Source organism: Lissotriton vulgaris, chromosome 2_1 (genome assembly GCF_964263255.1).
Source record: "Lissotriton vulgaris chromosome 2_1, aLisVul1.2, whole genome shotgun sequence".
Classification (NCBI taxonomy): Eukaryota; Metazoa; Chordata; class Amphibia; order Caudata; family Salamandridae; genus Lissotriton; species Lissotriton vulgaris.
The window spans coordinates 2,010,124,138-2,010,196,226 of NC_141687.1; positions in this window are offsets into that span (position 1 = coordinate 2,010,124,138).

Here is a 72,089-nt window from a genome sequence, read left to right on the forward strand (position 1 = left end):
TCTTTTTTTCTTAGTACACCATGTGATAATAAACAGTGAGGACAAACTACAAATGAATGGTAGCCTAGTCTGTCTTCCAAATTGCATGGAAAAAAAATTATAACAGTTTTGAATGTTACATTTACAGGTTAAAATCCAAATATTCCATTGACACAGATAAAACCCATGATATAAAAGTTAAAAAAGTTGAGATAAACTTTTTTTCTCTATACCAGGCATAAAATGCAGATGCTGAACAATTGTATATAGCCCACAGTAAATATATACATTCGCCTTCCCAATCAATAATATTGATAGTAAAAAATAGCTTGTTAAAGTGCATGGTGCATATTAAAAAGGTTAAGTTTTTTATCATAACAGATGCGATTAAAAACCAGTATTAATAATATTGGTAATGTGCAAAATATGCTAAAATGTAAACCATATTTTGTTACATCTGTAACTATCAATGTGCAAACCAGCAAGATATGTAAACATATGACCGTAGCAGCAAAGTGGTAGGGCATGGGCTACAAAGGCATTTAATCACGGGAATATCATGGTCAAAAAAAAGGGGAACTGTTATAGAAACATGTATTTACACGGAATACAGAACAAACTAATAATGTCTATGTCCTCAGTAAAGTGTGCCAAAAGAAATAAATATAAACACCTAAATGATAAATCACCATAAAGTAATATAAAAATGATACGTGCAACAACCCAACAAGGAGACAAAAATTATGAAACATGTGGAAAAGGGGGCGGGGGCATGAACCGACTAAAACCCACCACCCAAGGTAATGTACAGAATAGTGGACAGAAACAGGGCCTGAATTACAAAAACACATGTAGGTCTTCCGTGTTATTGAGACCATTAGGGGATCTACTGTCTAGCTCAAGAATGAAATGAGATTCCATTCTTCTCAGCATCTTTAACCTATCCCCGCCTCTCCTAGGTTTATCAATTGCGGAGATGACAAAATAGGACAGGCACTCCAGTTTGTTGTTGTGCATTGCCTTGAAGTGCCTGGCTACAGGGTAAGTTGGGTCGTTATTAACAATTGCACGTAGATGCTGGAGGATCCTGACGTGTACAGGTTGTCGAGTGCTGCCGACATACCTGAGTCCACATGTGCAGGTTAAGACATATATGGCAAATTCAGTCTTGCAATTATATTGGCCCCTGATTTGTATTGGGTCTGGACTGAATGGCGTATTGTATTGCCGGGTACTTTTGCCAAATTTACAAGCCCTGCAGGAGGTGCAGCGTAAAAAGCCAGATCTAGTTTTCAACCATTCCTGTTTTTTTCTTAATTCAGGAAAATCATGGCAGACATGGGATCTGAGAGAGGGACCCTTCCTGAAGGTGACAGTGGGAATATCTGCTAGTTGAGGTTTAAGTACAGGATCAGTGGCAAGCACTGGCCATCTTTTAGAGAGAATAGCTTTTATTTGTCTAGCCTGTCTGCTATATGGCGTGAGGAACCTCGGATTAGTATTGTCCTCATCAGAGGTGCTGGATGTATTAGCACTGTTGTTCGTTTCAAGTAAGGAGGCACGGGATCTCGTTTTAGCCTTGGCCAAAGCCATTGTAAGGACAGATTCACGATACCCCCTAGCACGAAACCTAGCCAAAGCTTCATTGGTGCAAAATACCAAATCAGATTCTGTACTGCATATTCGCTTAATTCTCAATAGTTCACCTAGGGGAATGTTGTCAACCACATGGCGGGGATGTGCACTGCTGGCGTGCAAGATACTATTGCCAGCAGTACTTTTACGATGTAATTTAGTAGTCATCTGGCCATTGTGGATCTGTATTTTGACATCCAGGAATTCAGCCTCACATTCACTAATAGAACTAGTGAATTTCAGATTCTCATTGTTCATATTGATAGAATCAATGAACAATTGTGCACTCTGTTTGTCACCCTGCCATAACAAAAAAACGTCATCTATATAGCGGATCCAAAGTAAAACATGTTCCGAATATATTTGGGCGTGTTGCCGCCTGAGGACATGTTCCTCCCACCAGCCCACGTGCAAGCACGCGTAGCTGGGAGAGAAACATGCCCCCATAGCAACTCCACGCTTCTGCAGATAAAGGTCACTCCCAAAGAGAAAGAAATTATTGTGGAGACACCAGGATATCAATTCGATCAAAACTTTGTTATGTTGGTAACAGTTGATAGGTCTATTACCAAGAAAAAATTCTAGAGCCTTAATACCACATGCATGTTCTATACTGGTATAGAGCGACTCTATGTCCAAAGTGATCAGGAGCATTTGTTCATTCCACTGGATGTGTTGAATTTTAGCCAGGAAATCGCCAGTGTCTCTGACATATGTGGGTAAATCACGCACCAGGCTCTGTAAAAAATAATCAATATATTCAGTGATGTGTTCAGCCACTCCTGCAATGGCTGAAATGATGGGCCGGCCTGGCACTGGTCTTGTCAGTTTATGTATCTTGGGGAGTAGATAAAGTTTTGGCAATACAGGGAACTCGACATGGAGGAATTCGAACTCTTGCGAGGAAATCATACCATCCCTTTTGTATTTGAATAGTAGTTTTTTGAGTGATTCCCTCGAGGCTTCAAAGTGTTTCATACTGGAGATGGAATAACAAGTATCGTCACCCAGCTGTCTCTTAGCCTCCTTAATATATTCCTCTTGGGGCCAGATCACCACATTGCCCCCCTTATCAGCCATGGTCACTATAATATTGTGGTCATTACTTAGTTTCTTAACCAAAGTATAGTAGTCAGTTTCCTGTTTGCTTCTATATCTTTTTTTGTGCTTTATCTGGTGATGTAGTCGCTTTAGATCCTCTACAACCACGTCCTGAAACACATCTATAGAGTCTCTGGGCATGGTCGGATTAAATTTAGACGTAGGTTTGAAGGGACTGGTATTGGCTCCAATTTGGGGAATGTCAGCTGCCCTCAATTCATCTTGTGTGGATGCAAGTTCTTCCGTGAGAGCATCATTGCCCAAAAGATTAAGCACAGTAAGTGCTGTTCGAGTGTCACTAGCTGGAAGCATAGGCAAATTAGGAAGGACATTAATAGCCGTCCCACTTCCTTGTGTTGTATTATTATTTAGACCCTCCTTAATTTCGAAGAATTTTTTAAACTTCCATTTTCTAATGTACATGTACACATCTATGCGGGTCTTGGCATAGTTAAAATCAGTAGTCGGGCAGTATGAAAGACCAAGGCTTAAGAGTTGTTGCTCAGCCTTGGAAAGGTCAATGGAGGAAAGGTTTATCACAGTATTGTCACTCACTTGTTTTTGCGCCAATATTGCCGCTTTGGTTTTTTGGGCACTTTTGTGTTTTTTCCGGCGCTGGCCCCGTCGTCTGTTGTTCCTGGCACGCTTTGCTGCTGCTGCTGCCCCTTTATCTGCTGTTTGTTCCGGGGTCTTAGTGACTGAAGTCTCTCGTTGGATAAAAAATCCACTTCCTCCCCTAAATTGAGAATGACTGAACTTGCTTCCCAACTGCTACCGGCATCGTCATCTGAAGTGGGGGCACTCGTCAATGACTCATTATCACTGTGTACTTGGCTTGTTCCAGGTAGTGCAGTGCCCTGTGCTTGAACCGTGGTAGATGTCATCCCATCCGGTTTGTTTTGTTTGGCCTATATATATATATATATATCAAGCTGTCTACCTGGAAAACCAAATAAAGCAGATAACTGAAAAAAAGAAGGGCAGAGCGGCTTCTAGATGGACCTTTCCCATTGACACATTCTTTAAAATCTTACATATTGATTGTTTCCACATCCTTAGCACACTACCATCATCAACTTGCAAAGATCTTGATCCTGTTAATTCGAATTAAGTCAAATGTACGAGCACAAATGTCCTTCTTAGAGCACTAAAATAGCACATTGGTGTGGAAAATAGTTCGTGAATAAGGCAAAGCGCTTATCAGTATTGCAACCTATTTTAGAAAAGACACCATTCATGTTTACCCTTATCTAGACAGATGGAGGAGGATTCTGGAAACAAATGTCATTCAGATGTTACAGGGACAGTTTTGAATTACATTGCTTGACATTAACGTGAAGTATGAAGAGATCATGCTTAATGCACACTAAAAAGAGCAAAGTTCTGAGATCAGTAACGCATACTCAATGCATCACTTTTACTACACAGCAGTGAATCATGCTAAGAATGGAGATTTCCCATCAACACCCTTCAGCTGTAACATTATTACCATGACTGCTGCTTCTCATGCCTGTAATCCCAAGTACAATATTTAAAATTAGCTCCACAACCCCAAAAACTAAATTTCTTCATCGATTGGTGTCCAGCAATCCCCACAGGGTTTTGCGAAGAGATCACTTGATCAAGCCTTTGGATATTAATTGCTGAGGAGCTCAAACATTCCTGAATAACCACTGTAACTGCCTCGTCTCAGTCCTGCCACACAAATCTTTTGAAAGATAAAGCATGGTATTTATAATTGGCCTCCACAATTTAGGCAGCACAAATGCACATTTCCTGTGTGTGTGTAATCCTCAATATATTGTGTTGATTTTGCATTGTCACATTCTTTGTATGGTGCGTTCTTTACTGATTGTAAATGTCCAACCTTAGCAGGTAACTCTCTCTGGCTTTGGCTTTTTTGTGAGGATGGTTTCTCTGTACCCCAGCACGCATGTTCTTCATCCACCCTTCCCAACCCAAACTGCATGGAGCCCCTTATCCCTTGTAGTCTGGCACTGTTTGTATTTTGCCCATCCATCTGATGACCAGGCATTCCGAAAACGGAACTGTAGGTTGTAAAGCCAGAGCATCTAGGTGAAGGTCAAAGAGGTTGATTGTGTCTTCCCTATTAGACTTGGAAAAACCTCTGTCAAGAATTCTTTATGCAGCCTTACTCGGCAAATACATCTCCAGTCATTACCCCATTACCACTTCTAAATTGCTAAGCAGGTAACCTAGATTCTACTTTATTGGGCTCACTGGTTACCAAAGGAAATCTGTGCCACCCTGGGGGCTGCACCCACATTGTTTCTGAGTGACTACCTAGACTCTTAAAATCCCTTTTTTTCTGGGACACTTCCTTTCAACTGGCTGTAAAGTGCCATGCTATTCCTGCTCAATGTCTCTTGTCATGCAACTTCTGTGTGTCTCATCTCAGTGCTCTAGTGTCCTGAACACTTCCATGATAATGTTCTTCCTTCTTCCATTGGCCTGATCAAATTACCATTAACTTTGCATCTCTCATGTTCCTACTTCTGTCCCCTCTGCCCCAGTGTAATTTTGTATCCAGTCACATTAACATAGGCCTGTGTAATCTTTTACTTGTGGGTTTTTTGTCAATTCTAGGTTGGATAGGAATTTTCTCAGGCCAGAGGAAATTAACTGATTTCTGGGGCTAATAATATAATAGATATGTTGTTGCACACATTCATCTGTTGTAAACACATTTTTCTATGCCTATTATTTCTGTTTGAAAAGTGTCTTATTTCATGTGTCAGTTTTTGTGGCTAATATGAATGAAGTGAAGCCTTCTTTATAGGTGATTATTAAACCTCCTGACTCTTAGTAACTTGCTAGGTCATAGATGTGGTTCTAACTTTATCAAAAAGGGGTGACCCGGTGTCCCTCAGAACCTGGGTATGTAGCAGTTCAACAAGAATTGGTTGTGTAAATCAAGTTATTCGAACAATGCTCATGGATGCAAGTAAAAGCACATCAGCTTTCTGATACAGGGAATAGTGTTTAGTGAGAAAACAATTGCTCAAAACACAGAAGAATGAGGTTATATATTCAAAAGTATTGTATTGTACATATTAATTCAAGTTTGATTTTTTACAAAACTGAATTACTTCATTCGTAAATTGATTCATACATACATAGCACGACCGTGATAAACAATTTTGTGACTTTTTGTGAATAGGTGCTCAGTGAACAGGATAATATATACAGTGCGGGAACTAAATCTATACAAATGTATATACAGGTATAATCAGGGTTTGGTCAGATGATGGTTTGGTCTCAACAGAGGATTCCTTTGGTTATTGTGGGAATCCTGGTGATTCTGAACCTATGGATTCGTCGACGTTTCGGGGTAAAGCTCGCTGACTGATTGCAGAAATCGCGGTTTCTGCAATCAGTGAGCGAGCTTTACCCCTGAGACCCGAGTCACACAGAATAGATGCGAGAGGCCATTGAGCCACACCAGATCAACCCAAGGCACCCCGGCATTGATCTTTAAACCGTCCCCCCTTTCCTTCAGTCTTGAGAAAGACCCGCCGTGACCACCTACAGGGGCACACCAGGGTCGAAACGTCGACGAACCCATGTGGGAAACCACACATTGCACTAAAATTGATCGTGAAAATACATAAATCAAATGCTTATCCCTTTTTGAAGTAAAAAGCTGTATATGTGTGTATATATATATATATATATATATATATGTATATATATATATATATATATATATATATATATATATATGTGTGTGTGTGTAACACATGCAAAAATTGACTAACCTACTTACATCTTCTCTAAATGTGTGAAATATAATTTCTGCCGATTAGTGAAACTTTTCTAAATCAGGAGAAAAGATAGAAAGTTGCACATATAACATAGGCTTTCATCTTTTCTTGGGGCAGACATCAATGCCATTGCTATAAGAAAAGCTTCTTTTTGCCATAATCACTCCCATTTATTTGGACTGATGCTGCTTTTTATTTGACTCTGTGAACTCACTCTGCTCAACAGACCCCAGTGTTTGTATCATGACCTCTAAAGCATGATGAATTTGGCTATATTGCTGATTGGCACATTTATCATACCTGGAAGTCCCTGGTATAGGGTACTCTGGGTACCTAGGCCTGTATGTTAAATGTCACTATTGGACTGAAGCATATGTTGTGCAACCACAAAAGTGGCAATGCAAAACATGTCTGCAGGCCTGCCATCCGGTCTAATATTCAAATTCAGACTGTCAAAATAACCCATTTTGCAGGCCTAAACCCTACTTTTATTAATGAGACAACCCTAAGTAGACTTTAAATGGCCATACTACAGGGTACATGGTATTTAAAAGTAGGACATGTCAAAGTTTGTAAAACATCCTTGCAGAGGAAAGGCCTGAAGCTATTTTCACTGTATAAGGTTAGATGTTTCTTGGGAAAGTATTCGGATACTTTATTAAAGTTAAGTTATCCCAGCAGGGAACCAGATAAAATGTTAATTCTTGGACTTTTTGAAATGTTTACTACAAATTTAATTTGTTGACAAAGTCAGGTTTGTAATAAATATTATAGTATAGGTACTTTTAAAAAGTTACATTTATCCTTCCTAAAGCCTGTAGAAGCCAATTTGCCTGAGTTTCCAACTCTTAACCAGGGGCTGACTAACTCCTTGTTTAGGTGTGAATTGGCTCCCAGAGTTGAGACAAAGGGATTTGGTGTGGGTAGCTGTCCTGTTCCGCTGACTGTAAGATCATCTGGGCCATGCCCAGGAACGCAATTATCTTCAAAAGGGGTCTGCCCTGCAAAAACCAGGTGTAGCTCACACTTGAGACTGCTCCTCCATGTTCCTGCTTGCCAGCCAGGCACCAATCTCAGTGGGAGAGGAGCTACCCCAGTACTGGTTTTGAGAGATCACAAGGGAAGGCTTGCTCATTTCCCTGGCCATACCTGTAGGCTGGGATCAGGAGCTCGGAACAAAGGTAGGAATGGATCAGCCAGGTTGGATTTAGGTAAAGAGTGGCACTGTGGGATTGATGCAGTAGGGCACTGCACAACATTGGGCTTCTGGTTGCCTGGGTTGTGAGCCCTGGTCAAGCAACAACCACAATCCTTTTCAGGGTGAGGCACAAGCTAACCTTAAGTTAACCGGTGCTCAACTCACTGGTAGCTTGGCACAGAGAAGTCAGGCTTAAATTAGAAGCAATGTGTAAAGTATTTGTGCAACAGTTCAGAGATTAAGAAAGTGAAAAACACCACACAAAAAAGATCCCACACCAGGATAGACAAATAAAACTCTGTTTAATAAATGTAATAGGATCAGAACGACAAACATCCAATCTGTAGAACCAGAGATATGCAATTTTAAAGATTTTAGTGAAAATTGTGCTAAATAACACAACACACCAAATCTGGAAATCTGGTCACGCCGGACTGGGACATGGTCACAAGTTCAGGCTGACCATGATGGAATGCAGGACGGGTACAGGAAACGAGCAAGACCTGCTGCACAAAGTAACTTAAATCCAGGTTTGCGGAGGGTTGTGAGGATCCACGTTGAATATGCATCGTACAGCTGAAGCAATGCATCGGTTACGAGATGCAATGAGGCTGCTCGGTCCTGCATCCTTGTTGAGAATCCCATCGACAAGGGCTTGCTATGCAAAGTCCGGTGTTGAGGATGCGTCACGCACTTGAGGTGATGCACCAGTTACGAGGAGCTGTGATACGGAGTCTGACGTAGTTTCTTAAGGCTGCTGTCTGGAGCCATGGTCCTGAGGCGAGGATGCGATGCACAACAGCGGTTCCGCTAGGCGGTGATGCAGGTCTGTGTGACCGATCTAATCCACACAGCAGTAGCGATGTGTCGGTGCTGCTCAGGTTTGGGCCATGCAGCAGAGGAGGTGTTTGTTCCACTTGACCACAGAAGCTGGCAGGGAACCTTATACCCCCTTACAAGTGTCCCTTGTTAGAGTAGGCAGATGGCAGAGTCCAGGTCCAAGGTTGTTGGAAGCCAGTTGTGTCCCTGAGGCTTCAGAGCAGGAGGTCAGCCAACTAGACTTTGGAGCCACTCAGGGGCACCGGGTTCAAGGGATGCATACCAGTTCTTTTCACTAGGCAAGAGGGCAGCAGGTCAGGATAGCAGGGGAGCAGGCCTTCAGAGAAGCAGTCCAGCAGAGCGGTTTCCCTTTCAGCAGCACAGCAGTCCTTCTTCCTGGTAGAGTATCCAAAGGCCTAGAAGTGTACTCAAGAGTTGTGCTCTAAGGTCCAATATGTATAACCAGTGGCTACTTTGATGAAGCTTCCCTGAGGTACCAGGCATCCCCTTCCTCCCTGTCCTGGCAATCTTTATGGGAGTGCTTATGCAGAGCCTTTGTGATGTGTAAGTATGGTAGGTGACAGCCCTTCCCCTTCGTTAACTCAGAGTGGCCCATCTTGCCAACACCTATCGTCAATTTGTCTCACTGTCTTGGAGAAATAGGCAAACGCCAACTGCTAGCTACACCTAGTCATTTGACCCACGATCAGGCTGCAGGCACCAAATGGTTCGGACAGGTAAATGACAACTTTCTAAATGTAAACAATCTAAGCCCAGATCAGTATCTAGGAACTCAGAGTGCACCACTAATGTGTCACTTCATCCTAACTCCCAGCTCCTGTAGACAAAGCCAAAAACTTGGGTGTGATCGTGGATCACAAACTCGATTTTGGGGACCAGGTCAGCGGAGTGGTATCTACCTGTTTCTACCTCCTTAGGATTTTGAGAAAAATCTAATTTCTCCTTCCAGCAGATGGTTTCAGGACAATGGTCTCAGCCCTCATCTTGTCCCGCCTCAATCACTGCAATAGTCTGTACCTTAACTTGAAAAAAAAACATGGGCAGACTACAGACAGTACAAAACGCAGCGGCACGACTGCTAATTGGGATAACTAGGTTTGCATCTGCCCGAGATGGTCTCCGGCAACTGCATTGGCTACCGGTTATAAAACTAGCACAATTCAAGGCACTGTGCACGGTTTTTAAGGCACTGAATGGCACTGGCCCGGAGTTCCTGACTAAGTGCTTTGAATGGCATGTTCCGGGCAGAGAGCTGCGGTCCACCGGTGGAGGGCTGGTCGCCTTGCCCCAAATAAAGAAGGCCAGTTGGGGAGGCAAGAGTTTCTCCTATGGTGTGGCGAAGTCCTGGAACAGGCTGCCTGTACATCTGAGGAAGGCCACCGAACTCCTTTCCTTTAGAAAGGGGCTGAAGACTTGGTTATTCACGATTTAGACACTATGCTTACAGTGAGTCAGTGTGTAGCACCAGGAGACCCATGGGTAGAAGTGCGCTTTATAAGCTTCGCTAACCTAACATAACAAGTGTGCATTAGATGTAGACAGCTAGTTCACTAAGTAGTGATGCAGATTTACAAACAAGTAATCAATGAAAACAGAGATTGCTCCAAATGGTCTCTCAAATGTGTTCAAGAATAACAAAAGGAAAAGTCAAAAATCAGAAACTGCTCTTTAATCAATCCATAGCAGAATCTCTTAAACAGAAGCAAAGTTAAGCTTGACTCAGCAACACCACACGGATAACAATAAAATATCACTTTCCCAATGCATTTTGGGTGGAAAACTGCCCTTCATCAGGGGCATCTAGAACACCAATAATGACCATAAGTATTGTGAAAATCAATTGTAATCCACATTGATATATTTAACATGCTACATATTAACAGTGCTCATACATAAAAGCAAATGAGTCCAAAATCATAATAAAGGGAAAATAGAATAAAATGCTGCGCCCTTGGTTTCTGCCTGCCTGTCTGCACTGGGGATCCTGACAAGGACTCGAAGGTCCAGAGAGCTGCGGGGGCCGTGAGGAGACCGCCCGCCTCTTCTCCACACCGGGCAGCATTTAAAAACACCTTGCGCCTCCCGCTTGGCGGGAGACGCTGCGCCCTTGGTTTCTGCCTGCCTGCACTGGGGATCCTGACAAAAGGACTCGAAGGTCCAGAGAGCTGCGGGGGCCGTGAGGAGACCGCCCGCCTCTTCTTCACACCGGAAGTATTTTTAGAAGATTAGATCTCCGCTGCGTGGACGCTCGGGACGTACGCCGGGCCGAGCCCGGGCTAAGGGCAGACCCGTCTGCGCCTGTCAGAGCCGAGAGGAGGCCGGGCTGGGCCCACTCTCTTGGCTTCAGGAGGAGAGGTGTTTATACTCGGCAAGTAGGAACACATATTATTGACTCAAACTGCTGTTGGGACATTTACCTACCAATTGACTTGGACATCGGTCCCTTGTGCAGTCGTTATTGGTATTCTCTCCCCTATTATAAACTGTGCACTAATCCTTGCTAAATACAGTGGTCCTCATTCTAGAACTTACTATGTCTAACGTTGATCGTGTGGGAGGGGGTGGCTCTCGAGTTGTGGGCACACTAGATGCCTTTCTAGCACGGGCAGAGACGGCCCTTATTAAAGAAATTAAGTTAACAGAAAAAAGGTTAGTATTGGACCCTCAACCTCATCAAGCCTCACTAAGACCCTGCCCTTCAAGCATCCTTTCTACCGAGGCCCCAATAGCTGTCCATACCCACCTGGTGACTGCTGAGATCCATACACCAGATGAGATTAATAACAGTATGGTATCCCTTGACGCATCTCTTGATGCATCTCCTGCTACTAAGACAAATACCCGGCAACGGAGATCGGACCAGACTAAGGTCATAGATGACTCAACTACTAAAAAGCGGAAGGCTCATGGACAGCCATGTATGCGAACACGTGCCAGTAAGGTAGCCAAAACTACAAACAAATCTAGTGAAAAAGCTGGGACTCAAATAGTTGCCCCTCCAACGTCCAAGATTGACAAAAATAAAGGCAACGAAGATGACAGGTCATATATTAAAAACCTACTTAGGGATCTAGAAGACAAACTCCTTTCCAAAATAGGTGATAGAATGGTGGCCCTGCTAGACCCCCTATATTCCAAACGTTCAGACATTGATGCCAGGTTATGTAAACTGGAGCAACACATGCCACTGCCAATCTCGATTACGGGTGGGGATGTGACGGGCAGCCATCTGGTCCCAAGGTAGCCACAGCACAACCCACCAGTAGACATATAGAAGCAGGCAGCACAAAAGGTAGTGAGGATTCAGCAGGCCCAGCAGCAAAAACAGCTTCAAGTAGTCAGCAACCACTTTCAAATGGTCACACACCTACCAGGAAATATGAAAGGAGCAGGGGTGTGAGGAGGAGCAGGACGGACACCGTGGTGGTACCCTAAAAGGCACTTCCGCCTTGCCGTCATACACGGACCAGGAACAGGCCAGCGCTCTAGTCGCAGGCAAACCGGAAGGGGCGGAGCCAAGTCGAAACACGGAAGCGAGGAGGATAAGAGGACCGGGGATGGAACGGACGGGGTGCAGCAGCGAAGGCAGGAAAGCCGAGCACCTGGAGGACGAGGAGGAGAACCAACGGAGAAGACGACTGCGGGCAGGCGAGGATGTGGTGGAGAGAACCGAAAGCTGCATCGGACCAGAGGAGGAGGAGGGAGTAGAGAGTCGCGGCGGAGCGGAGGAAACGAAAGCAGAGAGCCGAGGGGAGGAACCGGCGAGGGAAGACCCACAACAGGAGACCGTATTGTACACCGCGAGTAAACCCGGTGGGCTGAGAGGAGGAGGAGAAGACGCCCCGGGTCCAAGCGCCGTGGCCCAAGGAACGGGCCACGGCCACAGGCAAGTGCCATTGCAAGGGGCATTCTGGTGGGGTGTTTGGGGAGGTGGGAGGTAGAGAAGTTGATACGGGGAGGCGGGAGGCAGAACACTCGAGAGGCACTGGGTATTAGTTTGTTTGTTTGGACGTCCCTCACACCCCTCACCCCACGGACTGGTGACGGTAGCACACTCCTTAGAAAGGCAGTATAGAGTACTGACCCGGTGCCTGGCACCTTTCTTTCTCTTCCCTTCTGAGGCCCCAAGACCCCGGGATTCCAGGGACCTTCGAGTTCAAGAAAAGACCCTACCATCCTTATCCCGACTGGACCCAACAGGAGGCAGAGAACCAGTGTTCCGAGACCCTATGAACTATACCCTTATATACTGTTGATCTGCACTACCCTTAATACGAATAATAAACCAACCAACCAAGATCATAGAGTGTTGCAGTCTGACTTTTACACCCCTTTGGTCACGAAATCCCTACACTTGGTGTCAGAAGTGGGATACTAACGCGACAACATGTCACAGCCCGTGCCCATCCCAGTGGAGAATGTCATCACCCAATTGGCGGAAGGTCAAAGACATCTTCAGATTATATTTGAACAACAGATGCAAACCGCAAAAACAGAGAGGGAAGTATTACAGGATGCGCTAAAAGAACAGGCCACTCTTTTGACCACAAACCAGCAGGTTCAGGATACTGCCATCCTGCGTCTCACGGATGTTACAGCCAATACCAGAATACACCCTAACGTGCCTAGCTCAGTCCTACAGAAATTCCAAGAGGGAGAAGACCCTGACTATTTTTTCATTAATTTTGAACGTGTTGCCACCTCAGCAGCATGGCCTAGGGAAAGATGGAGTCAATATGTTGCGCCCTTGCTGTCCGGCGAACTACAGGCAGCCTATCAGGCCGCGAATTCAGCCGGCAGAACCCCTTATGATGAAGTAAAGAGAGCCATCCTTGAAAGACTCGGGTGCGACTAGGAATATTACAGGGCTAAGTTCCGAAAAGAGAAGTAGAACCCTGGCGACAATCCCAGGGCCCTGTACTACCGGATACAGGACTTGGGGACACGTTGGCTTACTCCCCAAGACTCCACCGTGGAGGAGCTGACCGCCAAAGTGTACCTGGAACAGTTTTTGGATGCCCTGCCGGCCTCCACTCGTTCGTGGGTGAAACAGCATCCCCATCTTACTCCTGCCACAGCCATTGACCTAGCCTGTGCATATCACAGGGCCCCCGAGTTCCGGACAGGGCCCCCCCGATCACTTATGCCTCTTCCCCGACCGAATAACCCCAGACCACCAGGACGACCTGAACCTCGAGCCCCTTTTTTCCCACGTATTCCCTTCAGGCCTGTTAACCCCGTCCCGAGTCCCAGTGCACAAGGTCCCCAATGTTATCACTGTTCGGAGTGGGGCCATATAGCCAGACAGTGCCCACACAGAAACCCACCAGCCGAACCGATGGATATCGGCTATTCCAAAGGAAGGATATATCTGACTGGTCGAGGTCATCCTCAATATAACAGGGAGGTCCTACTGAACGGAAAGAAGCAACAGGCCCTGTTAGACACAGGATGCAGAGTTTCAGTCATAGATGAAACCCTAGTATTCCCGCAACAACTGCGAAGCCATGAAAAGGTCCATGTCACCTGTGTCCATGGTGACACCGTGGAATACCCTGTCGCTGAGGTGTTGTTGGATGTATCAAACGACCCCCAATTACGTAAAGTAGGTGTTATACCCTCCTTACCAGAGGCGATCATAATCGGGACAGACCACCCCAGGTTCGACCAGTATATAGATGAAACAAAGAAGGAGAAAGGGACTTGGTGGGGTGATGCTCCTTTTAGTAACAGCGAAGTAGAGAGAGAAGGGGGGAAAACACGAAAAAGCAAAAGTGAGAGACGAAAAGCAAAAACACTGTACGCTCAAACACACCATCGCTCACATGTTTTTCCTGTGACCCTTACAGACATGGTGGATCCCTCTCCTACCAGCTTCCGGGTAGCCCAGAGGGATGACAACACCCTTCAGCATGCCTGGGAGCAAGTGCAAGAACCAGAGCCCGATAAGGTAGGACCATATTTTTTTGTGAAACAAGGTTTGCTGTATAGAGCCACAAAAAGAGGAGACACTGTCTCAAACCAGCTTCTTGTTCCCATACCCTTTCGTGATCATGTGCTGCAATTAGCCCACAACCACACAGGGGGAGGTCATTATGGGAAGGAACAAACACTGACATATTTACTGGGACGGTTTTATTGGCCAGGCGTCTATGGAGACGTGGCAAAGTATTGTGCTGCATGTGCACGATGCCAATTGTCCAACCCGGCGGGAATTAGAAAAGCCACACTGTTTCCTCTGCCCATCATTGATGTTCTGTTTAAACGCATCGGAATGGACTGAGTGGGACCACTCACTCCCTCAGCCCGGGGCCATAAATACATATTGGTGGTGGTAGATTATGCCAGTCGATATCCAGAAGCGTTCCCACTGAAGTCCATGACTACCCCTGCCATAGCCAGAGCCCTGGTTACCTTGTTCACCCGGGTGGGGTTCCCCGAAGAGGTTCTCACGGACCAGGGGACCCCTTTCATGTCTCGATTGATGGCCCAAGTGTGCGAGATTCTGGGTATCTGACAAATAAGGACTTCGGTATACCACCCCCAGACGGATGGCCTTGTGGAGTGCTATAACAAAACTATCAAGAATATGCTCCGCAAGGTCATCTCAGACACCGGACGAGACTGGGATCACCAGTTACCTCTCGTTATGTTTGCCATTCGCACACATGAACAGAGGTCCACGGGCTACTCCCCGTTTGAGATACTCTTTGGTAGGAGACCGAGAACCCTGCTAGACATGGCAGCAGAGCAATGGGAAGGGGAAGAGGAGGAGGGGAAACCCCTACAGCAGTATGCAGCAGACTTAAAAGCCGCCATTTCACACATATGGGGTCTGGTACACGAGCATTTAGAGACTGCTCAAACCGCTCAAAAGCGGCTATATGATCGGGGTTGTCAGTTGAGGACTTTCCAGCCAGGCGATAAGGTACTCCTGCTCCTCCCTACCAACGACAACAAGTTATTGTCCACATGGCAGGGTCCCTTCTCCATAGAAAAACAAGTCACCCCTGTCACGTACAGCGTTCTCCAACCGCTTCACCCAGGGGGGAAACAGATCTATCACATCAACCACTTAAAGAAATGGGTCGAACCCCCTGAGGCCAGGGATAGAGGACAGGCGGCCCTGTTGGTGAACACGCAGAAACCATTAGACATCCCCACAGCACCCACCACCTCACCACAGACTGAGGAAGTCCCGATAGGCAACGTAATTACTCCCACCCAGCGAACTCAGTTAAAAACCACCCTCACTCACTGTCCTGACCTCTTTTCCTCAAATCCTGGGTTGACCTCATTGGTACAGCACGACATTGTGGTACTAAACAATACCATAGTCAAACAGAAACCTTACCGAATCCCAGAGGCCAGAAGAGAGGCAGTGGAGAGAGAAGTATCCGCTATGCTCCAGGCCAACATAATCGAACCATCCACGAGCAACTGGTGCTCCCCAGTAGTGCTGGTACCAAAACCAGACGGAAGCATACGCTTTTGTATAGATTTCCGCCAAGTAAACAACGTGACCAAGTTCGACTCATACCCAATGCCCCGGGTTGATGAAATGCTAGAAAAATTGGGGAATGCCACCTATATGACTACCCTTGACTTAACCAAAGGGTATTGGCAGATCCCCCTTTCACCACAAGCAAAAGAAAAGACTGCCTTTTCCACTCCGTCAGGGCTTTACCACTTCTGCGTCCTTCCTTTTGGATTGCACGGAGCCCCGGCGACGTTTCAAAGGCTAATGGACCGTCTCTTACAACCCCACAAAGAGTATGCGGCTGCATACTTAGACGATATAGTTGTATTCAGTCATACATGGGAAGACCATTTACGTCATCTGGTTCAGGTGTTCACGACGATCCAAGACCCTGGGCTCAGGATTAATCAAAAAAAATCACTACTGGCCACAGACTCAGTACACTATCTAGGTTATACTGTACAGGGAGGACTTCTAAAACCCCAAATGAGCAAACTAGAGGCAGTAAAAGCTATCCCAACCCCTAAGAATAAAAAAGATGTTAGATCCTTTTTAGGGTTTATAGGATACTACCGACGCTTTATTCCGCACTTTTCCACCCTGGCCAGTCCTCTTACTGATCTCTTGGCCAACAAGCAACCCACCCGCATCGCTACCTGGGGACCACAACAAGCAGCCAGCTTTCAGGCCCTCAAAACAGCCATATGTAAGGCACCCATCCTGCAGTGCCCAGACTTCCGACGGACTTTCGTCCTACAGACAGATGCCTCCGGGGTGGGTCTAGGGGCTGTCTTACAACAACCAAATGTGGATGGTGAACTGGTGCCCCTCCTATATATCAGCAGAAAGCTGTTCCCTAGGGAGGTACATTATTCAGCCATCGAGAAAGAATGCCTGGCTATCAAGTGGGCGATAGAAGCCTTGCAGTACTACCTCCTGGGTCGTCCCTTTTTCTTGTTGACGGATCACGCCCCATTGACCTGGCTGGCACGGAACAAAGACACTAACCAGCGCATCCTCCGATGGTTCATGTCCATGCAACCTTTCTCTTTTCAGACCCTGCACATTCCTGGGTCCCGGCAGATCTGCGCGGACTACCTGTCTCGTCATCCTTGTCCTGATTGGCCACCCCGTCCGTTCTTACGGGGGGAGATGTGTGAGGAGGAGCAGGACGAACACCATGGTGGTACCCTGAAAGGCACTTCCACCTTGCCGTCATACACGGACCAGGAACAGGCCAGCGCTATAGTCGCAGGCAAACCGGAAGGGGCGGAGCCAAGTCGAAACACGGAAGCGAGGAGGATAAGAGGACCGGGGATGGAACGGACGGGGTGCAGCAGCGAAGGCAGGAAAGCCGAGCACCTGGAGGACGAGGAGGAGAACCAACGGAGAAGACGACTGCGGGCAGGCTAGGACGTGGTGGAGAGAACCGAAAGCTGCATTGGACCAGAGGAGGAGGAGGGAGCAGAGAGTCGCGGCGGAGCGGAGGAAACGAAAGCAGAGAGCCGAGGGGAGGAACCGGCGAGGGAAGACCCACAACAGGAGACCGTATTGTACACCGCGAGTAAACCCGGTGGGCTGACAGGAGGAGGAGAAGACGCCCCGGGTCCAGGCGCCGTGGCCCAAGGAACGGGCCACGGCCACAGGCAAGTGCCATTGCAAGGGGCATTCTGGTGGGGTGTTTGGGGAGGCGGGAGGTAGAGAAGTTGATACGGGGAGGCGGGAGGCAGAACACTCGAGAGGCACTGGGTATTAGTTTGTTTGTTTGGACGTCCCTCACACCCCTCACCCCACGGACTGGTGACGGTAGCACACTCCTTAGAAAGGCAGTATAGAGTACTGACCCGGTGCCTGGCACCTTTCTTTCTCTTCCCTTCTGAGGCCCCAAGACCCCGGGATTCCAGGGACCTTCGAGTTCAAGAAAAGGTCCTACCATCCTTATCCCGACTGGACCCAACAGGAGGCAGAGAACCAGTGTTCCGAGACCCTATGAACTATACCCTTATATACTGTTGATCTGCACTACCCTTAATACAAATAATAAACCAACCAACCAAAATCATAGAGTGTTGCAGTCTGACTTTTACACCCCTTTGGTCACGAAATCCCTGCAAGGGGACTGGGTACCCTGAGGGAAAGTTGCAACAAATCCAGCAGTAGCCTTAATCTTCCCCTGGAATCAACACCCTATACAATTATTCTTGCCAATGTACCAGTACCTACATCTGTTAATTATACCGAACACTGGGAATCATTAAAGAATAAAGCACTACATGTACTAAATCGCAGGACAGGGTTGGGTGACTGTCTATTCACTGAGTTTAAAATGGTACGTAGAGTCCCATGAGTTGGGCCCAATCAGAAACAATGTAGAGGGGACTGTGTGGTAATTAGCTTCGGGTCCCCGCTACTTGTCCAAACAATTTTGGAAAGAAGTGGGATGAGGGATTTGACTGAGCCAAACATTCATATATTGCCCCTTGGCTTCTTTTATCAAACACTCTTTCCAAATATGGTAGCTAGAAGAAACGCAAGATACACCATACAGGCTCTTGTCCCCTACGACTACGCAGAACCGTTACTCAATAGATTCGAACCACTGTCCACTTTGGAGGACATCGATTGACTACACACACTAGATGTGTGTGCAGTGAATCTTCAGTCACCACCTATTATGACTGGGATAGCTGGGGTACAAGCAACAAACCTGCCACCCAATACATCGCCTAAAGTGCATCTAGTTGAGAGGGAGGGGTGTAGTAGATTTAGCGGTAGTCTTTCTGTTGAGACTGTCAGAGAAAATGACCAGCAGATAGTTGATACTGCAGACCAACTGGGCAATGATAGTGTTAATGTGGGCAATGTCAAAGGTATAAAGTTAGTTTCCTGAAATATTGCGGGTATATCGCACAAATAGAATTCGGTGGATTGGTTTAATTTTATTGAGCTGGCAGATATACTATGTTTCCGGGAAACTTGGGCGGTTGATGCTGTTTTTCGCCAAGGCTACCTAAATTTTACGAAACCAGCAGAAAAAGGCGAACATGGTAGGCCTAAAGGTGGCTTGACCACCTGGATAAGGCAATCGGGGCTGTAATATGTTCAGGAGGTTACTATAGATTCAAAAGATATCTTAATACTAAAAATATCGGGATTTGCAACCCCGGATGTTCTACTTATTAATGTATATGCACGAGGATTGCAAGGAGGGAAAGCCTCTCCCACTGTTTCTATGGTAGATTTGTTCTTAACAGATCACAGAGCGGGTAACAAAGTCATAATAGTTGGTGATTTTAATTGTACGATCGAACCCCTGGATGGCCATGACATTAATTTAACTAACGAAGAGGCTACTGAATGGTCTATTACCCAGCTAGACACCTCTCCCATTAAGAAATAGACTGGTGCAGGACTCCGGTTAAAAATACTCTGCCTAGAGCATGGGGTAAGGGCTGTAAATGGACGAACCAAGTCGGACAAATTAGGTTACCATACTTTTAATAACCGGGTACACTCCAGCAGAATCGATGACATCCTATTGAATAAGGAGTTGTGGTGTAACCTTGTCGATATAGAGGTTTGCGATAGACCAGAAAGTGACCATAACCCTCTGGTGCTCTCTATTCTAAGCACAACATCAGTCCGTGGGGCTATTTTAGCAACACGTGACGATTATGTTGAAGTAAGAATGACCAATGCCACCAGACGGGTTAAGTGGGCAAGTGTCCAACAGAATGACGAGCACTTGCCGTACATGAAAAACATGTTGGGAAGTGCTATTAGCAAGTTGAGGGTTTGTGTAATATAGGGGGAAGCAAATGGTAAAATAGTTCAGGAACTCTTTTTTTTAACCTCAAAAGTTTTTTTATCAAGAGAGCAAAGAAGCCTAATCATGACACTATCCTGAAAGCGGCAGCTTGGTATGACAGCTCCTGTAGAGTTGAATATAAAAAACTAGCGGCAGCAATACGGTCCAAGGACAGGCCTGCTATATCTATGGCCAGGGCTGATTACAAGAGGGCCCAGTACCAGGCTGAAAGGGCCTGGGAGGACCAGCATTGGGGGGACTTGTTGGAAGCCTCATGTGGGAGGAATATGTGTTTGTTTTGGCATTTGGTTAGGTGGGTAAATGGTGTTCCTAATAATGTCCCACCTAACCATGTAGAGCCAGAAAGGTGGGTTGCACACTTCACAGCACAATTCACTAGTGAAGAGGATAACTCTGGAATATCAGTGATCCCACCTCCAGAAACAATTCTTACTTTTTCTAGACGTGAGGTGGAAGCTGCACTGCAAACTGTCCCAAGAGGGAGGGCCACGGGGCCCAATTGTATTCCGGCCGACCTTTATATTTATGATTTGCTACATTGGGCAGATTATATACAGATTGTGGCAAACGCTGTGGCCAGTGGCGCTCCAACTCCAAGTACATGGGCAGGAGCAGAAATAATCCCTATTTTTAAAAAGGGGGACCGTTCAGTGCCAGGGAACTATAGGCCCATCAGCCTTTTAGATTGTATACAAAAGGTCCTGGCAAGAATGATCCTAAACAGACTCCAGTATTGGTTGGACAAATACAACATTCTGTCCAACTTGCAGGCTGGGTTTCGGTCCTGCACTAGCACTATAGATCAGGTGTTCAGATGTTTACTTTTATACTGGTGTGTTGTGGTAATAGGGGGTGGAACTGTATACGTTGCCTTTGTTGATCTGAGGTCAGCGTTTGATTTTGTTCCTCGGAATAAGATGTGGCAATCCTTCTTGGAATTAGGCATGCCTCGGGATATTTTGGTCATGCTGGTACGGCTTCACACTGCAAGCTATGCGCAGGTGAGATGGGGTGCTGATGGGAGCCTTACAGATAAATTTCCTATCAAAAAAGGCGTAAGGCAAGGGTGCGTCTTAGCCCCAACTTTGTTTTTGTTATACATAAACAGGGTGGTGAGCTATTTTGAGGATTTCCCCACAGACGCCCCCTCCCTAGCAGGCATAAGGATTCCCCTCCTTATGTTTTCCGACAACACCCTCATTCTCTCCAAGACTCGGATGGGTCTACAAACTGCCCTTACAAGATTTGAGTTGTTCTGTAGGGATCATGAACTAATAACTAATGTGGATAAAACTAAGTACATGATCCTGCATAAGCAGAAGCGGATTGTTAGTAGTGTCGGTATGACAGATGGGCAATTGGAACAGGCAGACACATTCTCATATCTGGGGGTACATATTGACCGTAAAGTGACCTGGAAACCACAAGTAGATCTTCTTACAACTAAGCACGCCCAATTGTCGGGTGCCTTGATTAAAGAGCACAAAGCATCCCACACCAAACCAATAGCCCCGGTACTCCAAATATATAACACCAAAATGTATGCTTCCATTCTTTACGGGGCTGAACTGTGGGGCTTTGCTAATTTGGACAACTTGGTACTAGGTCAAAATAAGTACTTGCGGTCTTTAATTGGGCTCCCTCAATCGATTTCCCTGCTACCCCTGTCCTTGGAATTAGGCTGCCACTCCATCAAGGATGTGGCAAAGTTTAGGCCAATAGCGTACTGGAGGAGGATATGGGGGACCCCCGAGTTACAACACTATGCGTTGGCTCTAAACGACGTCAATAATCTGGACTTATCCAATAAAATTCCATGGTTAGCATGTGTGAGGGACTTACTCATTGGGATGGGCATGAGTAGCTTATGGACAGATCCAGGGGTTGCAGTATTTCCCTCTAAGATAGAGCTAAAGGCAGCCTTTTGAAAGAAGGTCACAGCAATGCGTTATGCATCTTCAAATGGGCCATCATTGTCTATATCATTTCTTGGACTAAAACATGAAGCTAAGTTCGAGGACTATTGGGACATAATTACTGTTCCAAACTAAAGAAAACTATACCATCAATTCAGGGTGGGCTCCCTACCTATTAAAGCTTTCCCTAAGAAATGGAAAGGCTTGAATGATGATACCTGCCCCTACTGTTTAGATCTGGTGGAGACGGTGGTTCACATTTTAATTGCCTGCCCAGCCAATCATAGACCAAGGCTAAGATGGTTGAAACCAGTCTGCCAGAATATGGGAACTAGGATGAGCAATGAGGCAGTGCGGATTCTGACTACTTCATTGGAAGAACCGATAGTTATTGCTGTCGCAAAATATGTGGGACGGATGTGGATTATTAGTTCGAAAGCACATTTAAGTATTTAACGCTGGGTAAGAATAATAAATACTTCAAATAGGTTACCCTGTCAAACGATTGGTTATATAATGTCTCCCGCACAATGCACTTTATCATTTGGCGTCCAATGCACATTTTGCACATAGCCCATTGGTAATTCCGTTTTGCTGCGCTGGTGAATGAAATGTTATAAACGCTTCATGTATTAGGAGTTCTAATTGTATTATCAAGATTTTTAAAGTACTTAATGTATATCCCTGTTAATGGAATACAAGTGATTTAATGTTAATATAATTGTTGTAAAGATTTTTATACTGTGTTTAATTCACCAATATTGTGTCATGTAACGACTTTTATGATATTTTTATCTAAATAAAGTTTATGAACTGAACTGAAGAATAAAATGCTGAAAAACCTTGAAAGCACCCAAAGAAATGACATGCACACTTAAAGTTGAAAACAACTTAGGTGAAATCCTGCATGCAGTGCGAAAAAATGGGAATACATTAACAAAAAAGATACCTCTAATGTGACCAAGCGTCACGACGACATGCCGCAGTGAACGGCACAAACACTGTACCAACTGCGAAAAATAAAAGGGAGAGGGTCCAATGGTGAAAACTCTGATATAGCAGAGCGTTATTCCTATCTGTACTTTTCTTAAAGACATTTGTACTGATCTATGACCCATTCAATTCTATGGAAACATCTAGATAAGAAATCATACTGGACTCAGTAGAAGAGGTGAATTGAATCCTGCACAGTGGACGTGGTAGCACTGTATACTTCTATTCCAAACATCGAAGGCATAGATGCTATTGAGTAGGCTTTATTGCATCATGAAGTACCAGGGGTCAACACAATCTTTTTGTTGTAGCTTTTGCACTTTTGTTTATTCCACTGTTATTTTAAGTGGAAAGACCAGTTCTATCTACAATCCAATGGTACCTTTATGGGTTTTTCAGGTGCACCTAGCTATGCTAACATCTTCATGTCCAAATTTGAGACAGATCACACACTGTCTAACTCCAATTGGCAAATGAATCTGGTTTTATATTGTCGCTACATAGAGAACATATTGATCTTCTGTTATTCTTGAAAACATTTGAGAGACCATTTGGAGCAATCTCTGTTTTCATTGATTACTTGTTTGTAAATATGCATCACTACTTAGTGAACTAGCTGTCTACATCTAATGTACACTTAGGATGAAGTGACGCATTAGTAGTGCACTCTGAGTTCCTGGATACTGGTCCGGGCTTAGATTGTTTACTTGAGTACTAGGAGGCAGACAGAGCCTCTCACAGGGTGCACACTTTACCCTGAAGCAATTTTGTAAAAAAGAATATTTTGTTTAAACTAGATTACTTTTTGAGTGCCTGTTTTCGCTGTTATCTTCTTTTTTTTAATTTTCTAAATGGGGCATTTTCAGAATTGTTATAAAAAAAGCAATCTTTACCATTAAAGAGAGCTTTTAATTGCAATTCTTTGGACCCCCCCTCCCGCACAATGCACTTTATCATTTGGCGTCCAATGCACATTTTGCACATAGCCCATTGGTAATTCCGTTTTGCTGCGCTGGTGAATGAAATGTTATAAACGCTTCATGTATTAGGAGTTCTAATTGTATTATCAAGATTTCTACCTGATCCCAATTGGTAGTCACAGCTTATTAAATTAAAAAAGGTACCCCAATATTATCCTATTGGACTGGTTGGCCTTGCAGTAGTGACAAACAAACTTTGGGGTTTTTCACTACCAACACATATAAAACTTGAAGTCCATGTCCAAAATTTTAAATACCCTGCACCCTGGCCTGTGAGCTGTTTAGGGCCTACCCTAGGGATGACTTATATATACTAAAGCGGTTTTGGGCCTGGCAAGCAAGTTTATTTTGCAAGGTCGAAATGTCAGTTTAAAACTGTGCCCACAGGCTGCAATGACAGCCCTAAGGCATGTTTAAAGCGCTATTGAAGTGGGTCGCACAGCCAGGACTGAAGGCCCGCTACTAGCAGTTAATACACAGGCCCTAGGCATAGGTAGTGCCACCTTACTCAGGACTTAAAAGTAAATTAAATATGCCAAGTGGGTATAAGCCCATCCTGCCAAAACAGGTCTGAAGGCAAAAAGTTTGGGAAAGACCCTGCAGAAAGGGGCAAGTCCAGCAGGCACAGAGGAACTGCCGTAAAAGTGACTAGTAACCCGATGGGAACTTTTCCCTTGTTGGTCATGGAGAGGCCAGGAGTCTTCCCACACACACACACAGTACAGTGCTATGCTTTTATGTGGTATATCTATGTACTTTCTTTAGAACATTACTGGACCAGTGCAAGCCAGGGGAAGGGCTGTTGTTGTGACCTGTGAGGAGAATCCGAAGGAGTGGACCTCCTCCTACTTGTACACAGGACACAGGAGTGGGCTCCAAGGGTCAGTTGGCTGATGCCCTGCTAAGCTACAGGGACACAAATGCTGGAAGAAGCCTATTTTCCTACTGGAGCCCAGTTAACCAGTTTCTGCTCGACCTGTGCTGGTCCCTCCTGGTGACTTCTGTGGAATGAGTCCTGACCCCCAAGTGTTGTTGCAGAGGTCTTGGAACGCTTGGCTGATGTCAGAGTGTACTCCTCCTTTGTAACCCTAAACCCTAGAGCGTAAAAAATGTCAACAATTTTTTCCTGGACATCCAACGCAAGACCAGGACCAGCTAGCCAAGCCAATCTACTGAGGGTGCATCGCCACTGGACCTTCCTTTCCCACTTCCCGTTATGTTCTCTGCTGCAGCAAATCCATTTCAGCTCACCTAATGCTGACCAGCATCAGAACGTCGAATACTCTTCGACTACAGCCTGCATAACTGACTAGTGTTGAATAGGTAAAATATGACCTGCTGCATTTACACGTGCCCTAGATGTGGATTTCATGGAGCATATTTTAAACAGATCTGAAATTACCTGATGAATGAAGTGTACTAAGTCGCAATAGCTGAAAAAAATAAAATATATATATATATATCAGATTTTACTAGACAAGAATCAAGGTGGCTGCCTAGTAGGAGCTCATATCTGGAGTTCCCTGGTTAGGGATTACCAATTCGGTAGTTATCCCCATGTTAACCCCGGCCATCTGCCATCCACCACCTTACATCCCATCCTACTACTCAGCACTACACTGGAACTTCGATTTCAACGTCGCTAAACTGCTGAATCGATCTCCCTGGGTCCATCAGGCCTCGCCTCCTCTGAGACTGGGTTGGGGCCCTGCTCATCCCACAGCTTTCTATTGAATTTGCAGCACTTATCCTGTACTCAGAGTGCTGTGTGCCCGGCCTCTGATCATCCTGCAGCCTCTGCTGAGAGGAGGCCTTATATCTCTTTGCCTGAGCTCCCTGCCAACTGCCTCAATCTATGCGCTGACTACGATGACCGCGACCACGTCTTCCCGCAATGTACCAAACATCCTGTGGGCGGCTGTGCAGCCTATCCTCTTGGCCGCCCTGCTGCACAGATGACCTGGTAAGTGCCTCTCTAAGGCCCCACCCGGAGCACCAACTTGAGGGCTGTCTCTAGCTCCTATTTGGCACGGACGCTGTAGTGCTACTGTTGCTTATACCCCCGATCGGCCACGATCCACATGGTATAGCGGACGCCGGAGGCTACGACACCGAGAAGTGCCAGACAGCCCAGGGTTGGGACCAGCCCTTTGCTACACTCTTCCTGTTAAGCATAGCCATTGCTTTGCCGGGCGCCTAACATTGTATGGTCGGAACAGGTGGGGCACTTATTTGTTTAACTCCTCTGCAGCCTCCTGACTGCCGGTCCAGCGCACAAACTGTCCGCCATTTCGTGATTTTGCCTTTACTCAAAATGGCCTCTCCAGAAGAATCCTCGATCCCTGAACTAAATAACAAACAGGGAAAGAGGCCCACACTCTCTCTCTCTTGGCCTGTCCCCTGCTAATGACGATTCATCCATCTCTGCTCCTTCCTATACTTGCAGTGCAGGGGAAGAGCCTTGCTTCTCTGCTTATACTTCACTCTCATCTCCCCCCGGTGATCAAGTTAGTTTCCCTATCCGGAGTCATGTCGGGTTCACAGGTTTAATTTGTTAGAGCTAGAGCTACCAAGTTACAGCTCGACTATGACCCTAAAGATAATGCAGTCATAAATGAGTCTCCAAAGCTACCCTCCTGGGACTTGCCTGTTTGAAAGATAGTCCTCGATTCTCCCTCGGTTCTTCCTCGGTTCAGCCTCATTTAGATGTATGAGAACTACGGCCCAACGCCCTCTTTTATCGCCTGGCAAATTGGTTTCCGTCGCTCATATCGGACGCTCATCCTGCGCGCATGCGCAAAGCGTCGTCATATATCTGTATAGATCGCGGCCATACTGGAGCGGAGCGGAAGCTCCTTTGGCGTGTATAGTGCCACCTGGTTATATGTCTCTATCTTTTGCCTTACATCCCTGTATATCTCTTCCCCCATACTAGCAGTGACATTAACGAAAAAAGGTGCCATCCTGCTGTGTTGGGATTCCAATTTAAAAATGTGTATTTATTTGTTTCAGCTCTCATTAAACAACAATACTATGGTATCCTCTTACATCCCCCATTTAAAAAAAAAAATCTTTAAATTCAGGAATAAATTATGTAGTCTCATTTTATAAGCCTAATTTTTATCATTTGTTCACTAAGGGAATTGAAGCGACTACGTTGTCTGGTACCTAAGCCTTCCTTTCATATCTTTTTCTTTGACGGGGCCTCTCTACCGTCACTCCGGAATACGGCTCACCCGGAGCAAGTTTGGTCAATTAAATTATGCTCCTGTTTTTGCTCATGTGTTTGTATGTGCAGTTCTTTTAGTATATGGCTTCTCTACCCCTCTAATCATTAATCTCTCTACTGCTCAGATCAGAGTTTCTCAGTCTTTCCTAGTGTTAAGGCCGCATGTTATTGTTTTGAACTTAATCACATACCATTGTTCTTGTTGCTTTCTTCTTTTTTACTGTCTCCCACTCTCATTTGTTCCTTTATCTTTTCTAGGACTACCCACCTGATGTCTTTCTCCTTGTGGCCTTTCTCCTTCCCGTGATTTACTAATGGGGCATTCTCTTTGTTGGTCTTTATCGCCGATTTATGTTCTCCTATCCTGAATCTGAGCTCTCTCCCTGTTTCCCCGACATAACCCTGGCCACATGGGCACAGGATCAGGTACACCAAGTTTTTACTTCTACAGTTATTCAGAGTGGTGATACTATGCTTCACAGAATTAAGGCAGACTTCTTTAGTCACTAGGCACAGGTCACATACACTATAGGTTCCACACTTGTGGTTGCCTACTGCTTTTTCTCCTGTCAGAGTTCTTTGGGTTTCCACTATATCATCTCTGTAGGTGTGTACCAGGCTTGAGCGCAAGTTCTTTTTTTTTTCTGAATGCGTACATAGGTCTTGGTAGATTGGTCTCTGTTCCGTCATTCAAAATTTTCCAGTTATGGTTTATAATATTTGTCACTTGGTTCGCAATCCCTGGCGACTGGCTAATCATAACGATCTTGTCCATAGCTGTTTCTTCTCCTTCTTTTCCAGCAGGCTATCCCTGTCATAGTATCGTGCTCTTTTCAGGGAATGATTTATTAATTTTTTTGGGTAGCCTCTTTCTCTAAATTTCTTTTTGCTCCCTTCTGCATGTTTGTAAAAATCATCAATAGACGTACAATTCCTTCTTAGACAGAGGGATTCGCCAAAAGGTATACTATCCTTCTGACTTTTTGGGTGATAACTCCTGTAATGTAATGCCGTGTTGCGGTCTGTCTCCTTTTTAAAAAGCTCCACCTTTAACTGCCCACCTTCACTCTTTATACTGATGTCTAGAAAGTTAAGTTTCTTGCTTTAACTGGCTGTACATTTCAAATGCACAACTCCTAAATTTAGCCACTAGGAATTCTTTTAATTCCTCTTCTGTGCCTGACCATATAAAAAAGATGTCATCTATGAACCTTGCCCAATTCAGTATGTTTTCATAGAAAGGGCTGATTTCATTATAAATATGTTTTTCTTCGAACATGCTTACATAAATACAAGTCAGGCTCGTTGCACAAGTTGCGCCCATACTGGTGCCCTTGCGCTGGATGTACAGATCTTTTTTAAATAGGAAAATATTATTTAGGAGTACCATAGATACACACTTTATTATGAATGCTTTACTAGCACCCCTAATATCTGTGTGTTCCAAAAGTGTCCTTATCACTTCAATGGTATCCCACTGAGGTATGTTGGTGTAGAGTGACTTTACATCTAGAGTCACCATAATTTCCCTATTCTCGTCGAGTCTCATACCCTCAACTTTGCTTATCATATCCGATGTATCTTTTATGTAGGACTTCTGTTGTTGAACCAAGGGTTTAAGGAATCTATCAGCATACTTGCTGAGTGGTTCTAGTAAAGAATTTATGAACGCCACTATTGTTCTTAGGGGTGGATTCTCTAGGTTTTTGTGGACTTTTGGCAGTCCATAAAAAGCTGGTGTTTTGGGGCTATTCAAGAAAAGAAATCTAAATTCTTCCTCTCTAATTTCTCCACTAGTTCTGGCTGTTTGGAGAAGGGTTTCTACCTCCCTCTTCAGGGCTACTAAACTGTCTTGGGATACCTTTGTATAATGTTGCTCGTTAGATAAGAGGGACATCACCCTCTGGTCATAGTCCTCAGTATTGAGCACTACAATCCCCCCACCCTTATCTGCCGGTTTTATAGTTATAAAGGTATCTTTTGCGAGTGACTCTATTGCTTCTCTCTGTGCTTTCGAAATGTTATGAGTTTGATATTGTTTCTTTTCCAATAAATTACCGATTTCAATTTTTACCACAGATTCAAAGATATCTATATTCTTATCTACCATCCCTAGGCTTGGCGTAAAGGTGGATTTGGCCCTCAGACCTGAATCTGGCGGGGGTACCCTATCCGGTCTGTTTTCAAAAAATCGGTGCAGCCGGATTTTCCTAAAGAATGCTCTTAGGTCTTTTTCTAATTGGAATTTATTGATGCCTGCCGTGAGGACAAAACTAAATCCGATTCCTAACACTTCCTCTTCTGCCTTAGTTAGTGTTCTACTAGACAGGTTTAATATTGGTGTTGTCTCTACCGCCAATAAACCTTGTTCCTGGTTCTCTTGTATTCCTGAGGGGCCTGGTTCTTCTGGTATTCTTGATCCTGTTCTCTTATTGCAGGTTTCCTTGTGTAAGGTCCCCTTCCCCTGTTTGAGAATCCCCTTTGGGGTCTTTGCTGGCGCTGCCCTAAAAAAAATTCATATTCTCTATTAGGGTGGGTGTATACCCCTTCCTCTCTTTGGGGGACCTCATCTTCCCCAATGCTTTCAGATTCATCTGAAAAATTAATGTGCTTTGGTCTTCTGGGTTGGAACCTCACTCTTTGCCCCCTCTCCCACGTCTGATCTGGCTTCTCTGTGTAATAATCCTTTCTTAGAAAAGGGTATATCACCTCTTGACTAAATGTATTAATGTTCTTCCTCAGCTTTTGTGTCTTCCTATTCATTAGGTATTCACAGTACCCACTCATGTCCTGATTTATCTCATCAATCTTCTTTTTAGCCTTATCCAGGACATTAGTGTCAGTGAGGGTTTTTTCTAACTCCTCTATTTCCATTTTCTCTATAAGGATAGTGTGTTGTGCCGTTTCTATTATAAGGAGCATCCAATCTCTACTACAGCGGTTAGAGATGAATGTCCAGGTTTCTAAGAATTTGGGATTATTTACAAAGAGCCCAGGCTCATTTCGTATTTGTGGCCCTATTGGAATGGTTCCTGCCCTTACATACTGCGTCATGAATTCTGCATGGAGTGGAATCCAGTGGCAAAGTGAGCAAGGGACCCACTTCTGGGCATACCCTGCCAACTTGGGGCGAACAAAGCAAAACCAAATGGGATGATGAACGGAGTGTTTAACAATGTAAGCACTCACCCCCAGTCAACTGATCTGGTTTTAATCCATCATCATTCTTTTGCTCACTCCACCACCCCAGTTCAGACATGGCCATATGCAAATCAGTCTGACCCTGTGCCTCATTGGAACAGTCCAGCCGAACTACCTCCTAAAGCATGATTATGGATTAAACCCAGATCAGTTGACTGGGGGTGAGTGTTTGATTTGCTCAAGCGCTCTGCCTAGTTTTAACCATGCCAACATGTGTTTCAGGCTTCTTAACTAGCCCTTCCTCAGGGGTTACAGCACTGCTTCTCATGCAAAAGTAGAATCAAACAGTGAAAACGTGCCCCAGACCTTTTTAAAAAAAATAGAATATCCGAAACACCAGTTACAAAGTCACATGAATAATTAAAGCACGATATCCTCAATTCGCACTTTACAATACAGAAGGTATATTTCTAAATTTCAAGATAATTGTGTGTAAAGGTCAATTAAGTCGATTTGTTTTCTCCATTGATACAAAGTTGTAAGCAATTAAAATCCATGTAAGCGCCTTTCACTCTCAAGAAATACACAAGTCTGCTTGGATATCAGATTCACATGTATGCATTAGGAGGTAAATTTGAAGCCCACAGTGCCATTCTTTTGATCAGACATATGATACATTCAAAGTGTTTTTCATGCTGGATGCGTTTATCTCCATGAATAATCTTTCTTCCATCAATGTCGGTCTTGAAATGATGTCTATACTTAGCAACGACAATGCCCATAGGTCTGGATTATGAATGCACTGTGAAGTCAGATCTAAAACAAAACATCCATGTATGGTAATGATTGCCCTCCTCCGTCTATGCTGCTTACAGAGAAAAACATCATAAAATATCTGGTTATCTAAGACACTTTAATAGCATTACAATGTTATTTGTGTGCCGTGATATTGAATCCTTTGTTTATGTTTACTATTCTCTTTGGTTCAATGATCTACAATGTGTGGGGGTCGAGGAATCTCGGAGTGGCAGTTAGTGGTTGTGAGACTTCAGGATGTGACAAGTTTCAGGTCATGGTCTGCAGTTATTGAATAAAGCCTCTGTTACTTACTAGATTGATGTCAGCAGCCATCCATCCACACTCGGACAGCTGGATAAGTAAACAAAATGATCATAGTTATGATCTTTTTTCCACTTTTTTTGTGGAAGCACACACATTCTGCCCAGTCAAAGCATGTACTTCTGGCCCTCAACATGTAGGTGGAGCCAAAGCTCCTCTCCTGGGGTTTCTCACAGAATATTCTGGTGGCAACTGCGCTGTGAAGCCAGAATATAAACAAGGGCTTTAAGAAGTACTGCCAGGAGTTGGGCTTTGGCTCCACCCACATGTTGGTAGTCAGGAATGCCAGTTTTGATTGGACAAATATTGTGATTCCACAAAAAAAGTGCTTGCACTCTATGCATCTGTGAATATTTTGTTTATTAATCCATCTGCCTCAGGCAGCAGCAGTATGGCTGTCTCCACTGGGACTTTCAAGGGCACGGACATTCACATTGCTAAAATCTGGAAAATACTGACCTGACCTACGGGTGGAGGTTTCAACCTGGACATTTGCAATGTGTGCTAGGGTAGACTGCAATCACAATGCTTCTTGAATAAATAAATGCTGCTTGGCTGACAATAGATCCACTGAAAGACAGAGTGAAACCGTTTTTCCAATCCTTCCATTGTAGTGTCAGCTGACACCCAGAGCATGTGAACAGGGTCATCCCCTTTCCAGCTACATCATCAGCTGTCATTAGCTAGCTAAATGTCTGAACTCAAGCCACGAGCTTAGCCACTGACTTCCTCCGAGATGAGCACTGCATGTTGTTGTTGGGTGGCTGAGCCATCATCCTCCTTCCTCATGTAAGGCTAAAGATGCAGGGTCATCCCTAGCAACGACAATTCCCTACCTTAAATCTAGTCTTATTAATGAGTAATGGAGTTCATGAAATGAGGTGGGTTAAGCTGAAATTGTCATTGTTGACAACTTTCGCCTGTCCCTGCTGGTGCTGCTCAAGGGCCTAATCCAGGATCAGAACCAAGGGGCATATTTACAAGGGCTTTATCTCCGCTTTTTTTGTCTTACAAATCCAAAAAAGCGGAGATAAAACCAGCGCCCTATTTACAAGAGGGTGCTAACATGAATATTTGCATGTTAGCACCCTTTTCCCCAACGCCTCCCTTTGCATCTCCAATGAGATGCAAAGTGGGCATACCCCAGATGGACTATCTTGTAAATATCGCTGATGTTTACATCGCGATATTTACAAGGCAACCCACATAAGTTTAGCACACATTAGATTTTGGCGAAAACTGCAGTTTTCGCCAAAATCTAACGTCTGCTAAAATCCTAACTTAGCCATCCCTTACATAGGGGGTGGATTATGCTGATACGACCCTTTGGGTCGTATCAGCAAGGTTATCGCTCCTTTGCAGGGAACATCGCTGGAAAGCCAGCAATGTTCCCTGCAAAAGGGCGATAACCTCCCTATCTGTGGAATTTTTATCAGCCTGGAATAACACGTTGTTAATTACGCGCTACCAGGGCGATAAAAACCAGAGATGGACGGCGATAATAAAACTATCGCTCAGCACGGCCAGCGATGATTATCGCTGGCCGTTGTTAATATGCCCTCAATAGATTACCCATGGTGGTGCTGCCATCTGACGGTTAGTTTGGGGTCAAAAAATGTTAGCGAGCCTCTGTGCATGTGTATGTATGTGTTGTTTTCCCATCCTCTCAGAGAAAACAAATTTAGCACATTTTTGAATCAATGAAAACATTGTAATGCTATGACAGTCTTGGATAACTAAATCATCTAAGGTGCTCCTTTTTCTCTGGCAGCAGTACAGATGTTAGGAGAACAGTCAATAATTTTTTGTGATTGAGAGCCCATTGATAAACTAATCTACATGGATTTTTAAGTCTACAGAATTACTCAGATTGTTCTAGTAGGCAACGGTTTGGGTGTTGGTTACCCCCTTTGACAAACCATGAGTATAGAAGATTTGTACTGCGATAATGTTTTTTAAGCTCTTTTGGGAGAGACAGAATTTTGTTTTTGCCTACTAATTATATGCACATTTGCAATTTTATGAGTGTGTTCCTGAAGGTTGCTTTGTGTGAAAGCTTATACTCAGTAAAGTAGGCCTGAGTTTGTTATGATGACAAACCAATTATTCTATCAAATGCAGGGACAGAGAGGGCTGTTTAACGGGGTCCAGCGTATGTGCCCTGAAGACAGTGGACCAAAAAAGGAGGGTACGCAGTTCCCCAGACAAAAATGTGTGGATGAACCAAAGTGAGCGGAAGACAAACAGGATGGGAGTCTTCATTGTTGGAATTAGAGTCCTCACACACCCAGCAAGTAGGTGTCATGCTTCATCATATGGGCTCGCTCCTCGTCGGGTCGGCGGTGCAATACCTGACGGGCACCCATAAAGGGGCTCTTTAGCGGAGATCTTTTGTTCCTGCCGTATGGTGCAGTGGGTGTGAGGGCCCTAGGGGAGGGGGGATCTTTTAGGTGTGTGTGTGTAGATGTGCCTGAGTGGTTAAAAAAGGTTGGGTAGTCCACAGAGAAACCTTTAATGAAGTGGTAACCCACCTTACTAAAAACAAACAGAGTGGTGGCTCTCTGGCTTAACGGTCGAGGGGAGCCCGTCCCTACTCTATATCTATGGTCAACATGTTTCATGCAAGATTGTTCGGAGCGATACAGTGCATTTTGTCAGGACCTAAAGACTATCTACGCAAAGTTACGTGGGAGTGAGAGTGTCTTCCCACTGTAAAAACAAGGTGCGAGTACGCAGTCCCGCCCAGGTCTGTTGTTACCTACGGGAGGGGGATGACAAAAAAGACAATTTAAGGGAGGTCAGTTATGTCATAGCGTACTTAGTAATATAGTAAGGTTCATCCATCACAGTAAGAGACAGTGTGTTATATGGTCTACATAGTAAGGATACACAGGTGGGGAGGACAAGTTAAAAATGGAAGGGGGCCAAACATGTCTGGTTAACAACACACTAATGAAGCGTACTGTCATAGGGGCTGACTTACCCAGAGCAAAAGGTGCGCTTACTCCTGTTGTCTCCCTGGCGTAGGACACCTCAAGGTGGTTGTCCTAGGGAAAGGGAGTGAGATAGGCATGGAGAGGCACCTACAAACAAAAATAGTTGGGGAGGAGAAGTGGCCCACTTGGTAAGGGAGAGAGTTGGGAGATCCTGAAGGTCAACTCACCGGACCCTATGAGGTCAGGGGAAGGAGAAGGCAAAGAGGTACCAAGCCCAAAGGGGTAGCCTGCATGTGGCTCAATCACTCGCCACAGTATCCACAGGGCGTGGTTCCTTTCACCTAGTAGGGGCAGTCCAAAATTTACCGACATCAAAACCGCCAGACCGGAGTCGAATCAGGCCAATGCCCCTCAGGTGAGAGGGCGCGTCCTTAATCGTGCTCCACCGCACAGGCAGTAGATGGCGGCATTGTGGAAGAGTCCCCTGCGAGCAGTAATTAAGCACGCCGAGGGCACTAGGAAAGAGACGAGCCCACCCGCTCTGCTAGTTCGTAGGCGGTGTAAGCTCCACATCGGTAACCCTTAGACTCAAAGAGCGGTCCAGGATAAAGCCGCTGCCACCCAGTATCGTGAAAGCACTCACCTGTTATAATTAGAACCAACGCCGGCAACCTACCCACTCGCTAAGTCAAGGTAGACGGGGCAATCACTGGTACGCAGCACTGCAGTTTAAATGTGGGATGGAGGTCGCGCCACATCCTGCGGGACAACGTGCATCCTGGATACGTCATGGACAACGGGGAGTGGAGCGTACACGGGGAAAAGGCTCAAGACTCGGGCGGCCATACTGGAATGTATAACCCGGTGATGGTTGATAACCCAGTAATGCGGGGATTGGTGCCTAGTGTGTCTGGTTAATGCTATAATTGGCCGGCAAGTAGTAAGATATTGATAAACCCGAGGTCAGTTTGAGTAAAAATCAAAGAAGTTAATATACAGTGAGGGCTTGGACAAGCTGGATGCTAAATGCCCATGCCAGGTAACAACAAGTATAACGAAATTCCGCGGGACAACTTGCGTTCCGAAAACTGCATGGAATTACCGACGGGGAGTAGAAAGTACACAGGGAATGTACACAGTTAAAGGGGCTTAACACTAGGGCGGCCATCTTGGAAAATATGACCCTGTAATGGTCGTAAACCCAGTAGTGCGGGGATCGGTGCCTGTCCCGGGTAAATGCTGTGCAAGGCGGACAAGTGGTGAGATACTGTTACTCCACTAGAACGGTGTGAGTATCATTCAAAAGAAGTTAATATAGAATGAAGGCTGGAAAGGATTGAGGCTCGATGTCCATGGTAGATAACAGGAAGTATAGTGAAATTGGTCCATGGAAAGGCCAATGTCAAAATTAAAATAAAAGTTTTAATTTTCAATATCACAGCGATCCCCAAGATGCTGTAGGTGGGGGTCAAAAAGGGGGGTCTGGGCCATTGAGGTACAGGGCGAGTGGCACTGCAGTAGAAGCGGGCATGGAATCACACTATCCAGGTCAACTCAGGGGGATCAGTGAATTTAGGAAAGGAAATACTGATCTAGGAGTCAAATTCTGACTTGTAATCCTCTGAGCCTTTTCTGGCACGACAAACCAGTCGTGCCAGAAAAGGCTCAGAGGATTACAAGTCAGAGCTCCTGTCACCAGCGTGACACCAGCCAGAAAAGATTCCCCTGATGAAGTACCTATCAGAGGTACGAAATGCAGTGGGAAAAGCCTTATTTATCCACATGGATTTATGGATGTATAGTTATGACATGCTACAATATGTGAATTTCAACATTTGAAAAATGAAAATCAATCTAAGGATGATTCAATAAGAACAAATGTATTATTTATTGGTCATACATGATCTAAAAACTATACAGATCGCAGCGTCGATCCAAAGCAGCAGCGCCCAGAGGGTCATTCCTAAACTAAAGGGAACGCTTTTTTGTTACAGGCAAAAGACTTGCCCCACATTTCTTTAATACAAGTGCCCTCCTACAACCTCTAAACACTATCAAAAGCTACAATTGCTTAGAGGTTTTCTCAGCTTTGGGAGAACATACATACCATACTATGCACAACGGTTTAAACTGTTGTATGAATTCATTTCTCCTGATTTTGCAGGCGAACATTGGACTTCAGAAGGTCCTGATATTCTGAGAGCACTGCAAACTGACATGCTTGCAACCAGACACTTACGCACTTGTGACAACACAACTAGTTCAAGTTTATTTATTTATGATTTTGGAACTCATGTGAGATCCACTTAAAGGAATTAACAAATTTAATACGATAACATATAATCATGAGCACGATACAACGAGAAATAGACAGTTTAGACATAAATAGACATTTGAAACCTTCTAATATATCGCTATGAAACATTAAAAAAAATTATACAATTTAAAACAGAACATTTCATTTGGAGGATTGTGAATAGCATCAAGGAAAGTAGTAGCTGAAAGAATACTCAATTGAAGACAAATAGGTTTTAGCCACTTACGCCTATGCACCATTAGGTCCGGGCACACGAAGATAACATGATGCATATCCTGAATATTGATATTACAAAAATCACATAATGATGAGGAGCCATACCATCTGGACATTAGAGAGTTCAAAGGAAGTAAATCCTGCCTCAATAAAAACAGTAAACGCCGGACTCCGTGAGGGAGATTCCAAACAACATATGGTTGGGCTTTCCTCATTAGACAAGAGTCTATGGCTGGAGTAATAACTTTCTTCGCTATACAAGCCTCCCTATCCAATCTAAAACCTAATTCCCAGGAGGCCAACTTCAGGGTAGTTGTGGAAATTACTCTAGATAACCCTCTTTCCCCGCCCATCAGCACTCTGCACCAGGTGTCTGAGTGCAAGGCTCGAACTAAATTAATCAGAATAGGTGGCATCCCTAAAGCAAATAACTTTCTCCACAGCAAGGATCTGTCCACTTTATCAAAGGCTGTGGAGAGGTCGATAAAGGCGCCGTAAACTCCCCCTCCACGAACCTTAACATATTTCTCTATTATGACCTGCAATGCAGTCAGATTATCTAGAGTGCCATGCTTTTGCCTAAACCCAGTCTGTTCATAGGGTGAGATTTCAGCCTTAAGCACCCAGTCATTAATCGAGTTAAGAAGGCATTTTGCAAAAACTGTGCCTATAGCATCTAAAAGAGCGATTTGACTGTAGTTTTGTGGCGAGTCTCTAGCTCCTTTCTTGAAAAGGGGGACTAAAATGTTCCCCTTTCCAGGAGGGTAGAACTGTTCCACTAGCGAAACAGAATTTAAAGACAGGAAAAAGAGTTTTACTCCAATGCTCACTCTGTTGTTTTATCACCGAGATGGGGAGCTCATCCGGACCCATCGCACCCAAAGAACGCAAGCTCTTAATGGCTAGTTCAAGGTCCTTTTCGGACGGTAGGTCATAAGGATTATTAACCTCATATAGTGTATCATTTTCACGGGGCAAGCCATTGCTACAATATAATTGCTCGATATATTCGACCCAAATCTGTTCATCTATAGAGATTGGTGAAGGTCTAGATCTTCAACCATCAATTATCAACCAGAATAACCTAGCTTGTCCCCTATAGGTAGCTTCCCAAAGTTTAATCCACAAGGAATCTTCGTTCTCTCTCTTCAATCTAGCCTTCACCCTTGTTTTCCTTCTTCTTAAAAGAACTATTTTATGGTATCTTTCAGGGGTGTAAAAGAGATATTGCTCCCTAACCAATTTATTTATTTCAATATTTAAATACCAAAGGCAGTATGGGATTACTTTGGGGTTTTTTGCAGCATAAGATTTTTTTGCTATAGAAATTACTACTTTCAAAAAATTGCAAAAGCATAGTAGTTCATTTCCTTCCCATTGAAAGAAATTCTCCACAGTGGACTCCAAAATATTCACCAAACTCCTAATAGCCCCAAAGTTCCAGTAACATCTCCCAGAATTGGCTCCAAAATTTACCAGATCACTATTTATATGCCATGTATCCACAGGGGGGGAGTGAAGTTTACACTAAGGACCAATATCTTATGGTCACTAAGTTCTGTGTTACATACTGACATCTTTCAGGAGATAGAAAAGGGTGTTGCCTGCTACCACATAATCGAGTATAGATTCACTGTTCTTACTTTTGTGTGTGAAATTAGACGGAATGTCCGAGGGTAGCCTTCCATTTATTATTATACTATCAACCTCTAATATTCCCTCCAAGAGCAATTTCCCTCTCTTATTGGTTTTGATGTTCCCAGGGAATAGGGCTTGCGGTATCTGAAGTGATTCCTCCTTGAATTTATTCCTGAACAAGTCGAGGCTATAGTTTGAGATTTTACAATTGAAGTACCCTAATAACAAAATGTGAGGGGGGGACTCGGAGTCAAGAGGATTCTGTATAAAAGAAAAAATTGTTTTTAAACCTACATTAAAACATGCATCTGGGGGAATATAGACATTTATCAGTACAAGTGATTTCCGTGGGTCATCCTTGACTAAGTCTCCTGTAAACAAATCACGTCAGCTTCTAACGTATACAAATATACCAATTTTTCGGGACTATTCTTTAATCCAGCCGTATTCCACGAGATTATTTTTAAATCAATGTTAAAAATTGGAATAAGGATTAAGAGCGGAGGTGGATTTACTTGACAGAACACCAGGCAACCAGCTCCATTTAGAATCATCTTCTACCAGAGTTGGTTGGGGGGTACAGGATTTTAATAGATCACTTGTTGTGAATTTTTCGATAAACAGATTTTTAATTCCTCAGTTTTTAATGAGGACCGATCTGAAATGCCTGGAGTTACTCCATAGGCTAATGACAAGTTTTTAGATCTTTTATTACATGTTTCCACAAAGAAAAAAGGGGTGACATCAATCCCCCTTATTTGTAATTCTTCAGACCATTGTAAAGTATGATTTAATACTAGTTTTGAGTGAAATGTAACCCTTGCTATCTTCCCAACATCGGGATTTAAAAGTGATACAACGTCTATATCATTTGACTGAATTAATTTCAAACTTCCAATCTCTCGAAAGCAGTTAAGGAGTACAGATCTATTTAAAATGAGATCAAAGTCAAAAAGAGGAATAAATTCTAAAAAGACAGTATCTACACTTTCCTTTTTGGGAGTGGGTAATTTAAGGGCATGTTTAATTGCAATCTTATACGGAAAAGGTGTGGCTAAAGGATTAAGAACTGGTATTGAACCATTTGCAATAACAAACTTTTCACCATACCCGGGGTAATTAGAAGGCCCTCAAGAGTCAATAATAATGATTACTTTATCGGATTTAGTTTGATCAATTAATTCTTGAGATAAATTAGACACAGAGTCTTGGGGAGAAATTTTTCAAGACAAAGTCTCTATGTTGTCATCAAAATTTATTTTCCTCTGTCTTTTTTTAAAGAATCTACGGTTTCGTTTCCTCTTTGCTTTTTTTGCTTGGTTATTATTGCCCTTTTCTCCTTTTCTGGAGAATCTGCAATAACCTCTTTTTTTTCTTTATTTATTTGTGGTGTAAAAGTAGGAAATAGGTCTTTATTTAACATTTTATCAGGGTCAGTCAGAGTTTCTATTTCTAGATCTTGTTCGGCAACACAATTTCAGCTGGCAGATTTTAATTTGCCAGCCAAACTACTCCCCGAGATAACCTCTATTTTTCTCTCATTGGAATCTTGAGAGTTCTTATTTTGATCAACTTGAACTAGGTCTGAGGCTAAAGGAAAGCCTTCGGACTCATTTATGGACTTCTTATTTTTTCTCACTTTCACGTCTGAGTTAGCAGCATCATGATGCAAACAAGATTCGGTCCCATAATTACTATTTAGTAATACCCTAAGTATTTGGGTTACCGTATCTAGGATACAATCTGAGCCGCGGACAAATTTTCCTATAAAAGTAAGATAGAGGATAGTAGATGTTCTACGGAGAGTAAAGATTCGGATATTATATTGTCATTTCCAAATGGAGAGCTAGGTAGGATATTATTCATATTAAGTACGGGACGAAATGAAAAATTTACCTGAGATATAGAAAACTCTGATTTATTAGAATGAGTGCTACTAAAAAGTTGAAGCCCTGGCGTTACCAATACGTCTTTGGTATTGGTGTGAACCAAGGCTGTGTTGTGTACAGTGTCGGACTGCTTATTCTGAGTCTCTGTATCTATGTCAGGAACTTTTAGAACCTCCTTAGGAGGTAGCGAGGGGTTATGTACTAATACCTCAGTTAGATTCACAAAGATGCCGTAAGAGGGTGTAGTATTATTTAATGTGGGCACCCCAGAAGCAATCTCTATGTGCCTCTGTGGATCATGGGAATCGGGAAGGCCTCCCACCGCAGTATCAGAGGAAGATTTCTCAAATAGTGACGTTGCCGAAGCATCCACCTGGTTACTATTGTCTTTTGTTGAGAATATATCTTCCTCTACATCTTTACCCTTAATTTCTTCGGGCTTTAACCCCTCAGACAGAGCTTTATCCTTTCCCCTTTCCCATAAACAATACAGTTGACATTTACCCTTTAACTGTAGAATAGCGGTATCTTTGTTACGCAGGGGATTTGATTTTGTCTTAGAACATGACCTACCCACTAGTACACGCCATCACCTTAATTTTTTTGCCGTCATTTCAAAATCCAAACAAGCACCACAAAAAAGTAGTAAAGCAATAGTATTTTACACCATGCGGAGGCTAAGATAGAGTAATGGGACCATAAGATATGTAAAGAAAAATCTACTTTCAAAGCCCGCGAAGTTCCTCCTCAGGTGAGCAGCCCCTTGAACAACTCCTGCAGCGGGTCCGGCGAGCGGTAAAGGCTAGATGATGGCGAAATAGAAGAGGCAGCAATCAGGGTCCAGCAACAAAGTTCAGATCAGCAAGGACAATATCCCACCAGGACGGTGTAGGCAAACCACTTTTACCTCGGTGGGTGGGGGGGCGTGTCCTGCAGGGAGAGCGGCCCAGGTGGAAGAGATTGGGTGCACAGGGACTCCTGGGAGATGGAGTCCCTGCTACAACACTCGCAGCCCTGCTCTGCCGCCACACAGCCCACGAAGTTCCCCCTCAGGTGAGCAGCTCCTTAAACAACTCCCGCTGATAGCAATGCGATGCGGTACCCGCGCAGCGGGTCCGGCGAGCGGTAAAGGCTAGATGATGGTGAAAAAGAAGAGGCAGCAATCAGGGTCCAGCAACAAAGTTCAGATCAGCAAGGACAATATCCCACCAGGACGGTGTAGGCAAACCACTTTTACCTCGGTGGGCGGGGGGCGTTTCCTGCAGGGTGAGCGGCCCAGGTGGAAGAGATTGGGTGCACAGGGACTCCTGGGAGATGGAGTTCCTGCTACAACACTCGCAGCCCTGCTCCGCTGCCACACAGCCCACGAAGTTCCTCCTCAGGTGAGCAGCCCCTTAAACAACTCCCGCTGATAGCAATGCGCTGCGGGACCCGCGCAGCGGGTCCGGCGAGCGGTAAAGGCTAGATGATGGTGAAAAAGAAGAGGCAGCAATCAGGGTCCAACAACAAAGTTCAGATCAGCAAGAACAATATCCCACCAGGACGGTGTAGGCAAACCACTTTTACCTCGGTGGGCGGGGGGCATGTCCAGCAGGGAGAGCGGCCCAGGTGGAATAGATTGGGCGCACAGGGACTCCTGGGAGATGGAGTCCATGCTACAACACTCGCAGCCCTGCTCCGCCGCCACACAGCCAGCGAAGTTCCTCCTCAGGTGAGCAGCCCCTTAAACAACTCCCGCTGATAGCAATGCGCTGCGGGACCCGTGCAGCGGGTCCGGCGAACTTTTCACCATACCCGGGGTAATTAGAAGGCCCTCAAGAGTCAATAATAATGATTACTTTATCGGATTTAGTTTGATCAATTAATTCTTGAGATAAATTAGACACAGAGTCTTGGGGAGAAATTTTTCAAGACAAAGTCTCTATGTTGTCATCAAAATTTATTTTCCTCTGTCTTTTTTTAAAGAATCTACGGTTTCGTTTCCTCTTTGCTTTTTTTGCTTGGTTATTATTGCCCTTTTCTCCTTTTCTGGAGAATCTGCAATAACCTCTTTTTTTTCTTTATTTATTTGTGGTGTAAAAGTAGGAAATAGGTCTTTATTTAACATTTTATCAGGGTCAGTCAGAGTTTCTATTTCTAGATCTTGTTCGGCAACACAATTTCAGCTGGCAGATTTTAATTTGCCAGCCAAACTACTCCCCGAGATAACCTCTATTTTTCTCTCATTGGAATCTTGAGAGTTCTTATTTTGATCAACTTGAACTAGGTCTGAGGCTAAAGGAAAGCCTTCGGACTCATTTATGGACTTCTTATTTTTACTCACTTTCACGTCTGAGTTAGCAGCATCATGATGCAAACCAGATTCGGTCCCATAATTACTATTTAGTAATACCCTAAGTATTTGGGTTACCGTATCTAGGATACAATCTGAGCCGCCGACAAATTTTCCTATAAAAGTAAGATAGAGGATAGTAGATGTTCTACGGAGAGTAAAGATTCGGATATTATATTGTCATTTCCAAATGGAGAGCTAGGTAGGATATTATTCATATTAAGTACGGGACGAAATGAAAAATTTACCTGAGATATAGAAAACTCTGATTTATTAGAATGAGTGCTACTAAAAAGTTGAAGCCCTGGCGTTACCAATACGTCTTTGGTATTGGTGTGAACCAAGGCTGTGTTGTGTACAGTGTCGGACTGCTTATTCTGAGTCTCTGTATCTATGTCAGGAACTTTTAGAACCTCCTTAGGAGGTAGCGAGGGGTTATGTACTAATACCTCAGTTAGATTCACAAAGATGCCGTAAGAGGGTGTAGTATTATTTAATGTGGGCACCCCAGAAGCAATCTCTATGTGCCTCTGTGGATCATGGGAATCGGGAAGGCCTCCCACCGCAGTATCAGAGGAAGATTTCTCAAATAGTGACGTTGCCGAAGCATCCACCTGGTTACTATTGTCTTTTGTTGAGAATATATCTTCCTCTACATCTTTACCCTTAATTTCTTCGGGCTTTAACCCCTCAGACAGAGCTTTATCCTTTCCCCTTTCCCATAAACAATACAGTTGACATTTACCCTTTAACTGTAGAATAGCGGTATCTTTGTTACGCAGGGGATTTGATTTTGTCTTAGAACATGACCTACCCACTAGTACACGCCATCACCTTAATTTTTTTGCCGTCATTTCAAAATCCAAACAAGCACCACAAAAAAGTAGTAAAGCAATAGTATTTTACACCATGCGGAGGCTAAGATAGAGTAATGGGACCATAAGATATGTAAAGAAAAATCTACTTTCAAAGCCCGCGAAGTTCCTCCTCAGGTGAGCAGCCCCTTGAACAACTCCTGCAGCGGGTCCGGCGAGCGGTAAAGGCTAGATGATGGCGAAATAGAAGAGGCAGCAATCAGGGTCCAGCAACAAAGTTCAGATCAGCAAGGACAATATCCCACCAGGACGGTGTAGGCAAACCACTTTTACCTCGGTGGGTGGGGGGGCGTGTCCTGCAGGGAGAGCGGCCCAGGTGGAAGAGATTGGGTGCACAGGGACTCCTGGGAGATGGAGTCCCTGCTACAACACTCGCAGCCCTGCTCTGCCGCCACACAGCCCACGAAGTTCCCCCTCAGGTGAGCAGCTCCTTAAACAACTCCCGCTGATAGCAATGCGCTGCGGGACCCGCGCAGCGGGTCCGGCGAGCGGTAAAGGCTAGATGATGGTGAAAAAGAAGAGGCAGCAATCAGGGTCCAGCAACAAAGTTCAGATCAGCAAGGACAATATCCCACCAGGACGGTGTAGGCAAACCACTTTTACCTCGGTGGGCGGGGGGCGTTTCCTGCAGGGTGAGCGGCCCAGGTGGAAGAGATTGGGTGCACAGGGACTCCTGGGAGATGGAGTTCCTGCTACAACACTCGCAGCCCTGCTCCGCTGCCACACAGCCCACGAAGTTCCTCCTCAGGTGAGCAGCCCCTTAAACAACTCCCGCTGATAGCAATGCGCTGCGGGACCCGCGCAGCGGGTCCGGCGAGCGGTAAAGGCTAGATGATGGTGAAAAAGAAGAGGCAGCAATCAGGGTCCAACAACAAAGTTCAGATCAGCAAGAACAATATCCCACCAGGACGGTGTAGGCAAACCACTTTTACCTCGGTGGGCGGGGGGCATGTCCAGCAGGGAGAGCGGCCCAGGTGGAATAGATTGGGCGCACAGGGACTCCTGGGAGATGGAGTCCATGCTACAACACTCGCAGCCCTGCTCCGCCGCCACACAGCCAGCGAAGTTCCTCCTCAGGTGAGCAGCCCCTTAAACAACTCCCGCTGATAGCAATGCGCTGCGGGACCCGTGCAGCGGGTCCGGCGAGCGGTAAAGGCTAGATGATGGTGAAAAAGAAGAGGCAGCAATCGGGGTCCAGCAACAAAGTTCAGATCAGCAAGGACAATATCCCACAACTAACTAGGTGATACGCATAATTGCTGTTTCTACAGGATATACATATGTCACCTTTAACGAAGGTGATACTGTACCGAGTGCATATAAATAACATTTATATTCAAATGATTAAATGGATTTTGCATTGACAGACAAATACTGACTGCAGTTCAGACTGCTGTTATAAAGGAAAGACCATTGGCTCAGGAGAAATACATAACTGTGGTTACGTCCTTTACAGCCTTAGAGGCTATCATCAAAGCAATCGTACCTAACACAAAAGCCTTACATACTAGATTGATACAATGGGCCACCTCTTTAACAGCTACTGATATGGACTATGTTTTTAACCATACTTCGCAAACATAAGAATTTCTCCAATATGAACAAGAATACCCTGTGCCCAGTGATGTTTTGCCTCTTGATCAGTATGATTACGTAATCTATACTGTTCAGCTCAGCCTGCTATCGGCACTAAGCAACGATATTTTGGAATTGCGCAGCAGTTGCAGTGTCCTGAAAGATGGAGAATTCCATAAATAAAAAACATTTACAGAGTCCTTAGAGGATTATATAGCTGGCTGAACTAAAACCTTTAGTTCTGGCACTATATAATCCTAAATTCCCTAGGCTCATTGTGTGGGATTTGTATTACTGTGTCCATTCTTATAATGCATATTTTTATTATTGGCATCTGAATGGTTTCAGAGATTCCAAAGAGAATACTATCAAGCATAGATTTCTTTGGGGATAGGTGGCAGATCTTTAAGAAAGTTTGCCTCTGGCTCATTTAATTCATACACTGAGTCATCAGTGTGTTGGAACACGTTGTAGGGAATTCACAGGCCAATGAAGTTGCCAAATCATTGTTTCAGACTGATTATGTTGCTGCAATTTCTCGTTCACACACGGGGTTAGATGAAAACATCATGATTGCTATCCATGCTTCACTCAGTGGCACCCCATTACCAAAAAAATAATAAAGCAAAATACTCCTACCTACTGAGTGCCCCAAAAATTCCTTTTGCTTGCATTTTCGGTGTGGGTGATCGGGTGATACCCAACCAAGACCGCAGGCTAGAATGAAGGATTAGTGTCAGCCCAAGCTGGTGTGGCGGCTACATTTTCTTTAATACTGAAATGCTACTGGAGGCATGGTCTATACAAACCGACTAAACAATATGTACTTATCTGTAATATTTGCCTGCAAATTTAAAGCTCCACCGCATCTCACCCACCACAGACACCCATTCTCATTTCAAGCAAACCTTTGACATGTGTTTATTTAGACCCCTGTGTGTGAATGCAGATGGTGTGTTTACATTTATTGATTTAGCATTGGATCCTACTCAGACTTTGCACCAGTCTGGCACTCCAGAATGTATGAAGGATGGACTGTGTCTCCTACTAAGGCAGGCAGGAGTAGTCACCTGGGGGAATTTCATGATGAAGGAGGGTATTTTACCTTGGGAAGTCCTGAGCAAAAACTGACAATAGCTTATCTAGGTTTAAGTATGTGCAGTTGTCCTCCAGGTTTATGGCATCAACCTTGGAGATTGGGGGTATTGGGAAATTGAATCCTCACTCCAGTATGTAAGATTTAAAAGTAAGGAGGTAGCCACATGGTCCTGGAAATTTTTAGAAGCTGAAGGTAAGAAAATGACTCCACCATATACTGTGTGGGCAGATATCTTTCAGGGGAGGACATGCAATCAACATGGCTAGACTTCTTGAAACTACTATACTTGATTGTCATACCTGCAAACTTAAAACTAAATCATTTCTTCACTATTAATAGACTATATTGGACACCCTAAAAATTGGTCTGCTCACGCCACAGCCCACCCATAGGTGTAAAAGTTGTAGCCTTTAAAAAGCCAAGAACATGTCCTTTTCACCTGTCCTGAGATCAAGAAATGTTGGGAGAGTATCGAGCCAATCTTAATCTTACAGGGGCAACTATAGCTCTGAACCCTGTTTTGGTCATTCTGGGAGTTGACAAGTCTTCGCGAAGTATTCTGAATAAAGGGCAAAACAGCCTTGTCTTTTATTTGTTGCTCTTAGCTAGGCGGAATATCAGTAAACGCTGGACTGATCCATCTTCTCCCTGTGTCATGGATTGGATTAAAGTGGCCAAATGGACATGCCGCATGGATGCGGGATGTAAGTCAGGAAGACCGGTTGAAGTGTGGGCTGACTTCATAAGGTGGATAGGTACAGAGGGATGAATCCCAGACAGTATATTGTGCTCCTATGATTACATCAAGGCACAGTTCCTGGGGAAGGCCCTGGAGGTTAGGTCAGGGCAGTGGGGGTCAAAAGTTAATGCAACAGGCCACGAGGCAGCCAGTGAGAGTAAAAGTAGTCTGAGATTTTCAGACGCCTTCAGCGATATGAGGACAAAAAAACATTTGGCCATAGATTCATGTTTTTGATTTCTATGGGTATGGCCTTTATCGATTATAAAAGATTTGCAATTCTTTATCGGGACATATGCAGTAATAACATTCCACTCGGACCAGGGACCAGTGTTTGCCTCTAAGGCTTACTAGGATATTCCTCCCCTATCATCCTGAGGGAAATTTGATAGTGGAAAAGAAGAACCATGACCTTTCTCAGCTCGAGTATTAGGTTCAAGTCATAGTTGGATCTTGTAGTTGGATCCATCACCTGTATGGAGTCTAAATAAAATACTCTGCCTAGAAGATCCTTGGGTGGTCTGAATCCATATGAAACTCTCTTTGGGGTCAAGATGCATGTTCCAGATCTCGAGAACTCAGGCACAGAGGCGGCAGATACATCTTTTGACACCAATGAACATTTTGCGGTCTTACAGGAACTACAAGACTTACGGGATGAGGCTCATATGAAATTTTAAAATGTTCTGCCACTGTCGAAGTGAAGGAGCAACCAGCAGCTTCTGGATTGATTCCTAAACTTGGGTATCTAGTTCGGGAGAATATTACAACAAAGAAAGGTTTTAGACCATCATACTTAGCATTGGTGGTGCCAGTCCTTGGCATTACACATACCAGAACTGTGTTTCCTCAACCAGCAAGCAATGGCAAAACTGAAACGTTTTTTGTCCATTGACATCATCAAACCAAAGCATGTGGCCAGTCCTACACAGTAGACAATGGGGGCTCCTTGATAGTTAGCTATCTTCTCTCGCTACCATTCAGGAAATCCCTCTACAAACATTGAGTAATTCAGAAACTATTAATCCCTGGATGGGGACTTCAGATCCTGAAGTTTTACTACTCCCTGTTACTACTGCTGAAGCAGGATGCACATCAGGTGTAAATGTAGTTTTCTACTGCTAATCCTAACAATAAAGTTGTTTATTATCATCCACCTTTGAAAGTGTCTACCAGTTCTCCATTACCATGTGAGGTTCCAGTTTTTGCAAAGACCGCCTCTGGTTAATTTGCCGACATTGATGATTTTTCATCAAATGCTTTGCATACATAGCAAGATACACTTGCATATCTTTTTTGTCTGAAACATACTGGTTTCTACGTTTGGATTTCTATTTCGCTATGAACATTACCTTCCAGAATGCTGAGCTGCAGAACTGGTAGCCAAGGTACTGAAGCCTCATTCTTCTTCACATAAAGTGCAAAGAGACCTGTCCCTTGTGAACATTTCTGTATTTCCTGTCTCTGATGGAAATGTTTGGGATAAGGTCCCATTTCATATTTTTGGTCCTACAGAAAGTCTGTAGATCCCTTATGTTTTTAGGGCGTCTACGGATGAAATTATTACTCCTGGTTTAATTTAGGATGAGTGGGAAGTGGACACTATTAAGAGCATGCTTTCTGAACCAGACTCTTATACAGTGCTGGAAGTTGATGACATGTATTTAGATTCTGCTAACTATGGTGAAATCTTCTAGAATAATCACAATTTCCATCATTATTTACAAAGAGCTAAACCTCCCTGTACAGTTTTCAATTACACGCAATGGGAACATTACCTGAAACCAGGAAACAACCTTTACAACGCAGTCATTACATCGCACTGCATTTACAATGCAGTCATTACATCGCACTGCATTGACAATGCAGTCATTGCATTGCAACATCCTTTACAACGCATGTCACTACAATGCAGCCATTACATTGCATGTCACTACAACTCATGACACTACAACTCATGTCACTACAACGCAAGTATTACATTGCATGTCATTACAGCACATACCATTACAACGCATAGTACCCCTACACTATCTAACACTTACCCTACTGTTGCATCCCCTTGAGTTAGAATAGTAATTTTTACCCCTACACTATTCAACACTTACCCTACTGTTGCACCCCCTGGAGTTAGAATATTAATTTTTACCACTACACTATCCAACACTTACCCTAAATGCAATGTAATGGAATGAGTTGTAAAGGTGTAATACGATGTAATGGAATGCATTGTAAATGTAGTTTGAAAAAAATTGTAATAGCATGCAAATGTATGCATTGTAAAGGATGTTACGATGTAAAAACTGCATTTTAAAGGCATGCGTTGTAAATTTATGTGTTGTAATGTCATACATTCCCTGAAACCACCAGTGGGTATTTCTAAAACTTATTTAAAAAGGTTTGCATATTTTTCTAGTCACAGCCCTTTATTGGAAAGAAAATCTTGATTTAAAATCAATTTGGGGAACATTAAATTGACAGGTTTAGGACAGTGCTGCTTTATTTAGAGCTTGTCTGATCTCTAGACAAATGATATGCTGCAATTTTTGATTTTCTTTGTCATCAAATTTCGTACCGCTTTTGTGTGAATTTTATACTGTGAATTTGTTTACCTTTTTAGTTCAATTTGACTTTTTACTTCTATTTAATTTCAACTTAAGCTCCCTAGTTCATTTATATCAGGTTGAAACACACACTGATGGGCAGTCTGGTTTGAGATTCTATGGTGATCATTCCTATTTGATGTTGTCTTGATTTTGGCATTTCTCTTGTCAGTGGAACAGTTACATAGTGTGGTACTTCGAGGTGAATTGATTTCCCCGGTAAGGCTAGCAGCAATCACTGTACATGCAGTTAATTTTATAAATTGTTTATTGTTTGCAATAATGAGAATTAGCCTGACCATCCAATGGGACGGACACAAAACATCCCTCAAGAGGTGAATCCCCTCCATTTTGAAATGGCGGTACACCAGCCACTCGTTGAAGTCCCTCAAATTGATGACCGGACGGCGGCCCCGTCGACCTTGTCGACCAGAAAGAGGTTGCTAAGGAAACCCCGGGATGTTCTCGCACGCAACAGATCGCCCCTTTGAGGAGGAGGGCGGAAACCACTTCGCGCACTAATTCTGCATCTCGCTGTGAGAAAATAATGGGGCGGGGATGCTGAAGCTGACAGGGACGACCATGGAACTCCATCCGAAAGCCCTGGACCGTCTGCAGCACCCAAGCATCGCTTGTAAGGGCAACCCACACCGGGAAAAACTGCCCCAAGCGCTCCCCTACCTGCAAACTCGCTGAGAGCAGCACACTCACCTCTTTCAGCACCCTGCTGCTGGCCACCTCTTTGGCCTCCTCGGCCACGGAATCGCTGACCCCTCGTCGAATAGAAGTTATTGAAACGGTTGTTGGTTTGAAACTGAACGTGGCCACAGCCTTGTCCCCAATCGGAGCTGTTGCCACAACCGAACGGGTGGCCCTTGCCACGTCCGGCCCTCTCAAAAACCCGAGGGGCAAAAACTTTATTTTGGACTGTGCTCTGTCCAGAGAAGTAAGCGTGCCAACAAATTTGCCAAGCTCTTTGATGAACGGGTCCCCGAATAGTCCTCCTTGCGCCACAGCGCCAGCCTCAGAAGAGGCGAGGTCACCCAGCTTAGGGTCAATTATAATCAAAAGTGACCTCTGTCTCTCAGTAGAGAGTGCGCAATTGGCATTGCCAAGAAAATCAATGGCCCGCTGCGCCCAATTTGAAAGGACCTCCGGGGATATAAGATCCCCCGAGACCTTGGCCTCTTCGGCCATGTCCAAAATCTTAGTCATGAGACCTACCGCATCTACCAGCTTGTCTTGGCAGGTACGCCAGGACCTGTCTATACCCTTTTTTAGGGTCCTTGACAAATTTTGCCAAAAATGTCGCCATCTTGGGGTCTATATACCTTACCCTCTAAGGTGGGGCGAGGACACTCTGCTCTAAGGCGACTGCGGGCGTCCTTATCCACTGGCTTACGCAAACAGTTTGCCTCATACAGGGCCACTTTCTCCCCGAGGACCCAGTCCGAAGACCGGGGGTGGACAATATCGTCCGGGTCCAACATGTCTGAAGGACCTGCAGATGAAGTCGCTTGTGACGGAAGCCACGACCTGGAGGAACAGGCCTCTTCATCAGTGTCCGGAGAATCCCCATCCTCCTGTGGCTCCGGGGACATTGTGCGTGGGGTAGGGGGAGACAATTCAACTTGGGACACAGGGATGGGCTGGGACCCTTCATGCGCTGTAAAGGCTCGCTTAACCCTGGCAAAAGCTTCAGAGACAACCCCTTCAGTACACAGTTTTTTAGTAGGAGGGGGCAGAGGGCGACGGGGCTGGGGCCGGGGCCGGGGCCAGCGCGGGAATCAGGGCTGCAAGCTTTGCGTACGCCTCATCCATTCGCGCTGTGAGTCGCTGTTCTAGGGGAATCATCGCTTGATCAACTACCCTGTAAATGCTATCCTCTACTGCCTCGTAAAAATCGTCATCCCAGGGGGCGTAGTTCAGAGGGTCTTCCTCAGGGTACTGGCCTTGGTCCCCTTGCAGGTAAATTAGGCTCTGCAGGTTACCAGGGGTATGGCACAGCAATTAACCAAGGGCCCTCACGGGCACCAACTTTCCAACTGGGAGGGAGCCCAGATAATGTGGGGGCACAAAAGGCACACAATTTAGGGGGAGACAGCCGCAGGTGACGCTGCACTCCACTGCAACTCTTTTACACTGGCTGGTGCTAATTTCAATCCCAAAGGGGTGTCGATCCGGGTGGCAGGGAGCAAAAAAACAGGCACCTGAGGCAAACACGAGAAAAAAAATGCTTTTAAAAGCATCCTTCCTTCGCGCTGGCCACAGAGCAAAAAGCTCGCTCGCGTGAGGAGCACGAAAAGCGTCCCGCGATTGACAGGGGACTCTGAAATCAATAAATATGTTAGCGCTAGCCTTTGATACAAAAACGCTAACTCCACAGCCCCCAAACCTAAGAAGAGAGAGAAAAAATCCACTTAACTTGCAGCTGAGCAGCGAAGAAAGAGGAAGCAGCAGAGGAGCATGATGGGAGCTGCTGGAGTGCAGAGACTGACAAAGGACTTATGTTTAAGTTTCCTGTTTCCCAAGTTTTCATGGGAAAAGTAGTTTTTTCTGTGTTTTCTTGCTGCTGTAAAAATACAGTGAAGGAAGAAGGCATAATCCGAAGCCTCCGGTCCTGCCATAGAATTGGCTTATGTGTTTTGATTCTTTTAGGGACTTTATTTGTGAATTGGGCCAATACTTAGATGTTTGGACTGAATTTTGATTTCCCTGAACCAGTGTAAGTTTCTATACAGTAACTGTGGTTCCTAGGTGAGTTTTCAATATATGAAGCAATCATTATTGAATTGTACTTTCTTTGTTTTCTTTTGTAGCTCCTTTAGAGTCTGAAACCCTCTCAATTTGCTTTGCTTTGCTTTGCTTTGCAAAAACAGTGGAATTAAGGTGGTCCTGAATTGTTCAACCCTATTATTTAGAATCATTGTTTGGATTGATATTGAAATTATTTTATGTTACAAGTGCGTAGCATTTTTTTAGAATAATATTTTGGTCTTTGTTGGCTTGTATGGAGTTTAGCTAATATTTGGAATACACTATATTTTTGATTTTAACTTTGGTATGTGTTTGTCCAATTGTTTTATCTGGTACAGTTGGTTTAATTATTTTTTGTGCTTTATTGTTACTCACATTCTAGTTATTGACACAGTATTTCTGAGACCAAGTTGGTGGTTGTTTTTTCCATTCACGGTTTATCGGGTATGCATTTTTTGCGATTTGGCCAGTACTGCTTTTTAGTAGGCCTGGCCCCTGGCTTGGTTCCTTTCCTTGCTTTTCAAATGTTTTTCTTTCTGTACAGAATTCTCCTTGATATCCGCATATTTATGTGTGCTATTATTTGCTTTCAAATTAATTCTTGTGGTTACTCCCAATATTGCTATGTGTCTTGATGATGACCTAACAAATAACTATGGTCAAAATGCCGTTAACATTCTTCTTTGGCAAACCAAGAGGAAGCATATATTGCAACATGTTGCAGTTATAATACGGATAACATTTCGATTGTTATTCCTCTGCTATTGTGTTTTTTTGGTTTACACATTCATGTTTTGTATATGTAACTTTGTGAGCACAAACTGTTTGTTTGTCCATGTATTGGATTTTGGATTGCAGTGTTTGTTTTGTTTCACAAAGAATAATTAAAAATGACAAAAACATTTCTACTTGGAAATAAGTTTTGTGTGTTTAGCTTGTTTAGCTGTTTTTCTTGGCTAAATTGCTACATTTTGGGTTTGATTAAGTTGTGGATGTTGTTTGCTTTATAATTGTAACCCTGAACCACTGTGGTTTTGGTATTACTTTTAGAAAGTTGGTATTTTCTTACTTTAACCGTTCTGCACCTCTGCCTGTCTCTGGATACACTACAGGGTTGGGTGGCAGCTGGGCTTCGTGCATTCGCTCTAGATAGTCACACACAAAGGAAACTGGGGTGTGGTATTTGCATTGTGATGGCCCATCAATATGGTGATGCGCCTTTTTGAGGTAGATTGGAAGGGAGGAGCTGGCAGTTGCACCTGAATAAGGCTATGCCTGTTCCCACTCAAACAGCTGCATACTTCCCTGTAGGTAGTATGGAGCCAGAGCAGGAAAGGCAGGGAATTGTAATTGCCTCTTTGAAGTCTCCCCCACTTTAAAGGTACAACCGGGTATACGTCCGAGACCCCTGACAACACCATATCAGAAATTTGTTGGAACCAAGGGCATTCTGCCAGAAAGAAGAGCTGTTGTGCTGCAGGAGGACCTGCCTCTTTGCTACCTGCTTTGCTGTGTTGACCTGCCACATCTTGCCTGGGAGGGAGAAGGACTGGACCGGCTCTCTACATCTTTGAAGCCAAGTTTCTCCAAGGGCGTGCTGGCTTGCCCCATGTTTGTGAAGCCTCAAGACCAACAAAGACTTTCTTCAACTATGCTTCAGCTACTGGATTATGGCATCTATGAGTCGTCCCTTGCCTGAGGATCCAATCCAGTCCCGTGACTCAGAAGAAGGTTCTGCATCTGTTTCTACCTCAAAATCAACACAATAAAGACTTTGCATTGATCAGAACCAATGCAGTGCCCTTTGAAGCCGACACAGTGCCAATCTGATGAAATCCATGTACAGCTAGACAAAGACAGTGGACCTGACTGCGAGGTTTGGTGATGAGGCAGCGCTGATCCAAGGTCCCAAATGGAAGGTTCGACAGCGATGCAGGACCTATATTGTAAGGGGTTCATTTGACAAAGATGTGGGATCTGACTGTGAGGCTTGATTTAGACACATCGACCCGACTGCGTGAATTGGAACCCACACAGTGAGTCTTTGACTCCGATGCCTTTTCCATCCATGGTACTTTTTCAGCTGTCCCTGCGTTGGTCCTGTAGCCGGCCTGCCCTCGATTGCAGTCAGCCTGAACTTTGGATTTACCCCGGTCTAGCGGAACCTCAAGTAACCTTTTAGCACTATTGGCTTTTAAGCACTGTTTTTGGATTTAATCTTTAAAAATTTGTATCTCGTTTTTTGGGAGTTTTGTCGCTTTGGTCTTGTTTTACTTAGATACATATTCTCTATGTTTTTTTAACAGGTGCGGAGTCTTTTTGTGTGTGCTTTCACTGTGTTACTATAATTAGAGTGCACCAATACTTTACACATTTCCTCCTAACCTAAACCTACTTGCTCAATGCAAATCTACCAGAGGGTGAGCACAGGTTAATTTAGATCGTGTATCTGACTTACCCTGACTAGGATTGTCATCTCTACTTGGACAGGGTGCAAACCTCTGCCAACTAGAGACCCAATTTCTATTAACACTATCAATCTGCATATGTATCCATTGAGGGCTCCTCTTCAGTGCTGTCAAATTGGACTACTTTTGCTATAGGATGCTTACTATGAGCTGTTATCTCCAGCTAGCATGGAGGCTTCGGCTCATGCATTCATGGGATATGGCTCTTTATTGCAGTTACACTACCAGCTGTCGCACCATCATCATCGGCTGATTGGGATGAATATGACCAGGTTTGTTCTTTGGATCTTGTTCCACACCCCATAGTGAAAATATCATCTGCAGATGCGGTTGCTGTCCTAGACCCCACTGACTCTCTGAGCATGGATGACCTTTTTAGACCCTCCAAGACTTTTAATTCAGCCCCTGTTTTTTTGGAGAGGAGGGTTACAACTAAATTGACTTTAATTGCTTTTTTATTATTTATGTGTTTTTAATTGCAAATTTTCTTAATGGCTTATTATTTACTTAGTTATTAAAGTATGTTTTATTTGCATTTAAGTAACCTTTTAAGGCAAAATTTTAAGCCTATAGTTGAGTCTCCTTCTGCCCAAAAGAAAGGGTGTTGTGTGGGATGACGGGCCTTGCTTGCTCTCTGTTTTAGATTCATATTTTAGCTTGACATAATTTTCTACTGGTGACTTTGTACATGATTTACATTTTTATGATATTATACTTACAAAAGATTATAAATGCAGTTTATTTTTTAGTAAGCATTATTATCATGTTATTCGTACTCTCCCTACAATGCTAGGAACATAGAATGCGATGCTCTTGCATTTATGTTGAACGCTGGAGACAGCTTTAACCCCTTCGAAGCTAATGACGAGCTGGGCTCGTCATGGCGCTTACCTGCCGTGCGCGGATGACAAGGCCAGCTCGTCATGAAATAAAGTAAAACAGCAATTCCCAGCGCAGGACGGGAAAACGCCTAGCAGCCATGTGGTTAAGATGCCAGACACACCATCGAAACAGCTCTGCACCTTTGACTCAGTGTGATTGGAACAGTGCTTTTATTATATAAACGGCCTCTGCAATACATTTGGAAGAGGGGCACTTCTGCTGGGATTGTCCTGTAGCGCATTGCAGTGTGGCTGAGATGCCGTCTGGCTGACTCTGACTTCTATTCGAAAAGTACGATAGCCAGTTCAGCACAGTCCGGCTTCCCGATACATCACACTCAGGTATGGAGGTTAGGCTATTTCAACAGATCTGGTAAAGAGTACTCCCACTATGCTCTCTATAGTATACGTAGTACTAGGTAGGAGCATAATCATATAGTCACATATTAGCACTTTAGCACTGGTTAGCAGTCCGTGAACAAATAAAATGAATTTCAAGCAAAAGGTGGATGGTAAAGGCAAACAGTTTTGGGGATGGACTACCCTAAGGCTGACAGGTCTAACACCCTTTTAGGAGAGATAGTTTTTTGATTTGCCAGCTGTAATTTTGTATAGTATATAATTTGCATCATGATTGAATTGTTTACCTTTGTTCAGCATTCTTGTAATAATGGCTGCAGTGCTTTGTTTCTTCTTCCTAATTATTGCAGCACATTCCAATAATGCAAGAATGGGATTGTTTCAATAAACGTTTGAAAAGCCAATTTGCATATTTCTTGTCTTTCCCTCGGGCATGCAAAAAGTAAACAATGAAAGATCTGTTTATACGTTTTCCTTTGGGTGTAAAAGAGTGATAATGTTCGAGATTGGCAATACCATCTGGCACCCTTGGAAGGTTAGGGGTTCAGATGAGGCACTGTGTGCTAGATGGGAACCAGTACAACATTTTCTGATGATATGTGAGCCTCAGTCCCCATTTTCTGAAGCTTCTGTTGTCCAGATGCACAGTCCTACTTAATTCGTAGGAACCTTATAACATTATCACTTATTAACTGTAGTAAGGCAATCCAATGTTACCCTATGTGAGGGGTAGGCTCACAGAAGTGAACAAATGAATGTAAGAGTTTCTCGCTACCAGGCAATGTAAAACATACGAGTGCATGACCAACCTTTTAATAACAAAGCACCCTGCCCAATTGGCCATCTAAGGCCTACCTTAGGGGTGACTTATGTACAATATAAGGTAGATATAAGTCGTGGCAAGGGTGCTATGTTGCCAATTTGAATTGCCTGTTTAAAACTGTATTCAGACTGCAATGGCAGGCATTGGGCATGTTTTAAGGGCCTACTTAAGTGGGTAAGACAATAAGTGCTGCAGACCCACTATTTATTATTTTACAGGCCCTTGGTATATGGTATAACTTTATTCAAGAGAATTATAAGTAAATTAGATATGAAAATCAGATGCAAGACAATGTTATCATGTTCAAATGAGAGCACAAGCACTTTAGCACTGGTTAGCCGTCCGTGAACAAATAAAATGAATTTCAAGCAAAAGCTGGATGGTAAAGGCAAACAGTTTTGGGGATCGACTACCCTAAGGCTGACAGGTCTAACACCCTTTTAGGAGAGATTTTTTTTGCTTTGCCAACTGTAATTTTGTATACTATATAATTTGCATCACTGTATGCCCGATGGTTATCTTGTGGGAAAACTAACATTCAGTACAAGAGGCCTCAGCTTGTTATTGTGAAAAGTCAATGATAATAGCTCCAGGCCTGAATGGGTCTCTAGCAAAAATATTTCTGTTGTGATAACCTTGATCTATTTATTATGAAAAGTTATGATAAACGCATTAGGCCTAACATATTGAGTGTGAAAAGAAAATGTTAAAATCAATAGGCATTTAAGGGTGGATTATTATTTCTCTGTATTAAAGCCTACAGATAGGTACTTTGTTACATGAAATGTCACAGATTACCTTTGTAGAGAACGATTTTGGTGTTGTTTACTGCCTCTGACAAACCCTATGGGGGAAGAAGATTTGCAATCTACACATTTTTTCTACAGTCTCTTCTTAGCCATATCCCAGAATCCTGTAATAAAAAAAGTAAATAATACATGTGTCCATAAATATATAAATAGGTATCCACACAGAAACATAGACAGCCTTTGGATCAGCTTTTCTGTGCCATTGGTCTGTCTGAGTGTCATTTACACTCTGCTTCCATACATACAGATCATACGAGCTCCATCTAGTGAATACGAGTGCCACACATAATAAGGGCCACCTTCTTGACCCAGTTTTCACTAACATTCGGTCATTTCAGGCTAGCCCCCCTCTTCCTCTACCCTGGTCAGGCCATTTCTTGGTACCCTTCACCTGGCAGGTCGCGCTCAAAATATTACAAACCCCCAGTGCATATATTTTTGAGAGGGCATGGTCCAAGCTCTCTGTTGAAAACTGGACTCGTATTTTTGAACTCTCCACTCCTCCCCATGATCTGGACCCCGTGGCAGCAGATACCAATTTAAAAAATTGGCTTACGAGCTCACTGGACTTAGTCCTGCCAAAAAAAAGACTGGGAAAAAAGATTGGCAGAGTTGGCTCTGCCCCCTGGTATACTCCCGAGTTCAGAATTCTAAGGAAAGGCTGTAAGAAGCTTGAGCGCATTTGGAGAAAAGATTGGGATAAGGCACACAAAGATACCTACTGTAATGCTATTAGAGCGTATAAAGTCGCCCTCAGAAATGCCAAAACTGTATTCTTTGACGAGAGAATTAAAAACTCCTCTAACTCTACGAGAGAAACCTCTAAGATTGTCAAAGAATTATTGAAGATCCCTGAACCCCGCTGTCTCAAGACACGTTAGGAGTCAAATGTAATGAACTTGCTAATTACTTTGACCTAAAAATTCAAAACATCCTTTCTACTCTGCCCCGAACGGATGGCCAGGCTACTGCTGGTAACTTGCTCCCGGACGCGGGTCCCCAGCTCAACGCCTTCAACCCAGTCTCAGTAGAGGAATTTCTTAAATTCTTATCCGCCATTAAAAGCGGCTCCCCTAGTGACCCAGTCCCTATGCGGTTTCTCAAACAGATTGCCACTACCATTGCCATCCCGGCAACTGAGCTCATTAACACCTCTCTTTCCCAGGGCACTCTTCTGCCCAGTTGGAAAGGGGCCATTGTGAAGGCCCTTCTAAAGAAACCGCATCTCGACCCACTGGAGCTTGCAAACTTTATGCCGATCTCATTACTCCCGGGACTTAGTAAAATCACAGAAAGACTGGTGAATTGCCAACTTTCCCACTTCCTGGAGTCTAATGATCTTTTGCGTAACTCTCAAACCGGATTCCGCCCAGGCCAGGGTACTGATACGGCCCTCCTCTCTGTCATCCAGGAGGCAAGGTGCATCTTGGACTCAGGAGAATCAGTGGCAGTGATCCTCCTGGATCTGAGTGCAGCCTTTGATACGGTGAATCACCGTATCCTTATCCAGCGCCTGGCCGTGGTGGGAGTACGGGGGTCCGCCCTGACTTGGTTAACATCATACCTGTCTAACCGCACCTTTCAAGTCTGGGACAGCAACTCACGATCTGCCTCAATCCCCCTCCAGTGTAGCGTGCCGCAGGTCTCATCCTTAAGCCCACATTGTTTAATGTGTACATGGCCCCCCTGGAGGATGTGGTTGCCCCGTTTGGGATTAAAATTGTAAGGTACGCAGACGACACCCAACTTGTTGTCTCACTCTCCCAACTCGATCAATGCCCTGACAGTCTTCGTTTATGTCTGACGAAGATACATGCCTGGATGTGTGACTCCTCCCTTAAATTAAACGGATCAAAAACGGAAATCATGTTACTTGGTCACAAGTTGACCTCAATGCCCACATACATCTGGCCTGCTTGTCTGGTGGATACTCCCAGCCCAAAAAAAGAAATTAAAAATTTAGGGGTCAGGTTGGAGCAGGATCTCTCGCTTAAAACACAAGCTAAAGAAATAGCAGGAATTTGTTTTGGTCTTCTTCGGTCTGCCTGGAAAGTCCTTCCTCTTCTCCCGCAGCACTCTAGGAAGTTACCAGTACAAGGACTGGTGTTGTCCAGACTAGATTTAGTAATGCGATCTTTTTAGGAGCCCCTGCTAAGCTAAACCGGCCCTCAAATCACTCCACTGGCTCCCCATACGGGAGAGGATTAAGTTTAAATCTCTATGCATCACCCATAAACTTCTTCAAGGTAAAGGACTAATAGGCCCCTGCGCTCCGATAATGAGTACCTGGCGAGAGCGCCTAGAGTCAAGAAAGCACGCACAGGAGGCCGCTGCTTCTCTGTAAATGCGGCCTCGCTATGGAACTCTCTCCCCTTGAAATTGCGCACGGAACCCTGCTATCTGCGCTTCCGAAAGCTCCTGAAAACCTTCCTTTTTCCTAAATGACCCTTTGTTCTCCTTTTTCCCTCTTGAGCCTGATTCTACTGCAGCGCTGGGATGCCCCTGGGTAACCATGCGCTATACAAAAACGCGTTGCATTACATTACATTACATTACATGCCAGCAAACTGCTTGAGGCAATAGTTCAGTCCAAATCAGTCATTGATTATCTTGCCCTGTGAAATATGGCATTTTCTGATTAAATGTATCCATTCACCAGAAAATATGTGTGCTTCAGGGTCTGTTGGCCAATTCTTTCGTTTAGAATTTTCTCCTTTTGTATCCTGCACAATAATTTTTTTACTTCTCCTCTTCAAAGGATACTACAGCTGTCCAGGCATTGCTAACACCTATTACATCTGCAGTGCTCTGCATTCTACATGGCCACTCCCTCTAAACCAGGAGACCATTATGGACTGTTGTTGTCCGTAGTGTGTCATTGTTGTACCATTCCAAGATGACCAACACGTTGGTTCTAAATGTGTCTGCGATGCTTGAATGTAAACAATAATAGACTATTTACAATATACCCGCTCACTGCTATGTTCAGTTTTTTTATTACAAGCATATTATGCCTGTCATGTTTAGACAGCAGCATGCTTTCTTTTTTTCTAATTGTATTCTTTCAAATTACTTGGATATGTTGTCGTGTTTGTGTATGTTTTATTGTCGTTGTTGTCAGAGGTTGTATACAAAAATCATTTGGTGGATGGATGAATGGATACAAAGTTTGGGTGCAAAGATGAGGGAAAGAATGTATGTATAATGACTTATTGAGTGCTTAAACCCATCAATAAAACTTTCATTTGTAAGACAGACCTATTAGCATTGCCAATGCTTGTTTTATAGTACTGCTGGTCTACATATCTCTTTCTATTTAGACTTGGGTACATTGTTCAACGATATATAGAAGCTTAATATTAATCAGATACTTAACCTTCATATCCATACATTTATTTTCTTATCTGTTTGAATTGATGGATCGGCTCGAAAACACATTGCATATGCAACTAATTTTATAGCGGGCCATATCAATCAACATATCTTGAAAAAATGATGACAGCTCACAATCTTAATTTATATTATGTCTTTTAGGCCTAAACTTCACCAATGAATGCATTAAGCTTCGCTGGAAAAAGAAATGCGCTGCTGAGGTGAAAGTTCGATCATTTTTACAAATATATTCTGCATGACGTAATTTTAAGACCCGCACAGTCCTCCCATTACATTTCTTCCCACATGCACTATCAATGATGTATACCACAAAGGTACTAAGCAAATCCTTAAAATGTCATGTGTCATTATTCTTTTCTTTCTTCTCTCCGTTGTTAATTTGTTTTACTGAACCCCTACCAAAAGAATACATTTTGCAGTGGCCTCATGAGAAAAAACAACACTAGGTCCAGGAAGAAGCCAGGTTTTGGTTTGTACACGTTTAATTTCAAAATAACTATTACAAAAATATCTTACATTGTGTAACTTTGCATATGGAATAGCATTGTAATAACTACGCAATCTATAAAGATGTGTAGATGGATTTACCCTCCTACAGATCAGTGTTTGGTTTAATTGTTTAAATGAGTGTTAGGACAAATTTGTACTTTTATGTACATCAAAGAACTAAAGTAAGGTGCATGTAAAGGTGACAATAGTGGCTACAACACAAAACCTAACTCACACTTTTTTTATGGTGTATTAACGGTACAAATTAGATGTGAGTACGTGTAATTGAGAGGATATTGGTAAACGAGTAAGAGTTTGAATGATTCTCTTACAAAATGGTTGGATTGAGACCTGAATGTAAATTGTAACTGCACTGTTGTTTATGTGTCTCACTATATATTTACTCAACTATTATAGTACACCTGAAAGGTGTCAAGTATGTTCTTAAGTGAGTCCCAAATTGGAGGAAAAGTCACAAGCGACAGGAAGAAACACACGTTATGAAAACACTTCCTCTAAGGTAAGAAGACAGTTTAGTTCTAAGATGTCATTGCTATTGATAGGTATGCACTTGACCCTCGTTAAGGGACACACAAGTAGTCAAATGTAGTACACACTAGTTAAGCTCACTAAATATATAGTGACCACCATTCAGTGAGTTTGTTAAGACTCCTAGGAACTGAATCCAACTTTGTATGAATTGTTACTATGTATCTTTTATGGTTCGAGCAAAACAGAAATAAAGATTATTGAATTGAATTGGATCCACAGTGTGGATCCTTGTAGGCTAGGGCTTTTTGAATGTTAGAGATGTGCTTCATAAGTGTCCAAAGATAGCTGGCAGCTGCCTAAATGGCCTCTTACCAGTAGTGAACGGGGACGAGGGGCAATTGTTAACTATTTTGGGCCTCCATTGTCCCTCGAAAGAATAAGGTTTTAAAGGGCCCTGTTAGCTGAAAAGTGATTTCTTCAAAGTAAAAAAAAAACAGATAAATGAGGTCTTGGGCGACCAACAGCTGCCTTGATGTCCTCTTGGCAAACTGTTGAGCATGGCAGTGTCATCCTGGGTAAATTAGATAGTTAATGTGTGCAATAATTCCCCATTTCCTGCCCTGGGCCTTGGCGGAAGGGGCACAACACCACCCCTTTGGGTAGGAGGGTGGCCAATAATTACAACCTGTTTTAAGTGGAGAGACACACAAGATTCTTCTGGCCCTTAGCCAAGGCCTGGAGGGTCTGTTAAAATCAAGACAGCTTATAAATTCCTGAGGTGGCATATGTAACTCCTCCCTCAGCCTTAGGCAAGGTGGCATCTGTTTTTAGAAAGAAAGGGAGCAAGTGTGGTACTGCAATTCTGGACCCTTTCGTTTCACCAGCCTCGGGGTCCGCACACTCGTGTCACAAATGTCGTCGTAACATGACGAATTTGGTATCGACGGACCGGTAATGATTAGGACATCATCCCTATGCATTTTGCGTCACGATCAAGTGATGCTGACACCCTTAAATCGTGGTTTCCGTCTCGAACCCTCAGACGCCATTTTGTGAACGGCATCCATCTTATGACTTGCCCTCATATAATCAATTGATTAAGGCCGAGTTTTGATCTGAAAGGACACGTCCACCGTAGCTGACTTCCCCATGACCTGGCCGAGCTGACTCCACTGCCTCCAGCCAAGCCTGTTTGGGCAACTCCTCACCCAGTGGCCGAGCCAGATATCATCAAGGCACAACATGTCATAAACCCTTCACTGCATACAGACCCTGTTTTCCCATACACACAGGCACCTGTCCATGATTCTTGTTTATGACCCGTTTATGATGGGAGGGTGCTCGACCTTATTGGCATTTCATCGATATCTGATGGGAGTTCTGGATCTGGCGGAGTAATCCATCACTAACTGGACATCTGAAATATGTGCTTACCAGCATGACTTCGCTCTTTGTATTATTGTGGAAATATTTGTATTGCCATATCGTAAACTTAAGAATTCTTGCCTGCAGCTGTTATTTGTGTATATAATGAGAAGTCTGGTTCTGTAAAAACGAACAGTCTCCTGAGAACTTACGGCCCATGCTGCCGTACTTCTATGACACATGTTACTTGGTTGCAGCCAATAAAACTCGATCCCTGACTTCAACTAGAAGACTCTGTGTTTCTGTAAGTCCAGAACAGGGAGAACCTAGAGGTCTTCGGGTGTGATCCCCTGGCACCACCGGGTCTCTAAAAACCCAGCACCTCAGTTGGCGCCCAACTCGAGGCGATATCAAGCGGTGACGGTCCAAGCCAGATGTTCGTGAGGAGCTTCGTCTGAAAATTCTGGAGGACGGCCAGCCACTTTAGCGACCCCTGCATGTCGACGTGGTTCCGAAGGTCTTTGCTGCGAGGTTCCCCGCGTCCCAACGGCTACAAAGGACTGCTGCGCTGACTATCGCCCTGTTTTGGACCCAGTGATCCTTGGTAGAGCGAAACGATAGACGAGTCTTCTAGTGACGTCACCAATCTTCAATACTCAGTTAAGTATAAGTGGAGCGTCTCCCAGTTCTTAGTTTGGTTCTTAGTTTGGTTCTTAGTTTGGTATCCCAGAGATACGGTTTGTATATTGGTACTTGCAAGCACCAAAACCGAGGGATTCGTGTATTCACGAAAATATCATAATTAGATAATCCCTTGAAGTTTGAAGATAGACTAGTGAGCAAAGATGCCTGGTCTTAGCAGACTTGGAAACTTGTTTTGTCTTGGTTGTAGTAAGGACTCCCGATTAGAGGATTCGTGTCCGGTTCCTCCGATTGGAACTCCAACATATGAGTTATATATAAAGCACGGAGTAGGTCCTATCACGTATAATGAGGTATGGATAAAATACACCCACAAGGATGGTGTTTTAAAATGGCCCCAACATGGTAGTTTTGACTCAGAAATATTAGACAACCTCGAGGTCAAATTGTTCAAGAAGAAAGCCCGGCCGGCGATGTTTGACTCTTTTCGCTTATGGCGCAAAGAAGCCAAACAGAAAGAAATGAAACTAGCGAAGAAAAACAAAAGAGGTATGTCGATGGTACAAGCTGCCATCGCATACAGGGATAATGAGGAAGAGCAGGAAAGTGAACAAATGCTCAGAAGCAAGAAACTAGCAATAGATAAATGCTACCCGATGTTACCACATGAGGGACAAGGCTCAAAGGGAACATCAGAGAAAGATCCGTTAATGTCCCATTTATTGAATTCACCACCGCCATATACATCGAGTGTTGTGGGACCCCCGAGACGTATTGTTATACCGCGCCCTGGCGCACGAAAAGCAGCTCTTGCACAAGCACCAGCTTCTCTTCAGCTGGTTCCTACTTCTCCGGCGCAGCCTTCTCAAGGGCCGCCGCCTTTGCTCCACACTCCATCTGCTTCTACGACTTTGCCTACCGCTCCGACTATTCACTATGATACTACGTCTACTACTGCTTCAACTTCCTCTGCTGTTGCCTCGATTTCCTCTTTACATCAGCCTGTCTTTTCTGGCGCATCTGCCTCGCCGCAAGCTTCTCCTTCTGTCAGACAGAGAGTGACAAGTACTGTCACTGGTCTATTATCACCTTTCTTCGGGTCGCCCAAAACGACCCCTAAAACAGAACGTAGACAGTTGCGTAGTCAACTGCCTGATTACGAGGAAAGAGAAGTACTAAATGAGTTAGCACGCAAATGGGTTACTGACACTGCTAAATATGATGTTCAGTCTGTTATGGAAGTTTTCAGTCAATGGGATGCGCCCACTCAAAGATACGTCTTTGAGGAGATGTGTGTATATCTTTGTGACGATTTGGAGACAAACGATCCCAAACGCAAGATGAATAAGTTATTTCGTATGCGTTCTAGGTTTTATAAGGGTATGATTGTAGGTTCCGATGTCGAAAAAGCCATAGATGTATTGTTATCTTACCGGAGTAAGGGAAACGTTTTGAGATCATTGTATGAAGATGATGTGACAGATAGGAAAAAGGCGCGACAGTACCCCATGAGAGAGGTTCCTCCAGTATGGAGTGAAGGTGATGCGAATGCACAACCACCTGTTCCACCGCATTTCCAGCGAGTATGGGTACATGTCCCCTGGAAAAGATCTGAAGTTCTAGCACTCAAACAGACATTACCCGATCCGCGTAAAAATCCCGCAGGGTATTACAAGGAGTTATCACAAACTGCCAGCTCATGTATAATGAATTTACCAGACATAGACATGTTGTTTGGGAATGTTGTTCCGCATCTTTTATGGAGTAAAATTCGTCATGCAGATCATGATCAAGAACTAGGTGATTCATGGGCTAATATTACTGCTACTGACGCTAGACAAGTTGGTGGTTCTAAACCCGAGCCTTTAATAGCAGAACTTCCTGGTAGTATTATTGCGTACATGAAAACGTTAATGCCTGAATTGCGTGTAAATTGGGACAAGCTATCCGCATGCAAACAGAAGAAAGATGAGAATGTGTCCGACTTTTTCACGAGATTTGAGGAGACTTTCACTGATCATAGTGGTCAGGACATGGCTACCGAGGGTGGTCAAAGATTGTTTGTAGACAAATTTGTACATAATCTGCTTCCCGAACTGTGCAATAAATTGAAAGATTCAGAGAGTGCTTGGGCTGTCTCCACGTCAGCACAGATTTTAGCCACAGCCCAGTACTATGAAAATAGGCGCAAAGACGAGCTAGATAAGACAGAGAAGAAGACTAAAGAGTTAAAAACTAAAGTTCTTCTCCAGCAAGCCTATCCGCCTCGCACGGCTAGTCAGCCCAATTATCAACAGCCTCAGCAGTATTCAAGAAACGCGCAAGGGAACGAGTTTTCCCATCAGCGTTCTCCGTATGGCCCAAATCAATGTGCCTATTGCAAAGAAGAGGGTAATTTCAAAAGTAATTGTCAAGCTCTTGCGCGACGCTTAAGCGGTGTTTCCGGTGCAAGAGGTAGAGGTGTTCAACAGGTTCCTAGAGGTAGGGGCCGTGGAAATTTCTCCCAGAACACCACTTCTTTTCCTCCTCAAAATTCCATGAATAGCTTTGACCAACAGAATAATGCGTCTTCCAGAACAGCTCAGTACTATGCTGATGACTATTACGCAGAAAACGAGAATGAGGGTAATAGTTGCTAGGACAGCCATGGACAAAGAGAGGGAGTTGTTTCAGTTCCAGTAGACCAGAATGGACCTTACGTTGAGGTGATTACATCTGGAGTGTCAGAGCCATTTCTGCTGGATACTGGTGCTACAAAAAGTTCGATTATGCACTCAAAACTTCCTGGTGCACCTTTGTCTGGCGAAATGAATGTTTCAGTAGGTTTTTCTGGCGCCCCCGTTAGGAACCCGATCTCCAGCCCCATGCACCTTTCTGTTGGCCCATGCAAATTAGAAGCACCCCTCATTCTTACCACAGGTTGTGGCGAAAATTTGTTAGGCTTGGATTTACTGAAGAGACTATATGCAACCTTGTACTGTTCTCCTTCGGGAGTACAACTTACGCTTGGTAAGAAAGTGATTTCCCCGATGTATTTGTCAAGAGAAAGAATTCTAACGATGTGGGTCATTTAGAGATAGCACCGTATGTCATAACATTAAAAGCTAATGTTAGGTTGCCACGTATTCCCCAATATTGAATATCAAACGAATGTGAAAAGGCTTTGTTAGCGATCGTCTATGATCTGATTGCGAAAGATGTCATCGAAGAAACTACAGGCAACATTTGTAACAGTCCGGTTTTGCCTGTCTTAAAGCGTACCGATCCTTCACAGCCCCCTGTGTACCGATTTGTGATCGATCTAAGGGAAGTGAATAAGATCGTTGTACCGCAGTTTCCAGTCGTTCCCGACATCACTGCCTTATTGACAATGGTTCCAGCCTCAGCCAATTGGTTTACGGTGATTGACCTGAAGAATGCTTTCTTCAGCATCCCGATTGCCGAGGAGAGCAGAGATATCCTCGGCTTCAATTTAGGAGGACGAAGCTTCCGCTTTAAACGCGCTCCTCAAGGCTACTGTGAGAGCCCATCAATATTCAGTCAAGCCCTGAAAACACAACTAGACACGATTGTTCTACCTGGTGGCGCAAGTCTAATCCAGTATGTAGACGATCTACTGATCGCTGCAGATACTGAAGAAATCTGCAAACAAGCCACGTTGTCGTTGTTGCGTCATTTATGCGACATGAAGCACAAAGTCTCGCTTTCCAAACTACAATTTTGCCGACAAGAAGTAACCTACTTAGGTCACATCTTATGGAAGGAGGGAAGGAGACTGACCCCAGAAAGAATACAGGCAATTGCAGAACTGAGTGCCCCAAGGACACAAAGAGAAGTGCGTGCCTTCTTGGGCATTACATCGTATTGTAGACAATGGATACCGAACTTCTCACTGTTGGCCAAACCTTTGCTGGCATTAATGCGTAAGGACACACCCAATCCTTTGCCTTGGTCTGAAGATTGTCAGGCGAGTTTCCATGAGTTGCGTGAGGCATTATGTTCGGCTCCTGTATTGGGCAACCCCAACTACAGCAAGCCGTTTACATTATACGTCCACGAGAAGGAAGGTTGCGCATTATCAGTCTTGACGCAGCACTTTGGGGACAAACAACGCCCATGTGCATTTTTCTCTGTGACTCTAGATCCCGTAGCTAAAGCATTACCGAGTTGCTTGAGGGCCACTGCCGCAGCAGCTGTCTGTATTCGACAGTCCGCTGGGTTAGTTATGAATAATACTCTGACCGTTATGGTCCCACATGCAGTAGATATTTTACTAAACAGGACAAAGACACAGCATCTAACTAGTGCTCGACTGTCCAGCTATGAATTGACCCTGTTAGCAAGTCACATTCACATAAAGAGGTGTGATACACTCAACCCTGCTACATTATTACCCATTCCAGCAGAGACAGATGAGGTCGACAAACATGATTGCTGTTTTAGGACAGAAGAAGAGACAAAAGGGAGAGTAGATTTGCAGGACACTCCTCTCCCTGAATGTAATGATAATTTATGGGTTGATGGTTCATGTTTCAAGTTGCCGAATGGTGATACGACTGCAGCATATGCCGTGACAACATTACACACGATTGTAGAGACAGCTCGCGTCCCCCACAATTCTGCGCAAGCAGCAGAGTTAGTCGCACTCACAAGAGCGTGCGTGTTGGCGAAAGGAAGACGAGTGAATGTGTACACTGATAGTCAGTACGCCTTTGGCGTAGCCCACAGTTTTGGAAGATTGTGGCGTGAACGTGGGTTCCTGACGTCGCATGGTGCAAAGATTCAACACGGACAGCTAGTACACGACCTTCTCGAGTCACTGACCTTGCCCCTACAGGTTGCGATCGTGAAGTGTAGCGCGCATAGAAAGATCCGAGATGATGTTGGTCGAGGGAATGCATTTGCCGACGAGGTCGCGAAAGAGACTGCAAGGAACACAATGAGTCGGATGTATGTTGTAGGTCCTGCTAGATGGACCCCTGATGTGGATATGTGTGAGGACACCATCGAAAGCGTGAAATCTATACAAGCTGACGCGACTGAGAAAGAGGTGAATGAATGGAGAGAAAGCAAGGGTAGATTAGACGCGAATGGTTGTTGGGTCGAACTGTCAGAACACCAGCGATGGTTGTTACCGGACGCTTATGTTCTCGCAGTGGTGACAATGGCCCATGGAATGGCACACGTCAGTGTGAAAGGAATATGTAAGCTGTTGGCCCCAGTATGGCAGAATAGTGGTATCCCGAAATGTGCAGAGAATTTGGTCAGAAACTGCATGGTATGTTTAAAGCACAATCCCGGTAGAGGAACCCCAACCCCAGCTGGTCACTTTGCACCTCCAACGTATCCGTTCGAGGTCTTGCAGCTCGATTTCATCCACATGGAGATGTGCAGCAACCTGAAATATGTACTTGTTGTTGTTTGCGCCTTCTCTAGATGGGTAGAAGCGTACCCCCTTATGGACAACGCTGCCTTGTCAACTGCCAAAGCCCTCGTTAGAGAATTCTTCCCTAGATTTGGCATGCCTAGGATTGTCTGGAGTGATAACGGAAGTGAATTCGTGGGACGAGTGATGAAGATAGTGTGTGAGTGTCTAGGCATCCGCCAGAAGTTCCACACTGCAAACCACCCCCAATCGGCAGGATTGGTAGAGTGCTATAATGGCACGCTTAAATTGAAACTGGCCAAGATCCAAGCTAGCACAGGTCTCAAGTGGCCAGACGCCCTGCCTTTAGCACTCCTGTCTACCAGGATGATTGTCCATTCTCGACTGGGACTTAGCCCACACGAGATCGTGTTCGGGCGCCCCGCAAATATATGGGGAGTACCGAGGCCTAGAAAGCTAAGTGAGATAGAGTACCCTGCACTGTTTAATTACCTACACGACTTGATGACTAAACTGCATGCTTTACATCAACAGGTCCACAGCTCCTCTCCACCGGCATCTGACGATCCAGGCCATGCTATCGAACCTGGCTCTTGGATCCTGATTCGCAACTTCAGACGAGTGAAGAACGAGGAGCCTCGCTGGACCGGACCTTTCCAGGTTTTGCTGTCGACCCGCTCTGCAGTACGTGTCCACGGCAAGAAACATTGGGTGCACGGCGCCCATTGCAAAAGGGTTCCGTTGCCCCTTCTATACGACCGATGGGTCCAGCAAGGAGTCGCTGGCTCCGAGACTGAGTCTGTACCACGTTTTGTCCCCTTCAGCGATGCACGACTAAAAGGAACTGGTACCAACAAAGAGAGCGATTGCATTCTGCAAGGATATGTGCCACCGTCGCTGCAGTTGGACACTACAAAACCTGAAACACTGTTTGAAGATCACACCGTGCCTGGAAAAGAACGATATAATCTAAGGTCAAGACCCAAGAACTGACATACTCGAACTAGTGCTATCTTCCCTTTTCCCATGAACTATTTTTGATTCCACAGCTCTCTCGCCCAGGGAACCAGCTCATTTTTGATTTTCGAGCCGCCATCCGGTTCTGCTGCTAAGGCCGCGGTTGAAGTCTGAGGAGTGCAGCCGGGGACGCCTAGGTCAACGGTTCTGGTTAGTCTGAGGGAATCGCCCCGGACTGGACGGAGCGCACATCTTGGCAGAAGCAACCTCCCACCGCGGGCAGCAACCAGAGGATGGAGTTTCCGAGGGTAGAGAGACCTGCTAGACGTATGAATTTTGAAAAGAAAATATGCACTATAATGGCAAAGAGACGTTTTCTAGTGTTGAGCATCTCAATGTTGTGTAGTATAATAATGTTTTTAACTGGCTATGCTCTATCTATCATTCGAGTTCCATTCATATACCACACTCCGCTCACACCTTCTCCTACCATTTCCACACACTCCTTCCATCCCCTACCTGAACACGAGTCTGCCAGAAGACTCGAATTTGTAAATAATTCATTTGTCCTACTCCTACACCAGCACCAATCTGTTATGAACAACACGAACTGTTGGATATGTGGATTCATGCCGCACACAACCGATAAGGGTATCCCTTACTTCGTCCTGCCCTTCAGTTATTACGGTTCTTTGTGGGCTTTCCAGACCATGTTCCTGTTTTCCCTTGAACCATACGTTCAGGGGGAGAACTCAAACAACAAGGCACTAGTAGCAGGAATCAAAAACATGAGTAGAGATATTGACACGATCAGAGCCACTCCCAAAGATGAGTTTACCCCATACAGTAGGTGGAACATCACCAAGTATGGGATTTCATTAAGTGAGAGCCAGAAATCAAAGAAATCATCCTCAGTCTGGGTAGTACCCCACCGTGGTCACTTATGTCTGCAAGGTATTGGCAGGGATCCCGAAGCACAGTTGGTGAAGAGCATATGCACGGAAACATACGTGTTTGCCTCCTGAACTTCCCCTCCATTCTTGGCGGCTAAGGGTACATACTTCATCTGCCACGACAAGGCATACACTTGGTTGCCTGCCGACTTCTCGGGCACATGCTTCATCTCGTTTCTGCTGCCACCCACCTACACGGCCGGGGCAGATTACCATCGGACAAGGACAGTTAGGGGTGTCGTGAGTCAAGACGACACTGCGGGTCAAGAATTTGGAGACTTCGCAAAGGGTTTTCTGCCATTTTGGGGGCCTATGGTGAACAGCAGGAACATTCGACAATTAACGAGGATAGTTGAGTCCGCCGTGACTGAAATGGCCGGTGCCCTTAGCAACCTGACAGCAGAGCTTCAGTCGGATCGACTTATGACCCTTCAGAACAGGGTTGCCCTAGATGCCATCCTTGCAGACCGTGGTGGTGTATGTAGAGTGATCCAATCTAGTTGCTGCATTTTCATCCCCGATAATGCTCCGACAGTGTACCAGGCCATCTCCAAACTACACAAAATCTCTGATTCCCTTCACATGGAGAAAGGGGATTGGTCTCTGCTAGGGTGGTTCTGGGAACTGATCTCTGCCTGGGGATGGAAAACTCTGATCTTCATTGGTATGATCTTAGCCGTTCTGTTTATGTTCTGCCTGTTTGTGCAGTGCGCTCCTGCAATATGTGGCCTCTGCGCCACTTCATGTGTAAGGAAGCCTGTATCGAGGGACGAACTGAGCAACAAAATGATGCTCCAACAGCATCTCCACGAATTCGTCAATACAGATCTGGATTCAGATTAGAGTTATTGCCTTATATGAGGGCAAAAG